The following is a 72,089-nucleotide window of genomic DNA, read 5'->3' on the forward strand; positions in this document are numbered from 1 at the left end:
AGGCCATGACTTTGATGAGAGACATACAGTGAGGAAAATAAGTATTTGAACACCCTGCTATTTTGCAAGTTCTCCCACTTAGAAATCATGGAGGGGTCTGAAATTGTCATCGTAGGTGCATGTCCACTGTGAGAGACATAATCTAAAAAAAAAAAATCCAGAAATCACAATGTATGATTTTTTAACTATTTATTTGTATGATACAGCTGCAAATAAGTATTTGAACACCTGAGAAAATCCATGTTAATATTTGGTACAGTAGCCTTTGTTTGCAATTACAGAGGTCAAACGTTTCCTGTAGTTTTTCACCAGGTTTGCACACACTGCAGGAGGGATTTTGGCCCACTCCTCCACACAGATCTTCTCTAGATCAGTCAGGTTTCTGGGCTGTCGCTGAGAAACACGGAGTTTGAGCTCCCTCCAAAGATTCTCTATTGGGTTTAGGTCTGGAGACTGGCTAGGCCACGCCAGAACCTTGATATGCTTCTTACAGAGCCACTCCTTGGTTATCCTGGCTGTGTGCTTCGGGTCATTGTCATGTTGGAAGACCCAGCCTCGACCCATCTTCAATGCTCTAACTGAGGGAAGGAGGTTGTTCCCCAAAATCTCGCAAATACATGGCCCCGGTCATCCTCTCCTTAATACAGTGCAGTCGCCCTGTCCCATGTGCAGAAAAACACCCCCAAAGCATGATGCTACCACCCCCAAGCTTCACAGTAGGGATGGTGTTCTTGGGATGGTACTCATCATTCTTCTTCCTCCAAACACGTTTAGTGGAATTATGACCAAAAAGTTCTATTTTGGTCTCATCTGACCACATGACTTTCTCCCATGACTCCTCTGGATCATCCAAATGGTCATTGGCAAACTTAAGACGGGCCTTGACATGTGCTGGTTTAAGCAGGGGAACCTTCCGTGCCATGCATGATTTCAAACCATGACGTCTTAGTGTATTACCAACAGTAACCTTGGAAACGGTGGTCCCAGCTCTTTTCAGGTCATTGACCAGCTCCTCCCGTGTAGTTCTGGGCTGATTTCTCACCTTTCTTAGGATCATTGAGACCCCACGAGGTGAGATCTTGCATGGAGCCCCAGTCCGAGGGAGATTGACAGTCATGTTTAGCTTCTTCCATTTTCTAATGATTGCTCCAACAGTGGACCTTTTTTCACCAAGCTGCTTGGCAATTTCCCCGTAGCCCTTTCCAGCCTTGTGGAGGTGTACAATTTTGTCTCTAGTGTCTTTGGACAGCTCTTTGGTCTTGGCCATGTTAGTAGTTGGATTCTTACTGATTGTATGGGGTGGACAGGTGTCTTTATGTAGCTAACGACCTCAAACAGGTGCATATAATTTAGGATAATAAATGGAGTGGAGGTGGACATTTTAAAGGCAGACTAACAGGTCTTTGAGGGTCAGAATTCTAGCTGATAGACAGGTGTTCAAATACTTATTTGCAGCTGTATCATACAAATAAATAGTTAAAAAATCATATATTGTGATTTCTGGATTTTTTTTTTAGATTATGTCTCTCACAGTGGACATGCACCTACGATGACAATTTCAGACCCCTCCATGATTTCCAAGTGGGAGAACTTGCAAAATAGCAGGGTGTTCAAATACTTATTTTCCTCACTGTATATATTCTCATTACAAATGGCTGATGAAGCATACAGTTTAGAATAATAAACATTTTTATTCATTTATTGAATGTTTAATGGTTTATGTAAGTATAGTGCTATGAATGTTTGTATACCTTGTTATACGTCATAGTTTAGATTACTTGTTTTATATACAGTATGGTAATATATGAAAAAGCATGTATATGGTAAAATGTTTATTTTATTCTGCTAATTTTAAATGGCCGTCAAAGGAGAAACATGGTACACCCACAGAATTGTGTATAGCGTTTACCAGCAGGGTCTAACTGCTGAAGCTAACTAACTAAACTCAGAGCCCTTGGTTGCTTAATAGATGTGCCTTCAATTTTAAAGCGTTCAGATGTTTAGTACTCCGGGGTTAATGGTTTTTCATCAACTTTTCTAACTGTTTTTCTTCATTTTCTCTGTTCAGCACATTTTCAGCTTTATATCTGCCTTGAGTCTTTCTCTCTCTTATTTCCACCAGTCTTTTCTCAAAATGGACGTGAGCTGTAATTAACTGTTATTTGGGATTGATTGCAGACAGCTTACCATTGACTAGCTGCATTATGGAGTCCCTTCAAAGAAGGATTCCAGCCCTGCCAATACACTGAGTTTATTTCAGCACAGGATCAATAGTGAACGTATTAAAAGCTTTATTTGGACTTTGTTGGCAGTAGACTGCCGATGTTCCTCAGAGCCAGTGTCTGGGTCTCTGCCTGTGTGCCTTGACTTCACCTCTAGACTCAGTGAAGAGGTGATTCTATGGCCTGAATTTCACTTGCATTTAAGTTCATTCAGATATAAAGTACTGTTGAACGTATCATTGAACCAAATTCAAATCAGTGTTTAGTTGCAACTTTTGTGCCAACAGAGTGAATATGTGATTTGGACCAAGCAGAAAGAAAATGTGTACATTAATCATTAACAAAATCGTTGCATTCAATTCATTAATTTGCGCCCATAGTACTTATAATTTCGTCAAAGTTTTGACACTTATTTGTTGCTTATTTGTTGCTCAACATTTGGAATCAGCTGTCCTCTTAGCAAGTACGAAAAAAACAAAGCATTTAGTCCTTCGACCTGCAAAACCTCTCCAAACTGAATCAAGGCTTTTGAATGAGCTACTTCTGTCAGGTATACACAGCTGAAGTAGGTTCTTGTCTACCAAGCCAAGTAGTTGGAAAATTACATTCACTTCTCAAGCCTCTTCACACTTTTCATATCAGCGTTCTCTAAAGTTTCTTGCTGCCCTTGAGTGTTTGGTTGATGGCCATCATAATCTCATGCTGTCAAAAACCAGAATGTCATTCTTTCAAGCTGAGATCTGAGCTGCTCCTGTGAGTCTACGGTATGTATGAGCTCTTAGGCCTTTAAAGTCAACATGAAATGGTGTTTTTAACTCTGAAATTTGATTTTTATTTTAGTAGCTACTATGTTGTGAATTCTTAAATTTATGTGATGTATTTAGGAGTAAGCATTTTAAGCAATTAACAATGTAGGGTGGCACTTTATCCATCGGTAATAGACTGGATTGGGAAAGGTGGACTCTATGTGACAAGTGGATGTAGAAAGAATATGGCTTGATGATGTCAACCGAAAAGGAATGTCATTTCAGAGGCAAAGCTAGTTGTTACATTTTGATGGAATTTTACAAAGATTTTGTGTGTGTGAATTTTTATGTTGACTCTAAAATTGCCACTGTTATGCTATTTTAAAAGGTCCTAATTTTGTTTTGGGAGGTCTCCAACAGCAGGTTTATATGCATCCAAGGTCAAAAAACACAATTTTTCTTATATAATATACTTTGCACATCACCTCATTTCTCAAATTGTCTGTAAATAGTTTGCTTGAAGATTGATTCTTTTTAAGCCCCTCCTTTCCACGAGCCTATTCCACTCTGATTGGTCTGATGGCCCAGTCTGTTGTGATTGGTCTAAAGCTTACAGCACGTCTAAACGCCTATTTCTGAATTTCAGCTCCAGAGGCTTCCTCAGCACTTGATACACAGTGATATCTACATATCAATTCCAGCGCAAGTCCTCCTCATCCTTTTGAAGTGCATGCAAAGTGGATTCGCAGTGCTGAATACGGCGTCTTCTCGACATGTTGATAACACGAACCAAACTCTTCTAGTACAACTACAGTGTTTAAGGGTGGGTCAAAAGTAGACGTCATTCGCAGGCAGCCAATGAAGATCAAAGGCTGGCATTATTCAAATGTGTTACGTTGTTACGTAGGTATGTAACAGGAAGTGAGCCTGGAATCGGTTCTTTCTTTTTAGGAGACAATAACGTTATTTGTAGTGCACTTTGATCTTTAAAACTTTGCAGACAGCAAACCGCTATATTACAAACTCCATGAAAGGTAATATTAGAAAAGCCTAATAGGGGCACTATAAGTGTCTGTGTGACAGTTCACAGCGCAGGGGTTGAAGAAAAAAGAGTGTTTGAAATAATTTAGATTTCTCTGTGGAATAACGCGTGCACCAATTAATTGTAAAGGCAATGTTTTTTTTTATTTTCTTCAATTTATATTTTTCTTCCCTAAAGTAGGTTATTTTCATTTTGACTTTCAAGTGCCTCTTACACTTCATTAGTGAAATCATGAGCCAAAATACCAGTATTGACATTGATTTACACAATTTAGGAATAAGTAATAGCCTACTTTAATTTATAATAGATATATAAGTGAATATTAGATCAAAATTGGAGACCCATAGCGGTTTGAGAATTTTAGATAACTTTTGTAGACTTTGAAACAAAATTGCTACACTCCCTGGTCTTTGCTATCATACTTTTGATGAATCAAACTTTTGGCTATGACCAAAACATATACAAATATATATATATATATATATATATATATATAAAAATTGCCATATCTTTCAGCCTGACAAAAACATCCAGCTGTGATTCTGTGAAACATGACGAAAGTATAATGAGACTGGCTTCTCATCAACAAACTGACTTTCTGTTCTTTTTTTCCTCTTTCTCGCTCACACACACACACACAGTCACACACGGGTTGTCTCTCTGATGAGATATCATTTTGTCATTTACCATGCTGCGCAACAAGATGTATCTCCTCCACTAATGCATCAGCGACAGCAGCAGTTCTGTCCTTGTCTGTGCTCTCCCTCAAGGCTAGCAGGCTCAGTGCTGTTTGGCTCTGCTCGGCAGTGGAGGAGGCCAACATGGCCGTTACACTATAAATGACTAGACTCTTCCTCACTGTCAGACCACCTTACTCACTCGTTATACGTTCAGCCACACTCTCTCTACGGCATCTCACCACTGCCCATAGCTCTCACCCGTCTGGTCTCGAGTGCGAGCGAGCGTTCGTACGACGGAGCTTCGCTCAAAAGGAAATACTGTAGTGTATATGCGTCACATTTAATAAGGCGTGATCACTCAAACTGAGTAGTGATTAAAGAACAATTTAGACGTTTCTGCAGTTGCCTGTCACTGAACAACGCTCGACTTCAAAGCTTCTTTTTATCTTCAATTTTATGAGTGCTAATTTATTTGGATAGCCTAGGCTACTTGTTCCAAATCAATTTTGTTGCATCAGAAAACAACATATTAAACCATGGTATCTGCAATCAAGCTTTTCCCAGTAGCCTACTAACTTTTACATTTCAGTTAATATAATAATTTTAACTTCACCTTTTTTGAGCCATTTTTGCACTTTTCCATCCAAATGGTGTCAAGATGATGTAATGTAGACTATATAGTCAGTTCTTCTCCAGTGATAAGTATGATTCAAAATATGTAAATAGCAATTTTTTAAATCATAAACACAATCATTTATATTTTTAGTTTATTTTATTTAACTGTGCAAATGTGCTTGTGCTGTGTTTCTTTAAAAAAATAATCTGACATTTTGTTATATGCTATATGACATTCATTCATTTTTAAGTGTGGCTGAAGCGTCCACATACTTTTCTGCTGTACCCTGAGGTAGCCTGAAGGACTTTATATCTGCAAACTCAGCTGAAAAAAAAAATACCTACAAAACACACACACACACACACACAGAGAGAGAGAGAGAGAGAGAGAGAGAGAGAGAGAGAGAGAGAGAGAGAGAGAGAGAGAGAGAGAGAGAGAGAGAGAGAGAGAGAGAGAGAGAGAGAGAGAGAGAGAGAGAGAGAGAGAGAGATGATTTTGCTATACCAGCCATCTTGATATTTAATGATTTGGTGGGTTTTTTCCACCCCCTGACTTCGGAGGGTCAGGTCAGCTCGTTAATGAGCGTGGAAGGAAGGGTCCCACGCAAACGCTTAATTTCTATAGACCTGCACTCCAAAGCAACCCAATTATTTCACTTAGAGCACTGCTATACTTGCGAAAAATACCCCAAAGTCTTTTAAAAGTATTAAAAAAAATCCCATTAGTTCTCAGAGCTTCTCCTACTTTTCACCAAACGGTGCAGATTTGTTTTACTTGTCCTCACTGTCAGAGGAAAATAAATATTTTTGGCAGCCGTTACTGAACATGGATCAAGGGTCAAACTAGGAAATATGAACACCTCTGGTGTACATCTTGAATGCTGAACTTTTTGAGCAAGAGCCATATTTCCTCAAAAGACAGAGAGCATACATTATCCAGCATACATGGTCTGCATCTAGAGCAACTGAATGACACTCCAAATGTCCCAAGATGCAGATCCCGTATGACAGTATGAGCTATCTCAGTGTCCATACATCACAAAAATCATGAAGATGAATGCCTTATTAGGCGTGGCTCACATCTGCAATATTTTTTAAAGGATGCCATAGCCACTGCAAGGTAAAGGAATGCAATAAAAGAGAAAGAAAAGACAGAAATCTGTCAGAGCACCAAGACAGTGGTGATATAAAATATTATTATATGGTGGTAGATATATATATGTATATTATTATTCTGAGCATGTTCCTCAGAAACCTTCCCTCGTTCTGTCTGAATTTTCAAAGAGTAGCTGTCAAAATGTTCAAGCATTCAGTTCTGACATTTCATTAATGAATCATTATCTATTAATGCATAAATATTAACAGATAAAATGAATTAGTTAAATCATTGATGTGGATCGGAATCAACTGGGAGGTTACATAATTTCGAACAGCACGAGCTTTCAGGAGAAACCTGAGTTACTGGCTCTCTATGTATCTATTTTGTTTCATTTCAAGCTGAGGAAAATGTTATTGCTTTTTCATGCTCAGTAGTTCTCAGTTAGATGTCGTTTAGGTGCCGACGATGTTTATGCACAGAGCAGTTTTGCAACTTTGCTTAATTTGTTTGTTTTTGAAAGAATTGCAAGTGAAACGTTTGACTTCATACTGAAATCTGTGATTTCTAAATAGTTATGTGGAATGTCTCAAGTGGACCATAGAAATAAGATGTAACCCAGAAATCTTCTAATAAATACACAAAAATGATAAAATAATGTTCTCTTACATTCTCTGGTATCAACAGTTGAACAGTTTTCAGTACTTCAGCTTATATAGAGCAGCTAGCGTAGCTAATCATTATGCTTGACATTGGCTGTCCGAGTCATACGTTATATTTTGTACGTAACATAGCCAGCATGCCAAATGAGAAGCCCACAAAAATAACACTAATAAGGAAATCATTAAACACTACTCCATTGACCTTTTAAAATGCTGGCGTCTCAACTTCTTTTCCTAAATCCCCAGGTTATTGACTCGGCAGCTTCCTAAACGTTACTTGTAAAAGTGCGGCGGGATAGGTTTTATAGCACCCGCCTTCCCCTAACCTTGCCAGAAGGGCCTGAAAGGCGCTTAGCATTATAATGATCATGATCATGAGAAAAGGATGCAGAGACGTTGTGCTTCTTGTCATCCCAGCTTGTGGGCCGGTCACTCTGTCCCTGTGCTCGTCTATCCCATATACTGCTGTCTTCCTCTTTCGCTTTCCCTCCTTTTTCCTGTTGGGACCTCAACCGTAACAGTCCATAGCATCAATATGCATAGACTATGACAGCATATGACCCACATGTCATAGTCAATCAGTAACTAACCACTCTAAGATGATGAAGAATAGAAAAGAGCACAGTGCAGTTTGAGTCATCATGTGTAACTGTCGCAGCTGATAGACGCTGTTATTTAAGGGGTTAAACGGGTTTGATTTTGAAAGAGGAAGCTGGCGGTTGACCTTAATTGCACGCATCGGCTTGATGCTGCCTTCCTACGTTCTCAGCACCGGAGTCTCATATATCAGACAGATCTCAGCGTATGCTCCTCTGAGAAGGAGGTTATTAGCCCTGTATAAATCACTACAGCTATCATCACTGTATTATGCTGCAGATGAGAACATCAGCTGTTTCCCTAGATCATCCAACTCTGTGGGTAACTGCTATGACAGTGCTGTTGGTAAATGTCTGCTGGTTTTTTGCTGTGACCTAATTTTGCAGTTATTTTGATGTCACTGATAATAACACGATTGTTCTATCTATTTGGAAAATGTGAGTAGTGCTTGCCTTTATGTTGAAGTTGGCCTGATAACTCAATGGCATTAGTGTGTTCTAGGTGATTACTAATTTATATGCAGTTGTTTAGGTGTTGTGAGGGGTTGCTAAGGTGTTGCTAGGGCCTCAGACAGAAAAGCCCAACCTCAAGTCTCTATGATGATCCCTGTATGTGATGACGCCTTTCCCTGGATTTTTCCCCAACCCGTTTTAGCATCTGCTGCAAATCTGTCTAGTGGTTCAGAAAAATATAGTTTTTAATCTGCACTATTTGAGGCATCATTCACATGCAAAATCATTTCGAGTAATCAGTATTTTTGTCTTGCTTTCCAGTAAAAATATCCTTAACACAAAATCATTTTACCCGAAAAGCAAAATTGCTTGAGGTATTAACGTTTTGTTGGTATATAGTATGAAAACGTACATTTTGTGCTTTAAAAAAAATACCAATGAGAAGTTAAATAAACTCATACTGTATATTCTGAAAAAACACAAAAGTATTTTATCTTACTAAATTTAATTTAATTTTCTCAATTATATATTATATTATATTATATTATTAAACTAACAGTGTGAAATTTGGTCCAAATCTGACTCCGATATCACCATAGCGTCCTCTAAAGGTGCAATTTTAGGTTCTTTAATTTTCAGTCCACAATGTGCTGTATTATTAAACAAAGCCATTAGACCTTTAACCAACTGATATTGTCTGTCTGCAAGTGGCCATAAGGGTTAATAACCGTGGTGTAATGTGAGGCTGGGGATCAGGGCAGAACCTGACCAGCTTTGATTCTCATTCGTCTTAAATGGCTGTTTAGCTAATTAAAGGTCTGGGTGTTCTCCTTTCCCAGGATTTTGGCGTTACTCTTCACGATTTCCATCTGGATGTCAGGTCGACTATTTTGCTAATGATGCCAATTAAAAGAAAATATAGCAAATCTCAAGGATTAGCATTCTACAGCAAGAGAAGGTGGGGAGGGGTGTCTTGACTTTGGTGTCCTCCCGTCTGTCGTATCAAAGCACAAACAGAGGCTCGCTGTCATCGGGAATGCCACATGCTAATTAAGAGCAGATACATTCACAGGTTAAGTACTGAGGGGACTTGGAAACATAATCAACTGGAATACATTATAAACTCGCAATGATCAAACACCTCTAATGTTGTTCCCCAAGCAAACGTGTCCAACAAAGGAGCTTTTCCAGGCTCTAGCCCGATTCCCTGAAGTTCTAACATTGCCATAGAGACCAAATGTTCAGAGATTGCCATAGCGACCTACTTCCCACTGGTTGAGGGGAGTACTCAGGACATCATCAGTGTGGCTGCTATAATCATCTCCGCTGCAGACATATCCTTGTGATGGTCGTGTTCGCAATTACCCAGCAGAATGTCATCAGCGCAGCCCAGGGCTTGGCCCGAGGACAACCCAAGTTCAATGGCACGCATTTAACGGCCATCAGCATTGCAGCACACTTTGAGCTCGTCATGCTTCGGGGAAAAAAACCCGGCGTACTGATGGAGCGAGGGTTTAGGGGCTGCTCAGTGTGTGAGCTGTATACAGGGAAGAAGACATGGTTGCTCATTGTCAGAAATGTTCCACATTGGTAGATTCCCTTACAAACGGGGCAAGTGCAGTAGTCAGTTTTCTTCCACTAGGGGGCACAATCTCACTCTGGGGAAAATCTCCCAGTAATCCCATTTGATTACTTTGTACACTGGTTAAAAACATACTTGATGGATCTTCCATTTATATGACTTCCATCTGTCAAATCTGTTCAAAAATTGGCACTAATGGAGCAAACAATATTTTTGTTGTTGTTGTTGTTTTTACCAAAGGCAAAGTGAAGAGCTTGATTTTATCATGTATTACTGCTCCAAGCAACTGATTTTATTTGGGTTTTTGCTTGCATTCAACCAGCATAAACACTTACTCTGCCACAATCATTGCAATCCTGATATCCAGAAATAAAATCCAAGATTGCCTTTTGTAAGATTTGTAAGAACCTAAATCCAAAACATAAAAACAATATGTCATGTGTCATTATTTAATCATTAGTTTTATCAGTCTTTACATTTATTTTTGAATCATAAACCACACTAGTTTTAGAATCAAGAGTGAATCTTTTATTTTTACTCCAGAACTAAAAAAAAATTATGTTATGTTATGTTATGTTTCACATTTCAGCAGAGACGGTAAAAGGAGGAGACAAACAACTTGTAGACTTGAAACAACTTGTAACATTGAGAGAAACTGTAACATCCTTTTTTTTCTGTAGAACTGGACCAGCCTGGAAAAAAAAGAATACAAATATTATTAATAATAATATTATATACACTACATTATTGATGCAGAATGATAATAACAATAATTATATAATAATATTATTAATAAAATATCTCTCTATATATAACATTAATATATAATTATTGATATTATCATTCTGCATTAATAATAGTGTATATAATATTATTATATTTATTATTATATATATATATATTTATTTTTTCCAGGCTGGTCTAGTTCTAAAAAAAAAAAAAAGACTGTTACAGTTTCTCTCATTAATGTTTCTACAAGTGGTCCGTCTCCTTCTTATATCGTCTCTGTTGAAATGTGAATCATGTCCTGACTCTAGCACTCATTTTAGCCTATGATATTAGCATACGGCAAGAGCAAGCTTTTTGTGGTTATTGGACTGACATTATAGCTGATCAGGAGAGATCTGAGCAGTGACTAGCAGAGATGACAGGTGAGACAGCGCCGGCTGCCAAGCTCAGGGCACTGGGGACAACGACGAATGAAAGTCATCTAATCCAGGAGAAGACTATAGGAAAGCATGGAACAGCCTGAGGGCCTGACAGCCACTCTATCTGTCTGTTTCTGTCCCATTCTCTAATTTCCTTACTTTCTGTTTCTCAAACTCATTTTTGTTCGCTCTCATATTTGCCATCTTTCTTTTTACGAGTCTAACACTGTGTCTGGCTTCTGACTACACCATGCTTCTTTGTTTCTCACGTCCTGAATGTCACTGTAGCTTCAGCTCTTGGCCTGATGGCACCCATCTCTACTGGCCCCCAGCCTGACCCAGTGAAATTAGGGGCACTGAGGGAGATGAGTTTGGTTTGAGCAGAAGAGCAGGGTTAGGGGACACCAAAGCTACCTGACAGGTAGCTGTCTCATGGAGGCAAATCCTCTGCCTTGATATTTACCTTGACTTTAAAAGGCAGATTAAAATTGCGGATACTACCTTATGATGGCTGAGCTGAATTGTGTTGTGCCAAGCAAGCAGAAAGCAGTGTCAAAGGGGCAAATAGCAAAAAAAACAAAAAAAAAAACAGATTCTGTGTGTGCCTTTGCAGTATATTAAAAACAAGTAGCATTTGTTTTAAAGAAATAAAGTGCATTTTAAATAATAGTTTAAAAAACATAATTTTTAATATTTATATTCCAACACAGCCTCAAAAAAAATAAAAAATAAAAAAAATAAAAAAATGCCCAGGCTCATTAGAAAAACGTACCTGTGGCAACATTTTTGTGTTTTGCATTTTGCAAAAATGTTGCCACAGGTACGTTTTTCTAATGAGTCTGGGCTGTTATATTCAAATAATTTTATATAATCATAATTTCTTATATTATTAATATTAAATATTTATGTATTTTACTCTAGAACTGGACTATAACCTGGGGAAAAATAATAATATGAATATATAATTTATTATATTATATTATATTATATTATATTATATTATATTATATTATATTATATTATATTATATTATATTATATTATATTATATTATATTTATTATATTTATTATATTATAGGCTATTATATTATATTATAGGCTATTATATTATATTATATTATATTATATTATATCATATTATGTTATATTATATTATATCATATTATGTTATATTATATTATATTATATTATATTATATTATATTATATTATATTATATTATATTATATTAAAATACTATTTACTATTATATTAATACATCACTTCATTAAAAGTAGTATTTATTTTTAAGAAACAGTGAATTTTTATTTTAAATAATATTTTAAGAAATTAATGGACTTTTAAGTGTGAACCAAAGTGTCCAAATATATCCACACACACACACACACACGCACACACACACACACACACACACACACACACACACACACACACACACACAAGCGTGCCTAGCGTTCTCACACCGGAAGACACAACCACAACCTTTCCATAGAGAAAGATATAGGCATAGATCTTGATATACACATTGTTATTGATATATAATGTGAGAACAAAAGAGCATGTGGTGAATCTCTCAGTGGGAGTGAGAGTGAAAATCGGAGCCCGTGTAAAGCCTTTACAGGCTTTCAGTGCAGCAGGAAAACGACTGGCCAGATGATGTTATGGCAGATTGAAGTGGCAGCAGCCTTCACCCTGGGCTTTTTATCACGCCATCAAATCTCAGATCCGACACCCTGTGGCCACCCCAGTCCACACACAGACACAGATAGGCCTCCACTCAGCACTTTTGCCCGCAGCAAGTCTCCTAATGTCACTCTGCCATTGTCAGAGTACACAGCTTGTTTCATTGTGGCAAGACATATAGAGAAATATTTACTCCCTTTTTCCAGATCACATTTCCTGCATACACTGTTACAAGGATATTTTTGAGCCCGTCACACTAGGTGTTAGAGCAGATAGTGGAAACTAAACCTATAGTATAGTGAATATGTTGTAGAAAAATATAAACTGCAATGCCTCATCTTATGCATTTCACATTTGCAATCTTCTTGTATTTTAACCTAAAACTGACATTCACAACCCATTTTACTTTCATAATGTGACATTTCAGAGTGAAACAGGGTAAAGAACAACAACAACAACCCTTAGATGAGATTTTATGCATTGGGAATTGAGCACACAAATCTATATTATGGCTTCAGAAGACGTCTTATGGCCAGAGGAGAACTGACATTTTGGTTCCTTGCCATTGTTGCCTTTGGCTTGCTTATTTGGGGTTTAAGAGACACTTCATTTTCAGTAATATTATTGATTTGACTACACTGACACCACACTACAACTCACACTATCGGATGAGAACAAAACGTGAACTGAATTGAGCTGGATGACACCACCGTTTTCTGCTTTATAACTGAATCAAATTAGTTAATTGACAAATGTTTGCAACATCGGCACTTATTGTCTTCCTTAGAGCTGCTTGTGCTGAACTAAACTTGTTTCATAATTGATGAACTTTACACAGTTATTGAACTCATCTGAACCAACATTGAACTGACTCAAAGAGCTGAATGAAGACACTATTGCCTTTTTGAGAGCTGCTTTACCTCAAAGTTTCATCATTGACCCTGTTGTTTTCCTGTCTATACTGTATAAATCACTATAGTGACTTGACTACATGCGTCATATGCAAGTCCTTTGCATTACTTTTATGGCACTTTTGTGTCCTTTTTGGTGTGTTTTTTGCCACTTTTGTGTCCTTTTTGAAAGCCTTAGCCCCATGATTGTGAATGATGATATTTTAACTAAATTAAAATTTTGGGATGTACTACCCCTTTAAATATCCATGTGTATCAAGGATGTAGGATGTGGGTGGATGGTGCTCGACTCGGCTGTGGGGCAATAGTGTCCATATTGAGGTGTGTGTGTGTGTGTGTGTGTGTGTGTGTGTGTGTGTGTGTGTGTGTGTGTGTGTGTGTGTGTGTGTGTGTGTGTGTGTGTGTGTGTGGAGATCTCCACCTTCCTCTGATGGGGGATGTGACAGAGTGGGGCAAAGAGGCTACTGACAGGGACACCCTCAGGGCATTTCATTACGGAAAGTGTCTGTCCAGATGATGGGAAAAGGATTATCCTCTAAACAGGATTTACTTGAGAGGATAATTCATTGGCTGAACTCACAGAGGGGAAGTGCTGTATAGGTTAAGGTTACAATATCGCTTCATTCACAGCTCTGCTGTCTCAAGAGTGTGTTTGTGTGTGAGTGAGTGTGTGAGACTGAGAATCCGTGCATGGGTGCTAGCTGTGTGCACAACTTGGAGACAGTGTGTACTCGTGCACCATTTTAAGAAAGCTTTCTGTGGAAAACAGTGCCACTGAGAGCATTCTCTTGTGTGAAACCTCAAAAGAAAATCATTTGAGAAACATCCTGTTAGACTTGAAAAAGGCAAAGAGAGAGAAAGGGGGACGTGTGAAAAAGACAATGTTCAGAACATGCATAAAAGGAGAAACAGCTGTGGTATGAAAGGAAAAAAATATCAAAATGTGAGCTCATTTGCTTTGTTAAGGCCTACAGGCGCTTGATAAATCAGTGATGGATATACAAGCAGTGTCAGGGTGATTTGCATTTAACAAACTGATGCTTCTCAGCCTGTCATGTAATATTTATGACCTAGTAGATTGTGGTGTTCTCCTGGTTTTAATGCTTTAATATGACATCAGGTTGCTGTTGGAAGAGAGACAGGGATGGATCAAGGAGGTCTGTAATATCTGAGAAAGCTATCCAATAGCGTTCCCTTTCATCTGGATAAGGACGCCCTGGAAGTATGTGATTTGAAGCATGCCATCTTTGCTAATGTAAATGGGAGTAATCACTCTGTAACCACAGGAAAATAATGCTGTGCCAATGCTGTTTGGATGATGGCACCACCAGAATGCATATAGTCCCAAAACCCTTACGGAGCTTTTAGGGAAGCGCAATATATCGTACCATAGTGGATATTAACATTTAATGTTAATTTTGTAAAAACACAATGTAATATAATATAATTAAATATAATCTTTAACAAATCTCAAAATGATTATCCATTTTTTCATACTGTAGATTATAATACTACAATGCCTAAATCCACTTTATGCTTTTACGAACACTCCATAAAAGAATAAGGCACTGGAAAATCATCTTCTAATAAAACGAAATATATACTGTATGTTGCTTGCAAAATGTTTCACTGATAATTTCGAATGGCTGTCAATTGGAAAAGATGCTTTTTGGGTCAGATGGTGTAGTTAGCAAGGGCCAGGCTAATCAGCCAAACCTTGACCTTTGAGATTGATGATGATACCAAAATCCCGGACTAGACGCTTCACGCCTTTGTAATGCTCCATTTCGCCATTGAGCTTCAGTCTGCGGTCCGTGCCAGTATTCAAAAGCCTCTGCCACCCCTGCTTCAACATTTCAGACCACCGGCCAAACCCTTTCTAATCACCACCATCATGAATAACAAATCCCATGCTTGATGGCAGAACGTTCCTCTCTTTTATTTTCCAACGTGTGCGAAGAATGAGTCGAGAATCTTACGTTAAAAGGCCACTGATTGGGGTGCCGCAGTCTGTAATTTGCAATTAACGAACAGGTCGGGGATTTGATTCGGGTCAAGGTCCTCATTTGCATACTGTATGGTTTGTTCCCCCATATCAATTCCAAGTGTGTGTGGCAGCAGCATCCAATGTCTATTTACCCACAATCTGGCAACATGGCCCCTCCCTCAGCATGGGCCAATCAGCCGCTGCTCTGCATTTCTTTCAATATAGTGGCTCTCATTTGGAACTGGCCCTTAATGAATACAGGAACCTGAGCAGTGATTGAGATTGCTACTTGATGGTAAGCTTGTTAGAGCTGTGAAATTGCAAGCACCACCTCTGGCATTGTAATTGTGGTTGTTTCTCACAGTCGCTTGACGGGTCTGTTATGTTCTGGGCGAATGCTCAGAATGCAAAGTGGGGGACAAGAGGAGAATTACTTGAAGTTTGTGAAGTTTATGAATGGATATTTGTGACCCTGGATCACAAAACCTGTCACAAGTCGCACGGGTATATTTGTGGCAATAGCCAACAATACATTGTAAGGGTCAAAATTATCGATTTTTCTTTTATGCCAGAAATCATTAGGCTATTGCAAGATCATGTTCCATGAAGATATTTTGTAAATTTCCTACTGTAAATATATAAAACATTTATTTTTGTGAGTGAATGCAGCACAATCGTGAACATAAATAGGCAACTTTAAAGGCGATTTTCTCAATGTTTAGATTTTTTTGCATCTTCTGATTCCAGATTTTCAAATAATTGTATCTCGGCCAAATATTGTCCTATCCTAACAAACCATACATCAACGGAAAGCTTATTTATTGTATAAATCTCAATTTTAAAAAAATTGACCCATGTGACTGGTTTTGTGGTCCAGGGTCACATTTCTGCAGAAACCATAAGGACGTCATGGTCGCATGTTCATTTAAAGTCAACATGAAATTAGAATTGATCCTGTTTACTTTTTAATACACATTCCTGATTTCAGTTCAAAAACTTTTGATTTGATTATAATTTTGATATGATTTCATTTAATTCCGGCACAATTCATCTGTAGAGTCCTCTTTTTTTTTTCTTTTTTTTTTACAAACTGTCATTCATCTTAAAAACAATTGCTCAAATAAACTGTAAAAAGTGGTTGTGCAATTATTTACATAGAGAGCTATTTCTACCCATTTTAACCCATAAAATGAGTTTTGTTGGTAAAAATGTATGTATTTGATTTAGTGATGTTAAATAATAGTTTTTAAAACCAGGTAATTTAGATATTCCCATTTTTTTACAGTGTATAGAAGGATACCTTCAGGTTGTTGGAAATCATACAGGGAACCATGTACAAATGTTTACAATATACAGTATCATGTTTTTAAAACATTATCTGTAAAATATATTTTTTACAATGATAATACAATAATATTTTTATTATTATTATTTCATGTAATAACTGACCAGATACAGTAATCAACATACCAAAAAAGTTAGATTTAAATTGTTCAAACTGTTATTCTAAATGATTTTTTTAAATGTATTTTATGGAAATATTCTAGTATTGAAAGTAATAACTTGATGATTCAGTAACTGCTCTGATATATTCAGCGAGTTCAGTCAGTGAAGGATGTATCAGATTCAAACAGTAAGTTCATGAGTCTGTTGAATAATTTAGTTCTAATGAGTCATTTGTTTGAAAATAGGATTGCACTGGTTGCACTGTACATTTTCACTAAAAAGAACTGTTCCTGATTCGGGCTACATTATTGTTTCATGCAGCCTACAATTGGAAGAGAATAACATTTGAAGTTGACTTTAAATGTTTCTATTTGCAATTACCCAGATTTTGGCCCTGAGATCTTCTAATCCTGAAGCAGTTAGATGTTCAAAATGGTCTTTTGTGGTTAACAAACAATACTTGGCACAGATGATCACCTGTTTGCTTAAGAACTACTCAAGAAGAACCCCATCTCACCACCAGAGACCAGAAGTCCTTCCCTCCCTCCTGCAGATGTGAGTCAGGTAGTGTCCACGAAGGCCAGAGCTCAGTGGCCCTTTCCCTGTTCGGCTCCATTGTGTGTTGAGGCATGGGTCCCTGCCCTCCAAGTCCCAGCACAGCTCTTGTTTGCTTAGGGCCTTGCTCGGACACAAGGATGCAGATGGTGCAAAGAGCAGCCCTGGAGTGCCTTTCGACATCTCTCACAGAGTGCTGGGTCATGTTCTCTCGCTGAGTACAAGACAGGAAATCCATTTAATTACCTGTGAAGCAGAAGAGTGAGTGTGGGGGGTTGACAGGGAAGGACTGTGTTCCAGGGAGGGAGCTCTACCCCACAAGACCCTCCAGTTCTTCTTGCTCTGCTTCTCTTTCTTTTCTCACACCCCCTCTTGCCCTTTTCGTCAGACTTTTCCCTTTGCTGTTAGCACTCGCTGTCCTTCCCTCAGTCCTCTCTGCCCATCTTCCTTTCATTTTCTGCCTTTCTATGCTTACTGCATCTTCTTTCCTGGCCTTCATTGGCCCTCTCTTTGTCCTCCCGTCTCCCGTCTCTCTCTCTCTCTCTCTCACCCTCCACCATCTGTGTCATACTTCCTCTCTTATGTGAAGCTTAATTTTTAGTCAGACCTTGTCTCTCACTTTTTTCTCTCTTCTCCCAGAGCCTGGTCTGTGTTTTTTTTCCAATTCATCTGTTCTTTTTCTTTTTGCTTGGAGCACAGAGGTCAATAGAAAGTTCTGCATTAACATGGCAAGCAGCTTCATATTTTTGCTGTTCTGGAAAACAATTAATGGTAATAATGTATATTATATAATCCCTTTTTTTTAATACAATGGTATCAAAGCCTGGGATTTTTTTTTTTATTTTATTTTTTTTAAGTTGTGACATAAAATATGTAAGATAAGGGCTCGGAAATAGCATTTGTTGTGTACACTTCATTCTCAGGTTGATGTCAAACATAATTAATTACAAAAAAGAAAAAGAAAAACATTTGTAATTATATATACAGTATACACTCACCTAAAGGATTATTAGGAACACCTGTTCAATTTCTCATTAATGCAATTATCTAATCAACCAATCACATGGCAGTTGCTTCAATGCATTTAGGGGTGTGGTCCTGGTCAAGACAATCTCCTGAACTCCAAACTGAATGTCAGAATGGGAAAGAAAGGTGATTTAAGCGATTTTGAGCGCGGCATGGTTGTTGGTGCCAGACGGGCCGGTCTGAGTATTTCACAATCTGCTCAGTTACTGGGATTTTCACGCACAACCATTTCTAGGGTTTATAAAGAATGGTGTGAAAAGGGAAAAACATCCAGTATGCAGCAGTCCTGTGGGCGAAAATGCCTTGTTGATGCTAGAGTTCAGTGGAAAATGGGCCGACTGATTCAAGCTGATAGAAGAGCAACTTTGACTGAAATAACCACTCGTTACAACCGAGGTATGCAGCAAAGCATTTGTGAAGCCACAACATGCACAACCTTGAGGCGGATGGGCTACAACAGCAGAAGACCCCACCGGGTACCACTCATCTCCACTACAAATAGGAAAAAGAGGCTACAATTTGCACAAGCTCACCAAAATTGGACAGTTGAAGACTGGAAAAATGTTGCCTGGTCTGATTTGTCTCGATTTCTGTTGAGACATTCAGATGGTAGAGTCAGAATTTGGCCTAAACAGAATGAGAACATGGATCCATCATGCCTTGTTACCACTGTGCAGGCTGGTGGTGGTGGTGTAATGGTGTGGGGGATGTTTTCTTGGCACACTTTAGGCCCCTTAGTGCCAATTGGGCATCGTTTAAATGCCACGGCCTACCTGAGCATTGTTTCTGACCATGTCCATCCCTTTATGACCACCATGTACCCATCCTCTGATGGCTACTTCCAGCAGGATAATGCACCATGTCACAAAGCTCGAATCATTTCAAATTGGTTTCTTGAACATGACAAAGAGTTCACTGTACTAAAATGGCCCCCACAGTCACCAGATCTCAATCCAATAGAGCATCTTTGGGATGTGGAGGAACGGGAGCTTCGTGCCCTGGATGTGCATCCCACAAATCTCCATCAACTGCAAGATGCTATCCTATCAATATGGGCCAACATTTCTAAAGAATGCTTTCAGCACCTTGTTGAATCAATGCCACGTAGAATTAAGGCAGTTCTGAAGGCGAAAGGGGGTCAAACACAGTATTAGTATGGTGTTCCTAATAATCCTTTAGGTGAGTGTATATATATATATATATATATATATATATATATATATATATATATATATATATATATATGCGAGCTGTGCGAGTAAACCTCACAAGTAAACCTCTTAGGCGCACTAGCGACTGACATTACAGGCTGCAATCTTGCCAGAAATGCCAGTTCGAATCCCGAACTCAGAACTCAGAACAGTGCGAGTCGAACCGGAGGGCTTACATTGGTGCCGTGACCCGGATGGGAGTGAGTTTTACGCGGGTGAGTGTAACGGAGGGCAGCTAGTGAGAGCTGTGCGTGTAAACCTCACTCCCCTGGCCTCAAGAGGCACACTTGCGACTGATGCAAGAGGCTGTCTTTAGCGTCCTTGTTAACCAGCCTGATCTCATGAAATGCGTCTCTACAGCACGCATTGTATTTATTATGCAATTTATACACGAAAATTAGTTTTTACGTGCATATGATACGCACTTAATGGCGTGTAATACCCACGTACCCCACACCACTAATCCTACCCAAAGGTACAATCCGCACGTACCCCCCACACACCACTAAATAATTTATCCTTGTGGTGGCAAAACTGAATTTTCAGCAGATATTTCTCCATCCAGTGTCACATTATCACATATTTACTGTCACTTTTGCTCAATTTAATGTGTTCTTGCCGAAGAAAAAATATTAATTTCTTTCCACAGTACTGCCCCCAGAGTTGTGAATGGTTTTGATTGGCATGTTCTCATTTCGCTCTTTCTCCGGCTTTTTTTTTTTTTTTTTTTTGCTATATGAAAATATTTGTATTACATTATAAAGGAATGCCAAATAAAAGCATTTAATTTTGAACACCACTGTTTCTGGCAGTCAGTGCATACAGATGTTATTTATTTTGTGGATAGCAGGACGTGTTTCCTTTGAGACCGCAAGCATCTATTACTGCTGACTTGGCGTGCATGCACGCTTTGCTTACTTGTGGGCTTAAAAGCAACATGGCAACCAGTGGGCCACAGCACACATGTTTGGCCCCGGTCTGCCGTAAAATGGTTTTCATGTCTTCATCCATGTGTGCAGTGTGACTCTCCTGGTAATAGAAGTGGAATGGCAGCAGCAGGTCTGTCCTCACCAGGGGATGAGCTGTCATGTTTGAGGAAAGTTTGGACTGGAGCCCGGCGTTTGAGTTGCACCACAACAGCTTCCATGCTGCTAGGTATGCCAGGCACTAAATTCACTAAACTTCCATCAATAGAAATACAAATGACCAGGACTGAAGAGTTTTAGGTGAGGTAGTGGCTGTGTAATATTGCAAATTTGCCTAGAAGAAAAAAATAATTAGTAAAAACAGAATCCATTGGTGTTAAATTCAAGAGCCGCATGATGTATCCATAAACAGATGCTGAATTTTATGCGCAAAACGAATGACTGAAGGCCCTGAGGCATTCGGAATAACAGAAAACTTGGCTGATTTGGGAGGCCAGGTTTTGATAAGCATGGTTGCACGGCATGAATAGTCGAGAGCTTGGAAGCGCTTCACCGCTCCCTAGCAGCACATTAGCAGGCTGGAGGGTAACATTAGTTCTGTATGGAGGAGGAAAAACACAGAGAAAAGTTTTCTGATAGCCCTAAGAGGTGTGCTCGAAGCAAAACTCGCCTAGCAAATTAGATCTACTGCTTTGAATTGAAACTCTCAGAGTAAAACAGCTAATTGTATTTACTTATTTAGCATAGTATGCTCAGTAAACCAGGCCAAGAGACATCTGTTAGTAATTCATGAATATTTCAAGACCAGTGTTTACTTGAAAAAGCTACTGAAAAACTGTATGGCGTGAGGAAACGAACACTAGAAATGATGTTATGTTTATGGGAGGGAAAGAGAATGAATCTGTATCTGTTAAGATCACAGCCCGGCACACAATTATTGCTATTATATTTGTGGATGAGCTGATCTGGAAAGCCTCACATTCTATAAAAGCACCATAAACATCTGATAACGCTACTGAAACATTTGCTTAAACAAGCCTAAAGTGGTTAGCTGGCTAGGCCGGTCTGCTTTGCTTATTTTATTGGGATTTTGGCACTCGTGGCTGAACAAAATATTGTGGATAAATCTTTGAGACCAGCAAACAACCTTAGGATAATGCGTTTATTTTCAGATGGGAAACATATTTAAAAAATAACATATTTGCATAGACTGACTGTTATGACTGACCTCATAACTGTTACAAAAAAACTTGTCAATACCGCTATTCTGTATTCCACATTTCACCAATCTGGAATGGCACAGCACGGCCAATTTGGAAAGGTCCTAATTTTAGGTTGCGCACATCAGAAGTAGCCAACCTGTTAATTAAACTGTCAAATATGCTTTAAAAAAAATAAAGTCAGATTAGCAAGCACTCAAAAAAAATCTTCCAAATGCTTACACATCTGGATGTACACTATCCTTCAAAAGTTTGATTTAAAATAAATAAATAATAATGTTGTGAAATATTTTTTATTTATATTTTAACATGTTTTAAAATGAAATTTATACTTATGTTAAAGCTGTATTTTCAGCATCATTACTCCAGTCTTAAGTGTCACATGATCCTTCAGAAATCATTCTATTATCCTGATTTGGTGAAACATTTCATATTATGTCAATGTTAAAAACAGTTGTGCTGCTTATTATTGTTGTGGAAATCAGGATACTTTGATTAATAGAAAAGTCAAAAGAACAACATTTATTTGAATTAGAAATATTTTGTAACTTAAAAAAAAAATAATTATGGAAGTGCTTATATAGAGCTCTCTATCGCTCTTTTCCTCCATTCTGTTCTTTTTCACCCCACGCTGCACCCTGGGTGGGTCAGACAGCTAACGATCCATTGGGCCATGGCCTTCCCACAGGGGGGGTGGGGGGGTTCAAACACAGTTCAGACCCCAGTTTGCAATTGGAAAAGAGGAGGAAGAAGAGCCACGAAACAAGTACTGCTTAAAGATATTACAACACAATTCACTACAAAGAGTCTACTGTGTGAGTAGCTTTGATCTGTTAGAACAAACTGACAGCGCCGTCAGCATATACACAGGTGGCTGTTCGGAACCGAATTTAAGTACAGTTGTTGTGGTCTCATTGGATTAATGGGAAATCAAAGCGTTCGTTTTAAATACTGTATTCCATCAAGGTAGGTTATTGAATCCACATTTCAAAGCTCTACGATGAAAGCCTTTTAGGTTGCAACCATAAAAAGAGTTCTGGAAAATGTGACATCTTCACTGATACGCACTTAGCCGTCCAGCTTTGCTTACCGCTTTTTTGTTGCCAACTCATTTCAGACGTTTCTATCAAACACAATAAAAATCTGAAAGCTGGCGTTCCCTCCTCAATAAATCCATTAATAAATCCCGGCGTGGGTGACAGGATGATGCCAGCACGCCATTTATAAGGGCATTGTGCAGCTATATATTCATTCATTTGGCCATTCATCCTAGTAGACCTATTTTTTTATTTATTTATGTCTACATAGGGGAGGATAATTACTTCAAAGTAGCCTGCCAGCACAATTTGTACCCGGTTTATTATTTACAAGGTGTAGTAAACATTCACATTTAGACCTACAACTATATTTTACTGTGGTTACAGATTGGAAAACTCCCTTTTTTGCACACAAATAAGGACATGACAGTATACATTATGCATTGTAGCGCCATTCAAATAGATCTGCACATTGGCTCTGGAACTATGTTTCCTATGAGGAGGCAAGAGAGGCAGTGCCTCAAAAAATTGGATGAGAAAATAAAGTGAGCTGTGGGTTTGGTGAGGGGTTATTTAAAAATGAATAGGGGAAAGTTATGTTAGAGAAGGCAAAGCCTCCATTGCACTATGCTTGGCCTATTACTCTGTTTACACAATGAATCCTGCCTCTTGTTTTTGTGCGCATTTTGCGTCCGCAAATCAGTCTGAATGGTGTTAATGAGAAGACTAATAAAAAAGGAAGTAAACAACTCACCCACTTAGATATCACTTCTTTGTCATGTCAAAATCAAACCGGAAATGACTTTTTTGTGAGCAATCAGCTTGGTAAAGTCAATCTCAGCGTCTGTGACACCTGCAGTGTTTACCAAGCTTTGATGACTGGTGATCCTTAAATAAGTTGACTTTTAAAAAGAACAGCTGAACATCAGTTCACAAATAAAATATGGGTGTAATCTAAAATTTGCAAAAATCTTAAATGCATGAATGTTTTGCCATTCACAATTACATTTTCAGGTCTTGAGCAACCCGGTTCTATAGCCTCGGATCTAACAAGGATGGATCTCTACCTGTCGCGATTATATAAATCACTCCTAATATTAGAGTAACAATTACAGAAGAATAAAAGAAAGCAATTTTTTTTTAACCTTTTGGGGGCTTGGAAGGGTTCAGATGTTTCCCATCATCACGGTCCTCGTCAGAGCTCATTTATTCAGCATCTGGCTCATATTCACGATCTCAAACATATTCTCAAAACTATTATTTTTAACATCTTCAAAATCAATATTTTCATCACTGACAGCTTCTTCATCAGATCCACCATCAAGTGACAGTGACGGTAATATCTGATTGCGTTCAGTACTTGCTCTGCAGTAAATCGCTGAGCCATTTCAAGTTTTGCTGATGATACTTCCTATTCTTTTGTTTTCTGCCTGTGTAACTGTTAGTGAAACGTCACTTCATCATTGTAAATCAGACATTGCCTTGTGGAATAAAGCTGAATTGCACTTAATCAATCATCAAAGATTCAATTATTGTTGTGCAGAAAAAAAAAGCTACCTGTACAATTTGAGAAAGGCATACTTTTACAATTTTTTTTTTTTTTTATATTGTTTGTAATGAATTGATTGAGATACTAAGAAGGTTTATGTCTAACTTTAAAAAATGAATGAGTAAGGAATGAGTAGTGAATAACGTCCCCTCCCTGGTTATTAAAGACCAGAGGTATGCGTTTAGGGTTACATTTGTTACTGTTATTTTTATTATTATGGAATAAATGTAAAAATGTAAATGTAAAAAATGCTTGGTAGGCACTAACTTGATGAGAAATACACTTGGTGTACAAATTTTTAATATTAGTTATTTTGAAAATAGAATAATTGAATTGTTGTTGTTTGATAGTGTAAGTAATGTTGGAAAATGTGTTGTGTAACTGGAACATGGATAACAACAACAAAAAATTAGGTCCATTGCTCTAGAATAATTTCATCCTCCACCATTCCTTCGAACATGTTAAATCAACGAGCACATTTCCCCTCTCATTTTGACCGAGTCAAAAAAATGAATACCGTGTTCATTTGTCTTGAGGCAAACACGTGCCACGCCTAGGCTGAAAGGCAAAGAGGCCAGGCCTCTATAAATCACCAAATGAGACTGGAGATAGTGTGAAAGGTGTTTGCGGGAGATAGAGTTCTGCAGTGCGGGTGCTGGAGCATGAACCCAGACGGGTGGGGGTTACGGGAGGAGGGCGGGAGGAGGGGAGACAGGCTGGGCGGCATGGAGTCGTGACTCCGCTGTCCCCCGCCACCTGTGTGGGGGAATGGGGTGAGTGTTGGCAGGTGGCGGGCCGCCTGTGGCAGGTGAGGAAACTGTCACCTCCAGCTGGCATCCCAGGCCCACAGAGGGCTTCCGCGAGTGAAGAGGAGAGGCAGAAGAGGAGGCTTGGGGAGGATGGTGGGTGTGCGCTGTGGTCCTCCTCTACCAGCTCGCACCTGCGTCCCACTGGGGTGGCATGAAGGGTTATAGCCTTGAGACCCACAGGGAAAGGCTCAGCTGGAAAGCAAGAGTTCCATCACAGATTGTTAGCTTTACTGTGAAGTGAGGTGTCAGGTTTGTCAAGCATAGCCATAAATCACAGACATATTCATAGCCTGCTTGTGCTTTATTAAATAAGGCGAGTTTAATTGTTAGATATTTTTAAAAATAGGATGTAGTTTGGTCATGGCTTCCTTCCATGCGATTTTAGCAACCAGAGAGATTTCAATTCTAGCAAAGGTAGGCAGCCATGTAAATGGAATAAAATCAAACGGCACACTCCCGCCTTCACCCAGGCCAGAAGGAGCCGTGAAGCTCATCATGTTGAAAATAATTAATAACGCATTTAATAAATAGCTCCTGAGCTGCTGATGTAGTCTCACCATCTGTTACAGTATAACGTTCTCCACTTTATTAATGTGATACAGCCATTAGATGACTATGGAGATGACACAATAATGCATGGCATCATTCAGATGCTATTTGTCTCCTTACATTTCCAATCTGGTGCACTGCATTTTTGTTGTTGTTTTTACGATTCTCCTGTCGACTGAATAATCCAGCACACTTTAGGTAAAGATTTCAGCTTGACCTTGATAATCAAACTATTTCGAAGAGTGAGCAATAGAGAGTTCAAGCTCAAAGTTGACACAATTTAAAGATTTGCTGCGTTTGTTCAAGAAATGCTCCCTGTCTAACAGCCCACTGTGATGGGGTAGTTACATCACTGTGCTGTAGTATGTACAGAAATGTTTTGCTAGAAGTTGTTTGAGATAAACCAGCAGTTTCTAATACTGTACTTGGAGGAAGTGATCTGTTAGCATCCTGTTGTTATTCGTTAGCATGGCTGTTGTTAGGCTAGCGCATTCAACCCCAGAAGTACCTAAGCATACTAGATCTTTGCTTCATGGCATTTCAATTCTGAAAAGAAAATTGAGACATTTACCTGAGCTGTAAATGCCATGCTAACCAATCACTCAGTTGCATCCCAATTCGCGTATTTGTGCATTATGCTATTTTGTAGTATAAATAGTGTGAGTAGTGTGTTCCCTGAAAACTCCAACATTAAGAAGTACACTTCAAATACCTGGAATAATGACCACAACTTTAATTACGTAGCAGAGGGGTAGGAGGAGCTATCAGACTTGCCAGTATAGTACATATGATGCGTTCAAGTCATGTCAGAAAGATCATATTTACAAGCTGAGTGCACAGGGACGCCATTACAAAGTCATAATTATGAATGGGAAGATGAGAGCATCAGAGAAAAAAAAAAATCAGATGCAATTGAAGCAGCGTCTGTACTGGAGGTAAATTTGTTGACTTTTTTCATTTAGCCTACAATAAAAGTATCTATATTGCATGTTCAAATAGTTTTGTACAATTACAATAGAATATACAACAATTCAATTTACAGCACCTTCATTAATTAAATAAGCACAATGCACATTCTTTATTCATCATTTTGTAAAAGTAGAGTTTAAAAATCTTGCTGAATGTTTCATAGAAAAAGCATTTGTGACTTAAAGTGAGAAGTCACAACGCCGTAATTTCGACTTCCCAACTTGTAAATATGAACTTCCCAGGAGGACTTGAATGCACCAATCATGCGTAGTTTAAATGCTTATTGTAAAGTATGTCATTGGAGACACAACTAGTGTAGTTATAACATCAACAGAGGCTAACTGTTAAAGCTAACTGTATACAGATTCTAACAAGCATTGTGATTTTCACACATTTTCCCGTTTGAGTAAAGGATTTTGATCGTTTTCTTCATGAAATCTCTGTTTGATCTTACATGAATCATTTAATATAGGCTTTTTGGGTTGAAGGCAATTATTGATTCACAAGGTGCTTTAAAAGGCCAAAACATGATTGGAAGTGAAACCTTATAAAAAAAACTTTTTGGCCGATATGCCTTGTTTCCTGCTCACTGCTGCGATTTCAATGATTTTGTATGCATGCCTGGTTTGTCCGATGTCAAAAGGTATTCCTGGGCTTAAAGAACTGGATTGCTGTGCCCTTTCCAAGCTATGCTAATTTCCGTGGACACACAGAAGTGTTTACTCTGTGTAAGGGGAAAGGCATACACCGTATGGTCCAATATTCACAGCTTGTTTGCATCTTGTGTTTTCAGGCGAATCAGACTGAGGAGGTTAAGGGTGCCAATCCATGACGCTGTGAGTGGAAAGATGGGGCGGAATGCGGAATGGACAAGATACGAGAGTAGACAAACGAAGAACCGCCGTTGAAAGTCATTTTCTTTCTTTCCAGTTGGTGAGTCTGTTGTTCATGACGCACATGCTTTCCCATCTGACCTGAGGTGAATCTATCTCTCTTAACCTGCAGCAGTCGAGATGGACGGTCAGTGTGGAAGATGTTGTATGTCCCTCTGAAAGCCTGTGCATGTGCGGCCGGACTCAAATATCACATTAGGAAATGTCAATCAGTTCATCAGTGGCTTTGTCTCTCCTCTGAGCTTCGCTTTCCCCCACTGACTTAATGGTAAAAGCAGAAAATCTGAAATGTCTGACTCAGTTGGCACAGCATCAGGGGGCAATCAGTCACTTTGTGTTACATCACGGATGGCAGGTCAAGTAGAACAGACCCAATAGCTTCACTGACTGCTGGCCAAAGTAGACTTTTCAGCCATCCTTCACCTTGCTAGAAATTGCTAAAATAAACAGTGAAACATGCAGTCAGTTAGTCTGAATAATCAGTTGAGAATATCAAACATCTTTATTTAATTCCTTTTATTGCATTTATTTAAGATTCCACTACAGCAAAGTGTATAATCTTTAATAGAGTTACAGTTACTTTAATAGAGTTACAGTTACAAAATGCAGGAATATGAAGCTTTTTGAAGTTATTTAGTTATATACTGTATGAATTCTTTGATTTGGACAAGTCTGTGAGGGAAAGGTCAAAATAATTTTCTTTGGAAATCAAAAGCCTGCCAAGGATTCTGTCCATAGATTTGAAACCATAAATAAACCGTAAACCGTAAATCTCTTTCCGTGGGTCTATGGAATTGTCAGTCTCCAGCCTTTGCATCTCATTCTTCTCTTAGTATCTTGGGCTTGACTGAGACCTGGATTCGTCCAGAAGACTCAGCAACCCCCACTGCTCTCTCTAGCAATTTCTCTTTCTCTCACTCCCCTCGCCTGTCTGGGAGGGGTGGGGGTACAGGGCTTCTCATTTCTAACAATTGGAAATACTCAGCGCTCTCTTCTCTCTGCAACAACAACTCATTTGAATATCATGCTATTACACTTACAACTCCCAATAAGATCCATATTGTAGTCATTTATCGCCCCCCAGGTCAGCTGGGTAACTTCGTAGAGGAGCTGGATGTGCTGCTGTCCTTTTTTCCTGAGGACGGCACCCCACTTGTAGTCTTTGGTGACTTCAACATTCATCTCGAGAAGCCGTATGCAACAGACTTCATCTCTCTCCTAGCCTCTTTCGATCTCAAATGGCTCATCACCACAGGTACTCACAAATCAGGCAACCAACTGGACCTGGTTTACACACGCAACTGTATCACAGACAACACTTTGGTGAGACCTCTCCATGTTTCAGATCATTTCCTCATAACTTTCCATCTACAACTCTCTACCCCTGCACCACCAATCCTCCCACCAGTCACTTTCAGACGAAACTTGCGCTCACTTTCTCCAGCCCATCTTTCCTCAGCCGTGTCATCTTCTCTTCCCTCACCCTCACAATTCTCATCTCTGGATGTGAATACCGCAACGGATACCTTATTCTCCACTCTAACCTCTTCTCTAGACAATATCTGCCCTCTCTCCTCCAGGCCTGCACGCACCACTCCCTCTAACCCCTGGTTATCTGAGGTTCTTCGTGAACATCGGACCGAACTCAGGGCAGCGGAGAGGAAATGGCGCAAATCAAAAGACACATCTGACTTGAGTATGTATCAATCTCTCCTCTCTTCATTTTCTGTTGATGTCCAAGCTGCAAAATCTTCCTACTTCCACAACAAGATCAACAGCTCCTCTAACACACAATCACTCTTCAAGACATTCAACTCTCTCCTCTGTCCACCTCCACCACCACCCACCTCCTCTTTAACTGCTGACGATTTTGCTAATTTCTTCACCAACAAAATAACAACTATCAGCAGTCAGTTCTCAGCTCCACACACACAGGAACCTAGACCAACCTCTCCCACAGCCAATAACCTTCTCTCCTCCTTCTCTCCGCTAACCAAGGAAGAAGTATCTAAACTTATTACTGCTGCCTTTGACACTGTGAATCATCAGATCCTTATGACCAGCCTCTCATCACTGGGCATCACAGGAACTTCCCTCCACTGGTTTGAGTCCTATCCCACAGGTAGGTCCTTCAGGGTCGCATGGAGAGGCGAGGCATCCAGAGCACATCAACTGACTACAGGGGTTCCTTAGGGTTCAGTCCTTGGACCCTTGCTCTTCTCCATCTACACCACATCACTGGGACACATCATACAGGCACATGGTTTCTCTTACCATTGCTATGCTGATGACACACAGCTCTTCCTCTCATTTCAACCAGATGATCCCACAGTAGCTGCACGGATCTCAAGCTGTCTGGCGGACTTCTCGACATGGATGAAGGATCATCACCTGCAGCTCAACCTGGCAAAGACTGAGCTTCTTGTCCTCCCTGCCAATCCGTCTCTACAGCACGACTTCACTATCCAGCTAGACTCATCATCAATCACCCCATCAAGGTCGGTCAGAAATCTTGGAGTAACAGTTGATGACCAGCTGACCTTCACAGATCACATTTCAAAGACAGCTCGATCATGCAGGTTTGCACTGCACAACATCAGGAAGATCAGGCCTTTCCTAACTGAGCATGCAACACAACTTCTCGTCCAGGCCCTGGTCATTTCTAGGCTTGACTACTGCAATGCTCTTCTGGCTGGACTTCCATCATGTGCAACTAAACCTCTACAAATGATTCAGAATGCTGCAGCTCGTCTTGTCTTCAACGAGCCCAAGAGGGCCCACGTCACTCCGTTGTTCATCTCACTGCACTGGCTACCTCTCTCTGCTCGCATCAAGTTCAAGGCATTGACGCTTGCTTACAGATCTGTCACAGGCTCAGCTCCCTCCTACTTTCACTCACTCCTACGAGCCTACATCCCTACCAGAAGCCTACGATTGGCCAACGAGCGACGTCTCGTGGTTCCATCACAGAGAGCCAAAAAATCGCTTTCCAGAACATTCTCATTCACAATTCCATGCTGGTGGAATGATCTCCCCACCCGCATCCGGAATGCAGAATCCCTGACAACATTCAAAAAAGAGCTGAAAACTCATCTCTTCCATGAGCACTTAACTTCATAAAAAAATTTTTTTTTAAAATAATTCATTTTCCTTTTCCTGTAAATTCTCGCTTATCGGGCTTATGCTACTCTGAATAATGCCTGGACTTCGTATTTTGAGCACTTCTTGCGTTGTTTTTGCCTCTTCACGATGACTCGCTTAATTTAGTCCCAATTTGTACAATGTAAAAAATTTCTAACCCTCCCAAATCAAAAATTTCAAGTGACCGATAACATCTAAATTTTTCAATTGGCCCAAGTGAAATTCTTGTTGCAATAGTCTGTTAACATTGGCTCAATGAGAAATAATACGTCAGACTAATTGAAAAATTTAGATGTTATCGGTCACTTGAAATTTTTGACTTGTAAGTCACTTTGGACAAAAGCGTCTGCTAAATGAATAAATGTAAATGTAAATAACCTTAAATTATTTTAAACATATAGCTGAATAGGACTCTAAGGCTATGTCTACATTAATCCGGATACATTTGAAAACGTTGTTTTCATTTAAAAAGCTCTCTGTCCACACTAGCGTTTTCAGGCATTTTCCGGCGTTTTTCTCAGTGTGGACGGAAGGCCAAAACGAAGAGAACGTATTAGTGTGGACATGGCCTAAACCTTCTGTTGTACATACATGGCTAAAAATGCTGCTGTATTCTTTTGTACTTCTTTGTCATGGCAAGTTATGAGGACACCGTTATAGCAGAATGCCATTTCTTTCTTTCATTTTTCTAGCTCTCCGTTGACCAAATAACTTGGTCTGAGGATTTTATTGTGAAATGCTTTGATTGAATTGGTCTGTAGTTCATACACTGTAAACCCTGTAAATATCTTTACAGGTCTGCACTGTCAGCATGTGGCCAAAATTAAGTAGTAATACTCTTGCATCAACCCATAACCCATTCTGCTATAGCAGCTGAGAGATTCACTGTAAGGCTGCAAGTTATTAACAATATTCTGTAAAAGTGTCACAAAAAAAGAGAAAAAAGAAAAATAATAGCTCAAAAATAATTCATGATCCATCTTTTTAGATCGCTATTGGATGCTATAATAGTTTTGTTAATATACATTTTCTCTGGCATGCAGTGTTGAATACATTAGCAGAAAAAAAAAGTTTCTGAGGCAGAGTCATTAAATTTTTATATTTTTTTCTTTTAAATAATGTTTACTGATCATTAAACATTATTATATTTAATCATTTTACATTTTTGCAAGCTTTTTTGCTTTATTACTTTTTGGAGTAATTATTTACACAGCATATATATATATATATATATATATATATATAATTTTGAGCGGGCTCACATGTCTTTCATGTCCATGTGTTCAATATACTGTATGTGCGAGGCTGAACGATGCCATTCTTTAGGAATACAGCATTTGCTTTCTGCATGTCAATAAGTTGTTCCACATCATCATAAATAGATTTCATCTTGCAGATTTGCATAAGGTCAAGGCTGCAGATGATGAACTGACCAGAATGCATGGCAAACAATCTTGATTGACAGCTAGCTTCTTGTTGAGTTCACCCCAAAGACTTGTAATCATCCAACCTCTCACCTCTCCTTTCTTCTGATGTTTCGGGTAATGAGAATACATTTTAATATTGGCATCCAACCTATCAAGCAATAGTTGCAAATATGCTCCATTCTGCATAATGCAGAATTCTCTCCGTTGCCGCCTCCCGATTCTTCTCAGATGGTTCATTGTTGCAGTGGCATCACAATGGCGGAAATATGAGTGTCAAAAATAAATGCTGATGAGTCAAAGCTTGGATTGTCATCTAGCGTGACAAAAGGGTATTATTCTGTTGCAGGGGCTGGGGGGGGAAAGTGGAATAATCTGGACCAGGGAAAGAGCTTCTCTGGCCATAAGACACACATCCAAGTCTGGTTTTGCAGATAGACTTGTTCCAGCTCACGGCCTGACTGTGCTGAGCATGAAAACAGATGGAGGAAGGGAAGAGGTAGAGATAGAGGCCGCAGGGGAAGAGAGAGCGAAAGAGAGAAGAGATATGACAGGAGCAGTGTGTCCATAACGGATAGAGAGCAGACCACTTTGGGCAATCGTAAAATGTGCGTCTGCTGATGTGAACCCGTGCTGGAGGGCCGCACTCTTCAAAGCTACATAACATTTAACGTTATTTGGCACCAATCATGTAGACTGCATTATTGGGTGCCATTCTCTCTTAGACATTCACAAGGTGAGTAGAAGCTTGTTAAACAGTGAAGAAGCTGGAATTCCAACGGGATTAGACTTTAAAGAGCATTTTAAAATCACATATTTGCAACAAAAGCCTCATAGAGCGTTTACAAGCTCTCTGGAAAACACAAAAGTCATGCTTTAAAGAGTTGTCAGTGAACCCGGCGGCATCCCTCCAGAGAGCCCTTGGCAATAGTCCTGTCCGTACAGCTTCCCGAACACATCCCAGTACCTGGTTGGAATCTGACTAGACCCTTAGATTATTATCCGTGTTTTTTGATACCAAGGGAAGTCTTAACTGGCTGCAGGCCAGCCTCTAATGGGCACTGGCAACTTGTTCATGTAGATATTACTCTGATTCTGAGGTTCACTGAAATTTTGTCCAAAGTTGTTTAGACCCTATATATGTTCTTCAAAAATATCTTCTTGTGTGTTCCGTAGAAGAAAGTCAGGCATATAGGTTTGGAACGACATGATAATGGGTTTTTGGTTGAACTGTTCTTCTAACCAATAAGCCTTCTTTGGCTAAGACTATACTTGAATTGGTTGACCAGCTAAGTTTTACAGCCAAATAGCTCTGCTTCTCATCAGTAAATGACCTACATCCACCAGAAAGTTGTTTTTGTAATAGTACTTTGTTTGTCATGGGACACAGTAGACCAGAATGGAAGTTCATGCTGAATTGAACTGGTCTTTCAGATAGACAATATCATCATTTGAGTTTCTGAACGTGATTTCACCAAGTACAACATGTTCCTGGATCAACATCTTTGTTGGTCCTGGAACAACATTCCAAACAACCAATCAGATTTGAGGGACGCATTTACAGTTTATGTCAAGTTTAGTCTTACAACCAGGGTTAGGTGCTTCTACATCAGTGTTATTTACTTTAGGGGTAAGTTATGGGTAGGGTGTAGGGATAAGGTTAGGACTAAATTTTCAGACAGGAATGTTGTTCCAGGATCAACAAAATATGTTGATCCAGGAACATGTCTTGGCAAAATCATGGTGACCATAAAACATACATAGAATAGACTATTTAATATGTGCCTAATTGAGTTTGTGCATCACTGGGAATCCAAATTCCACCTATGTAGCGAAATGTCTGGTATATGCAGTGAAAGTTCTCTCTTGTAAGCTGTCTGTATTCTTTTGAAGGGAGGATGCACTTCACATCTGTGCATCTTATTTTTATCCAGCGAAGCTGAGATCCGCAATTATTTGTATGCACGTAAGCCTGTCACAAACAAGCGAGTAGCCAGGGGAGAGAGCCAAGAGTGATGTGTGTAACAGCAAATTGATCCTATCTGAAAGGACTCAGAGAACCTTAACAGAGATCAAAGCTGACACTAAGGCGCTCAGACTGCCAACTGGAAAAGGAGGGGTGATAAAAGAGAGAGAGAGGGATGAAAAAACTGGGAGTATCTCATCTTGTCTAATTACACATTTCAGACAGCTCATGACCAATTATCCTCCCCTTAGTAGCATCTGCCCTTCTCAATGACCGCCGAGCTGCAAAAAAAAGATGCTCCTGAGTTCATGTTTTCTTCTGTGCTCATAAAGGAAGTGATAACCATGCTGCGAGGACATCAGCTTTTGTTTTGTTTTTCAAACCTAAAGCACGTTTTTTCCACCCCCTTTTTTCCGCTCTTGATCTGAAGTCCGACAGAGACGTTGCTTTTTTTTTTCAATGCTGACTTTCTTTAAGGTGACAGCAGCATTAAATCAGCGGTGGCTTGTTAGCTGTGAGGCAAAATGCAGACCCTTTCCACCATCTCTGTGTTTCAAAGAGCCCTCTAAACCTGGGCTTTTCTCAAAACGATTCTCTCCTCCCTGGGTGGCTTTTTGAAGCCCTGATACACATTGTCTTGGCATCCCATAAAGCTTTTTTTACACAGCAGGTAATGTCACAAGGTCACCTCCAGAGGGGGTCAGAAAGGATGTGTGGCCTGTCCTTGCCTGAGGCCACCTGTGGGCCGCTCTCGGGAAGCACGAAGCTACGGTTCTTCCCGGGTCTCTGCTCTTGCCATCAAGGTTTGGAGCTGAATTTCAAACCATGCAGGTGGCACACTGCTGTTCCATTAAGGTAACCCGTATTTGCTCTGAGCATTTTGAGAGAGTGCCCAGAGCTAAAATATAATTCATGAAACTCCCGACTTTGTTCTTAACCCTCCTGGGACAGTGGGTGGGTGAATAAAGAGAGTAAACATGGTGAATTATGACTCACAAACAAATGTTGAGCTGGCCGTGTTGTGTTTCAACTCAAACTGGTGTGAACAGCTTCATTTCAGAGGGGATTCTGTTGCAGAATAATGTTAGTTTTTACAATGTTGGTTTTGAATAGCTTAACAGGCATTTTGTGAAATTATGGCAGCAGGGGGAGAAAACTTAACCTTGTATGGTACCATAATGCATTATTGAAACAGAGCAGTCGTTAAAGTAGCCAATAATATACTGCTTTGTTTTAAGCCACATGTGTGATTTTTATTTTTATTTTCCATAGTTAAAACAGTAAACAAGTTTGTTACATTTTTTTTCTTTACAATTGTATATGAAACCATCAAATTATTATTTAGAAATAATATTAATTTAATATTATTAAATTATTAATTTACGATAAATAAATAGTTATATGAATTATTATTAATAAAATTATAATTATATTAGAAAATAGTAATTTAATTTAACGATATATTAATTATTTTATGAGCAAAAAAATAATAAAGAAAATAATACTATTTAAGACATTTTCCTTTGTGGTATATGTTTCCCTATAAGGGAACTTTATGCCATTATAATTATGTATATTATACACTGCTCTGCACAAAAAAAAAAAAAAAAAGTCGGCACCTGGATTTAAATGATCAAATAGGTAAGAGCCTTTGACTGGATAATTCCTGCAGTGATGAATATATTTCAGCTGACAACATGTTGTTTAAACTTAACTGACACAGTGGGTACCCTCTAATTTCCTAAACAATCATGTCGGATTGCTGAAATTACTAAAACTTGACAAAGAACCGTCCAGCGCATTATTAAAACTTGGAACGACAGGGGTAAACCATCACACAAAATGGAAAACGATCTTGAATGGCCGTGATCGGAGATCACTTAAACATTTGGTGAAGTCAAATCGTAGAAAATCGACAGTTACTCACAGCTAATAGTGAAAGTAAGAGCATTTACACATGCACTATCTAACAAGAACTCAAGAGATTGGGAATGAATAGCTGTGTGGCCTTAAGAAAGCCACTTATATTGGAGCAATGGAAAAAGGACACCCTGTTCCAGAGTGATGGGCGCATAACAAGGGAGGCACATGAAGCGATGCACCCATTATGCATCGTCTCTACTGTACACGCTAGTGGAAGCAGTGTTATGATCTGGGGTTGTTTCACTCGGTCAGGTTCAGCAACATTGTGTGGCTCTAAAATGAGGTCAGCTGAATACCTGAATGAATGACCAGGCTTTCCCATCAATAGATTTTTTCTTCCCTGATGGCACGGGCATATTTCAAGATGACAATGCCTGGATTTATCGGGCTCTAATTATGAAAGAATGTTTCAAGGAGCATGATAAATAATTTTCACACATGGATTGGCCACCACAGATTCCCGATCTTATCCCCATTGAGAATATTTGGGATGTGCTGGAGAAGACTTTATGCTGTCGTTCACCTCTTCTATAGCCTACTGAACACAAGATCTTGGTGAACTCTGGACTGAAATAAAAGTTGAAAAAAAGTTTATCAAAACAATGCCACAACGAATACATACTGCAATAAAAGTTAAAGGTGGTCCAACAAAATATTATAATGCAGGCAGTGTATATTATCTATATATAATATGCATTAAAGCTATTTGATGTCAGTACCATCACTTTTTGAAAGTGTACCCACTGTGTTGACCTCTCTCTCCAACTCTTAAAAACTCTAAAACTTGCACTGCATCTAAATTAATTCAGACAAATGTAGTCCATTTCTTTCCTTGGCGTCGACAGAAGCAAGCCAGCAGGCTCAGATTAGAGCTTTAGGCCCAGGCTTAGCCCTGGAGCTGCGGATGGTCTCATAAGTTTAAATAAACTGAGGGCTGGATCTGCTGGCTTCAGGGAGGGAGATCAGCCAGATGCACGAGTGTCTGTCCATCAAAAAGCAGACCTTTCCCACACAGCGACAGGCTCTAGTGAACCAGACAATTGCAATGTAGCCATGTGAGAACAGGGCAAGATGGAGTCACGTCCAGTCACTGAAGTTGTCCCAGAAGCACCGCTGTAGATGCCTCTGCTTTGAACGTAGAAGATCTCTAACAACCAGCCAATCAGAAAGAAATGACTTTACATTATAGCATACACCCACTCGAGGCGCCCACCATCACTCAAGGTCGAACAGGGGAGGGAGTCAGGGCGAAAATAACCATCTTTATAGTAGATAGACCCATTCACATCTGAGTGCAAATGATTATTAGCGTCGGGCCATTTTTAGGAGCACTTCAGGATATGTTGACTTACAACCAGAACTGGTACTACAATGTTTTTCTTCTTTTTCTCCAAGATTAGAAAACTGCTCAAGAAGCATTTTTTTCGTAATTCCCTTCTTTTCTTTTCCATGCCATCCTTTACTTATCTTTACTCACAGATAACGTTACTTATCTTCTCAGGCTCTGTGTCAGCTCTTTGGTCCGTCAGCATCTTTACGTTCATATAATCTGCTGTGCTGTATAGTGGGCTTCGGTCCTTTAGCTGTGTTATTAAACCTCTGTCCTTCAGGGTGGAGGGAATGAAGTGCTTGTATGATGGAGTGTTGGAGAATCGAGCCCCTCCTTCCGCTTCTTGTAGATGTGCTGAGGGTAAAAGGTTGGCTGACATGGACCTGTGCATGTGATGCATCTCCCGGAGCTCTCGCTGGGTCAGCATATAGCTAAAACCGCCAAGTAAACTTGTGGCACTAGCAGCCCTGCGGTTCTGCCTGACTATGATTTCTCTAAAGGTTCCCGCTGAACAACAGACTGGAGCTCCTCTGTAGCCTGTTGTGATGCTAATGGTAACTGACACTATCAACCAACTGATTTTGCTGCCTGTAATAACCAACCGAAACCGTCTCTCAGACCTCAGCCAAAACTGTCTTGCTGAAATATTTAACTCTGCTCTCCTTGAGACTTCTGTTTCAGCTCAAACTGTTCTTGTGTGTAGGCATCACTCACATTGCGGTAGATATGAAAGATTAAATATAGTAAGTGTGAGCTGGATCAGAGTTTTATGCAGTGTTCTGTCAAATTCTGTCAGTTTCCATCTCGAATATTTTTCATTATTCTCTAAAATAGATGTGTAAATTATTTGTGATTAACTTGAGGGATGTACTCAGTGGTGCATTCAGAATTCAATGAATTTGAATTGAATCTACTTTTTTAACTAGAAAAGCAACATGTGCGGATTGACAACTCCTTTTTATAAAGTTTAGAGATTCTGAAAACCTTACATTAGATTAGAGTGAGTGACAGACTCAAATTGTGTTGTTATTGACATGATAAGCTTTGAAATCTGCATTCAAATTTAAGATATAGAAGAAAAAGAAGATGTCATGGCAGATTTGATGAGTTAATTGTGTTTTTCAATGAATAGTGACTTAAATTACAGTCTTTTCCTCATTCTAAGCTTTTTTTATATACCTTCTGAAGACTTGGAAATACAGTGCACATTTGGAAGTACTTACCGTTCAAAAGTTTGGGTTCGGTAAGTGTTTTAAAATGTTTTAAAACACTGAGGCTCCATTTATTTGATAAAAAATACAATAAAACAGGAAAATTATGAAATATTCTTATGTAAATTAACTATATTTTAAAAAGTCATTTATTCCTGTGATGGCAAAGCTAAATTTTCAGCATAATAATTAAATTGCTGATTCGGTGCTCCAGAAACATTTTCCTTATTGTCAATTTTCGAAAATCGGTTGTTCTGATAAATATTATTGTGAAAGATCAGGGTGTTTTTGATTAATAGAAACTTTTTTTAACATTATTAATGCCTTCACTATTTTATTAGTGTCCTTGTCTGAATAAATCTTACTGACCCCAAACTTTTGAATGGTAGTGTATAAGGTGCTTCTAGGTACTTTTACCCAATCAATTTGTGAAAGTGAGTCAAACTTACCATCACCCGTTTTACTAACTTACCAAAACTTACCAAACTTACCATCCCCGTGTTACTCACTTGGGATAAAACATGCGAAGATGTCTTAACTAGAAGATAATCCATATAATAAAATAATAAAAAAAACACCTGACCATTAGCAAATATTATAGCAGTTAACACTTATTTGACAAACTCTGTTATTGACATAACTTGACATAACTTCTGATAAACTTACTTGGACTTTTCTCCTCTAAGTAAGGTCACCTAACTCTTTTACCTGTGAAGAACACTGAGACATAGGGAAGCTCATAGTTTCACAGTGAGGTGACGTATGGTGGTACTTTTGATGACTGAGTTCACTAGCTCTGACAAGCCTGAAACAGAGAAAAAGCTTCTCTCCGCAGTGGGCCAAGCCCTGCCCTTTAAAGGTCTCGATCGGTTTTTAAAATTTATAAGAGCACTGGGGCATGTGCCTCAGGTTCAGATTTCTGAATGCAGCGCTGCACCTGTTCAATGTTCCCCTCTCCCGCTTGCCGAAGCTTATTAGTGACACTGGTGCTATGCCTAGCGCTTCAACCCTTCCCCCTCATTTCTGTCTGAGTAAAAGCCTTTGTGGTCCAACACTATCTCTACTGTAAACAACCTCTCAAATGTAAGCTCAGAGCCATAAATAGGACATGATAGATAAAAGACTGTCATCACTGACACCACTGTACAGAGAGAGCGGTGGAGGAAAAGTTTTTGAGCGAACCAAGGGAGGATTATTTAATATTGCATATTAATTTTGTTCTCGTTTTTGTTTCTCCATAGAGTTAAGGGACATGCAGTACAAGCTATTGTGAAAACTAATACTCTAGTGTAAATATTCTCAGTTAAAACACTTTTTTTGGTGCTAAAAATACAATATCGAAACACATGGGTCTGTTCTAGAACTAGTTGCCTATATACTGTAGCATTTTAAGGCATTTGCACTAAGCTTGTCAGTAAGATTTGTAAATCAGTAAGTTTGTTGTTTGGTTTTTGAAAGTTTTATGCATTATGCATGCCAGGCCAGCAGTTGGTGAGGTCACTTTGTAAAGAAAAACTGCGCATATAGACTGAATATGCATGCGCATGACATCACCGTTTTCATAAATTTGCGTTTTTGTAGTTTACACGGAGACAATAACGGTATCGTTTTTCAAAAACTTGCGCTTTGAAACCTGTTTTGAAAGTTTGCGTTTTCAGGCCCCACAAAACGCTGTTGTCATGTAATTAAACGGCCAAACCGCATATAAAAGTTTTCCGTTTTTAGTTGAAAACAGTGTCATGTTAACAGCCCCTTAAAAGAAGTCTGCTTGAAAGCAAGGCAGCTCAGTTTTGGAACAGAGCCACTGTCTTTAACAATAAAGCTCATTTTACAGACAACAAACAAATTGATTGGCTGTCCCAACACTTTAATGTTTGCATTTAAGGCACCGTCAAATTATTAGCTCTTTTGAATTCGCTAACACCCCAGCATCAGTGCTCGGTCTAATATTTTCACGCTTGTGTGGATTTCCATTGAAAGCTCGTCCTCCCCCTCTCCCCCTCTCTCTGCCTCTGTATCTCTCTCCATTTTCTCCCTCCAGCAGATAAACGTACTCCTCAGGCTTGCTCCTGCCACAAAGCATTCTGTAATAGTCTAATTGTGGCTAATGGTTTGTGCAGCTAATTAAAGTGTATGAATTACAGTAATCAGTCAGACACGTTGAGGCTCGCATCTCCCTGCTCCTCCAGGCGTGGAGGGGCAGAGGAGAGGGACCGGAGAGAGAGAGAGAGAGAGAGAGAGAGAGAGAGAGAGAGAGAGAGAGAGAGAGAGAGAGAGAGAGAGAGAGAGGGGGAGAAATGACCAGACAGGAGGATGAGGAGGAATGCTTTGTGCGAAGTTGATGGGTTTATCTGTGCAGAACATAATTAAGAACTTTTCCCACATTAAAAACGGTGCCACTGAAACAATATTTACCTTTTGGATGCTCCATGCCGGCAGTCGGTGCCCTGATGAACGGATCAGCAGGCTTGTGTCGCTTATGCCTCCAGCGTTTGAAGCGAATCAATGCAAGCGAAACAAACACACAAGTCACAAATGTAATAACAGCTACCGGGCAACTAAGATTTGTATAATGTACAGTAATTGGAAGAAATAGAAAATGTATTTGTGTACACGCACACACACACACACACCCGTTAAATTCACACACACACATTTTTTGAAAGAAGTTTCTTGTTCACCAAAGCTACATTTATTTGATCAATAATAAAACAGTAATACAGTCAATTATTATTACAATTTAAAATAACTGTTTTCTATTTTAATATTTAATTTGTAATTTATACCTATATATATATATAGCCTACAGTATAATACATATACATACATACATACATATATATATATATATATAAATCTCACTGACCCCAAACATTTGAATATGTGTGTTTTTTATGTATGTATGAATATAATTTTAATGTAAGGTCGCTTACAAAAGAACTATATAAAACATCGTGTCTAAATTTTGTTCCTGGAACATTTCACTTCTAAGTAAATCATGGTTCACAGCGGTAATGTAAATTAAAGTCTATTGAATTTCTACTCTTTTTTTATTTTATTTTTTATTTTAAAGGGACAACCCCTTCATCCCACTCTTTCTTCCTTTTTCTGTAGTTGTTAAATTAATGTTTATATTTTTTAAGGTAACATCTGCACTTTTTTCACATTTTAAAGCAAGTGAAAAGTTTAAAATGTAGGAAAGGGCATCAGGGATAAGCACTTTTGAAATGTAAAGGTTTAAATCTCATTAAAACAGGGCCAAAATGAAAAGAAAATGAGTTGATTGATGTGATTACATTTCCATTATGTTGCTCCTTTTGCCTAAAAGGCCATGTAGGATCTGTTTCTGTGAGACAAGGAGCTGAGACACTGATTAATTAGATATGCTAAGCTTCTCACCATTAGAAATGTTAAGCCCCTTCCATATAAAGGACATAGACTAAGTCAATTTCTTAACTGCCGATTTACAGGGGTTTCATAGACATGTTATTGCATGTCATCTTCTGATAACATTATTAAATGTCTCAGTAAATCCGCGGTTAAGTTACAATCTCATAAAAGTGTGGATGAATTTGACAGGTAATGCTGCGGACGTGTATCGCATGTGGTAGGTTTTCCCCCCACAAAATTCAATGTTTTCTTGGCGGCCCAACATACTCTGACTGAAAGATGATCAGCTTTCTCGCAGTCTTCACCCCTCCACAGACGTTATGGAAGAAGTCAAGGGTAAATGACAATGTGCAATTAAGAGGACAATGGGGAGAGGGAGTCCGACAGAACCATCCTGCAAAAATGCCTGCATAACAATTTGTCACAATAATTATGACTAATTAGAGGCAGCATCATAATAGCAGTTATTGATACACCTGCACACAATTTTCTAAAAATGGAGCTCTGTGTGTAAGAGAGTGCATTTGGGGATGTTTCGATCCTTCTACAAAGGACTTGTGGTACTATGCATCTATATTAGTCAAACACGTGAACCACCATACCATGTAATTGGCAAGTGGAGCAACTGACATGAGCTGGATGGTATACATTGTTCTCTTCGATATGTGATGACAAGAACATCATTGCTCTAACTGCATAATGCACTGGCATGTGACAATGTAATGGTCATTTTGTAGTTGATGGTGTGGCACCACCTCTCCAGAGACTTGATTCAGAAGTTCCTTGAAGGAAGAAGCATTCTCAATAATCTTTTATTTTTAATAATACTTTTAAAATTTATTTTATTTTATTTTATTTTGTTTTATTTTTTATTTTTTTATTTGTTTTTATTTGTTTTTATTTGTTTTATTTATTTATTATTTATTATTATTTATTATTTATTTATTATTTTAATTTAATTTTATTTTATTTTATTTTATTTATACACACACGTATATATGTATATGTATATATATATATATATATATATATATATATATATATATATATATATATATATATATATATATATATATTAGGGCTGTCAAAAGATTAATCGCGATTAATCGCATCCAAAATAAAAGTTTGTGTTTAAATAATATATGTGTGTGTACTGTGTATAATTATTTTGTATATATAAATACACACACATGCATGTATATATTTAAGAAATATTTGCATACATATACTGTATATATTTATATATAATTTATATTATATAGAAATATATTTTTTTATATATAAATAACACATTTTTCTTAAATATATACATGCATGTGTGTGTATTTCTAGATACAAATTTAATTATACACAGTACACTCACATATATTATTTAAACACAAACTTTTATTTTGGATGCAATTAATCGCGATTAATCTTTTGACAGCCCTAATATATATATATATATATATTAGGGCTGTCAAAAGATTAATCGTATATATATATGTACATTTTATTTCATTATAGTTTTTTGGTTTGATATATTTATATATAATTAAATAAAATTCATACATATTTAAATGTGGTTATAGGTATCCAAATTTATTTGATTTTTTTTTATTATTATTTTTCGTTTTAACTGTTAGTTATTTGAATCCCACATCTTGCCATTCATTTTTCAAATATTGAGTGTTGTAGTCTGAAATGTTTGTTTTACAGGGTGGGTAAAAAAACAGACTGTTTTTCCATTAGTTTTCACACATTAAATTAGAGTAAAAGAGAGTTGGAGGCAAGCCCATACATCAACAGACAAATGTGAAGCTTTTACGCTACCATTAAGACCACTGTGCCGAACACTATCTTACTCCTGCTGAAAGGCATGTTATGAGGATAGTAAAGTTTAACTAGTCCATGATGGAGATCATTACCGTGTCGGAGGCCTTTCCTGTCAAGTTCAAAAGCACATTAAACAAATCAGCAAAGAAATTTGACATGTATATAAAAACAGGGCATGCTAATGCATAGCATGAAGTACAGGCTAATGCTGTTGTGGTAAAAGCTATAAAATGGACAACAGCATCATTTATTATTGAAGCATAAATGCAGTACAGAGGAGCGTCAGTGGGAGGATTTTGCGGTAAGGATGTGGGAACGCAGTAGCCTGGTTAAAACCAGACCATTCTCAGTAGTAACTGAGCTATGGTCTGGCAAAGCTCCATAGACAAATCATTTCCAAAGGGGCGTCACCAACGGACGTCGCTCAAATGCCTCTGGGCGCAGTTGGATAGACCTAAAACCAATCAGAGCGATCGTCATCGTGTAAAGCCATATGCTGCGTCCCAATTTGCCTAAGTTACACTACGCCATAAAAGTATGTACTCTTTTTGTGAAGAAAAGATATTTACTTTTGAATGTGTAGCAAAAAAGTAGGCAAGCTTTAGGACATACTACTTCGTCATCTTTATCGGACGGATCTGTCGCGTGCATCCTGTCACTTAAACTGCCCTGTCAATCATCGTGTCACAGTTAAAATCCTCTATTAAATCTAATTTAATTTCCTACCGTTTCGGAGAGAAATGTAGTAGCACGTTCATCTGCCAGTGGGTCTTTTATGGAGACTGTCCTCATGTGTTTGCAATTTGAATATAATAATGCATTTAAAAGTTGAACGGACGTCGCTCAAATGCCTCTGGGCGCAATTGGATAGACCTAAAACCAATCAGAGCGATCGTCATTGTGTAAAGCCCGCCTCAACGTTTCTGATTGGTGCCGCGATTTCGACGGCATGGAAATGGGCTTGAGTGAGCTCTTTGCCAGACTACTTCTCGAGCAAATCTGAATTTGCCGGAAGTTGTCTGGGTTTTCCCAGGCTAGGAACGCAGATGCTTTGAAATAAGTATACAAATAAAATTTGAAATGAATAATTTGCAAATATCACTAGTATGTGCATTAGCATCACAGTGTTTTTTTTTTGTTTTGTTTTTTTGCCATTATCAAAATAGTAAGTAATGGCGTTTATGAAGCTCAAGCTCTCCTATAGTATACAATGTAAGAAAAAAGACGGCGAGAGTGTACAAGGCGCACCTCTGACTTTTTCCGTCCGTTCGAATCACAGAGGGAGTCGCTTTGCCCATTCAGAAAGGAAAAAGAGAAAAGAGCTCATAAATCAGGGAGGAAATGCAGCACTTTTTGTCTAACAGATTGGCTCACCCACTCCAGCGCATCACTCCCCATCCTTTAAATGGCCGAATGAATTAGTAACAAGCACATTTCTAGCCTTTTAATTTGGCTAGCATACAAAATACTGCTTCCGATAAACGAGCTATGGAGTTTCTCGGTGACAGTGATATCCATTATGTGTTTAATTATCTTCAAAGTTAAAATGAAGGACTTCTCCTCCGCCCCCATCCCCTCCCCCCCCCCCCCCTGCTAATGGGAAGATGAGGCAAAGCGCATTTCAACCATGAATAGGAGGCTGACGAGTTAGCCAGCGCCCATTTCACTTTCCGTGATGCAAATTGGAGCAATCAGAAAAACCTCGTAAGAAATATCACCCCTGTTGTTATTTATTCCCTTGCCTTTCATTTCCAAGTCAAATTCCACTGGGCTAATTTGATATCTTCTATGAAATGGCAGTCCAAACAAGTCAAGATGATTTGCGCATTCAGGGTAAAAACTGCTGAGGAAAAGGTTGGGCTTGTCTCAAATGTCATCAGAAAGACGGGTTGATTGCATTGTGCTGGATTGTGTTGCTGTGATTTTCAGGCGGGAATAATCACCCATTAATTTTCACTTGAGATGCCGCACCAGTGCCGTCTCCTGTCCCTTACAAGACTATGTTTTTAGAAAACATTTTTAGTTTGATTGTCTCAATAAGTTATATGTTAGCATGCCTTTGTACATGTTGATGGCTAATGCATTTGACCATTGTTGTGTTATTTTATAATTATTTATAGGTAAAGTATTCGTTTTTGTAAGTAGCTTCAATTTTTTTTTTTATTCCAGCTTTTGTTTAAGCAATTTTAACACTTCAGATTCAACTTATTTCAGATTGCTGCCAACTATTTTCAATTACCAAAAAAAGAGTTTTAATAGTTTGTTTTAGCATATTGCCAGCATGTTATCATTTCTCATTTGTTTTCATGTGTATGACATTATCTACAGTATCATCAAGCAATATTTAATGATAGATTAAAATTATTATTTTTTTTAAGTTATGAGGTGTGCAAAAAACAAACATGTAGATATACTGTACAATTAATATATTTTAATTAGGACAGGTATGCTTAGCAACATTTTTGTGATTAACTTCCTTTGTATTTAACATTGTTAATCTTCTTTTGTTTTTACTTTAAAAATACTTCAAAAACTGTGGTATGTATAGTGGGTATGAAGAAAAAGTGTTTTACATTAAGAAATGTATTGTTTTTTTTGTCAGGGATAATTATTAAAAATTCACTTTATCTATTTTTTTAAATGCATGTTATAGGTCTTATTTTTGAACGATTCATCCATGCATGTTTAATTAAAAAAAATATATATATTTTTTTAATCATCATAAAATTAATGCATCATCATAAAACCAATGCATAGAACCAAAATCCTAAAAAAATCAATAAAAAAAAATCAATAATCCTTTACACTCGGATGTACAGTATGTCACAAATATGGAAGATCTGCTGCTACTTTTTTCATCACACCTAAAATTACAAGTGTACTTAATAGAACTTTTACACATCCATCTTTAATATAATTTTTTCATGGTTAGAAAAAGCAACTTTTTTTTAAAGTGAATCAGAAGGAAAAGCCGATATTGTAAAACTAGCACATTTTGAGAGATACTGCAACAATGTTAGCATTGCAGCCCCATCATCTATCTGTCTCTTTCTTTCTCTCACTTCCTTTCTCTGATTCAGTCTCCCTTCTTCCCACCACCCAACCATTAAATAATTTTGCTGTTGGCTTTTTCTATTTGCCTGGAATTACCCAGGAACAGTGCGGTTCTCTCCTGGGGGTCTGTCAGTGCAGTGCTGTAATAGCTTCTCTCTCTAATAGGTATGTGACTAGGCAGCTATATGGACTCTAAAATATAACACAAATCTTTATCTAAAGCCACTGAGGTACCTGTCTCGCGCCGACTGCCCTGCTAGCTGCTAACCTCTCCCGCTCCATCATGCTAACGCTCCTCGCTATGTTCAGTAATCTCTCTGCTTTTTATCTCGGGGTATGAGGGGAGGCGGTTCGCTCGGCACCCAACATTCATCTTTTATTGACTTGGAGGCCACTTCAAATCAAGTTCTCTCTCAGCCCGTTCTCGCCTAATCACCTGGAAGAGAAGCGGCACGTGCAAATATGAGAGACGGAGCGCTTCAGATGGACCGAAGACCATTCAGCGCTATTCCCAACACAATAACCATGCAAACTACATTATTGAAGAAAAAAAAGTGCCCCAGGTCAGATTTAGTTCTCTTGTGTATAAATGTTGTTAAAAATGTTTGATGGAAGGACCGCAGACGCGGGGTGTTGGGAAAATGCAGCATGACCTCCGTAAGATCTACCGCGGCGTCCTTATTCCCAGATAGCGGAATTTACGAACGTTGGCAAAGTGAGATGCACGAAGTATAAATTATTATGTAAATCTGTCCAAGGCTGCAAGGCTATGGAGGTCTCGAGAGTGACGCTAATCTGACTTCACTGTAGATCAAGTCTGCAGGGCTGAAATATCTGAGTTACATTGTTAACAGAACTTCAGTATAGGCTACTATAGAGATGGCAAGTATTGAGAATACTTAAGGCCCCGATAACAAACTGCTGTGAAATCATATTGAAAAAAACCAGGCCAACACGAAGATCGTTTTGGGAGTTTGAAACAGCGTGCCAAAGCAAACTTTCCAGAAAAAGTTTGCTATGGCTGGTAAACACCTTTGTACTACCATTGGTCCGTGTCTCTCTCTCTTTCTCTCTCATCCAGCTAGGTCCCCAACAGTTTAGCCATACTTAGAAGTATGGTCTTTCTGGTTGGCCTTAGCCCCTACAGCTGGTATTCTAGCAGATAGTCTAGTAGTCAACCACCTAAACAAACATGAGCCAGATAACTAGGTTTTGCTAGCTATAAACCATGTAAGCCAGCTACTGTACCACCTTCATTTTGTTTTCCAACCTGATTATGACAGCCTGATACAAATGGAAGGCATTTTCCCAATCTGGTAACATTGTTGTTATTGTTAACTAAAACTAAAACAATTTTCAATCTGAAAATTAACAGTTAAAGCTGAAAGAATTCAAATTAAATTAGAAATGTTGCCTTGGCAACTAACTGAAATAAATAAATTAAAGTAATGAAATTACTAAAACTGAAATAAGAATAAAGCTAAATGGATATTATAGAAATATTTTAAAAAAACTAATAAAATTAACAAAAGCAACAACAACAAAAAACTAAATTGAAAATGAAAACTGAAAATATAAAAATAACAGCTAATTCAAAATATTAATAAATATCATAACAGTATGCAAATAATATTAAATTAACAGTCTGGTATGATCAAATCGTATTGGCTCAATGTCCAAGATTTAGTTTGTAAATTGTTACAGTAGTAATTTTACTAGTCAGTGGATTTGCCAAAGTTTTACAGCTTAATTACCAAGTTTCTAGATCCGTGAGCATGGCTGTTCCAAGTTACATATGAAATATTCAGTACTTATTACTTTTGGAACAGACAGAAATTCTTAACACAACATTTTCCGCTATTTATTTATTTATTTGTTTATTTATTTATTAATTCGAGTCATTGATTTATTTGAGCATTTTCATCAAGTGTTATGATGGGACTGATAAATGCAGATCCCTGTTCTGATTAACACAATTTTGCTCAGGTTTTATGCATGTTTCATGCATATGTGTGTTATCTATGACTTTAGATTCAAAAATTAGAAATTAGATTCTCTTCCTTAAAAAAAAAGAAAAAAGAAAATAAATATTGCAATATATCGCCTTGCTTACAATATCAAAATATATCAAAATATATCGTAATATATCGTATCGTAACCCCTGTATCGCGATACATATTGTATCATTCTTATCAATAAGTCAAGTCAAGTCACATTAATTTTTATAGCGCTTTTTACAATACAGATTGTTTCAAAGCAGCTTTACAGAGATAACAGGAAAAGAATGCAACAAAGTTAGTTTCCAGAAGAAAATAGCGTCACCGTCAGTGTTCAGTGATGTTTAATTTTTGTTGTAAAAAAGTTATTAATTTAGTTCATTTATATATATACTGTATATATAGCCGCTCTGGAGAAAACCGTGATGTCATCGGCCATGCAGGATGTCCATGCAGGCAGATCAATATTATTGTTGAATATTAAATTAAATGTTAAATTTAATATCCCCAACTAAGCAAGCCAAAAGCCAACACAGCCTTAATACCCACCTACCTTCTTGGCCAGAGTGAGCTACAATTTGTGCTATTTATGTGGGTCTATGAGATTAAGACCACCCCCAACCCCATAGGGAAGATCAGTGTGATATGTTCCTGTCTTTTTTCTCTCTTTCATGTATTTCTATGTAGATTAAAGAAGCCCACCCTTTCAGCACGCCTGCAATTCCGTGCGGGCCGCATTTCAGCGCTGCATATGCACTCCATGCATGTCTGCTTTGTTTATGTCATTGATTTATTTATCCTGTCCATTGAGCGTGTAGCCGGCAGTGGGAGCGTGCTTTTCTTACTCTGAAATCACCACCTCCTAATTATCTGTCACAATTTCTGCTATCCCGTGCTGAAGACACAGAATGGCCAATAATTACCCTCCAGCCCGCATCTTTCAGTGTGTTGCCATTGATTTCCTGGCACCCTTACCACCCCAGTCTCCATCTCTCTCTCTCTCTTTCTCTCTCTCTCTCTCTCTCTCTCTCTCTCTCTCTCTCTCTCTCTCTCTCTCTCTCTCTCTCTCTCTCTCTCTCTCTCTCGGGAGACAGTGAGCACATACCTCGCCTCCCGACTCCTGCCGTTAAATGTGAAAACAATGCTTTGGTTGATCATCAACTCACTAATAAAAATTAGACATGATCATTCCAGCGCTGTCAGTGTGTGTGTGTGTATGTGTGTGCACTTGTGTATTTGTTTGTGTGTGTTCTTGCACCATGCTGCTATGTCTCCGCTCATGCTGTGACACGCATGACGTGCGTGTGTGTGCGCGTGACAATTGAAAAGGATGAGCAGCTGTCAGTGGTGTAAATGAAGATAAATCAAACATCATTGAGAGTGTGTGTTGTTTACTCAGCGTGATTCCCAAAAGGTGCAGGAGGGACAGAGAGAAAGTGATCACAAATGTCGAGCATTGATCACTCACAATTTGAAAGACATTGATTAATTGCTGCTAACCTCAACTTTTGTGCACAATAGACTGGATAACATGCTCAGCAAACACATATTCCAAAAATTACAACATTATAATGGATTTCAGATTTTGAATTCTATAAATGGAGATTTATAGGCTGTTTACATTATATAGGCCTAATTGTTGTATTTTAAAAGGTTTATTTTATTTGGCAACAGTCTATCTATCCATCCATCCATCTATCTATCTATCTATCTATCTATCGTTTTATCTATCGTTCTATCGTTATTGTATATTTGTTACATTGTTCCCTGTCTGCCAAAGCTGATTTTATATGGATTGTCAAACAGGATCCTGTTCCCCCAGTCAAACAGAAATTAGGGCCACACTAGTTTCTGCCTACTAATAATGACTGCATTAAGACCAAGCAGAATCCTCCGCCAATAGGTTTCTTAAACCGTGGGCTGAATAAATGATCAAGAGGTAAACCACAGCCAAGTACGTCTAGCGCAACAAGTCCACTTTTGAGAAACAGCAAAACAGTTTAATGGTGTTAAAACTTTTAGAATTGTAAAGCAACTGTTATTTCTTTAAAGATTCATGTTTTTTTTTAACCTTTTAAATAATTTCATAGATAGTGTATCTGTGGCAACTAGGCATGAAACCATGTTGTATTTTTAAAAGCTGTTAATGAGATTTATAATGCCCCCTCACCCATTCTTTTCAGGTCATTGCTATGCCCCTTTACACCATGGATCCATTTTACTGTTGCACATGTTTTCTTTCTCAACTGTATACAATCACTTTAAATATTACTGACTGTTTACGTAAATACTTGCCAAGCCTGGCATTTGACATTCTTTTGTGTTTATTTGACTGTTTAAACGCAATAAGAGTGAAAGAGAACTCAATTTAGAACTGAGAGGTGACTTTATCTACGCACACTTTGGGTGTGAGCACAAAATCTGTGGGAACTGGTAAAATTATGTGAAATGAGTGCAGTCCCATTCCGAAATTCAAACTTTGTAACACCAACAATATTCATCCGGAGCAAATTAAATGAGTAAGTGAGGGGAGGCGGGTGTGTGTATCAATTCAGAAAGCGCAGCTGGTATCGTGTATCTATTCTGCGGAAAATGACTATTGGAAGCATTTCAGATATTTCAGTATCGATATGTATCGAACAATCTATATTTTTGAAAACACTACATTGCACTTAGTTTATTATTTCAGATGCCTTTGTAAAAGACTACAATTGAAAAATGTATTTATTAGGCTACATATAAATTTCAGCCCACCAAAGTGGCTATAGAGTGACTAAATCCACTTGCATTTGGAGGGGTGGTGGGTGTTAATGTCAAGCCCTGACTACAACCCATTTGACTGCTCTTCTACTACAGGCAATACGGTCACATAGCAGTAGGCCCTCCTGCCCACCCCGGCCCTCTCTAGATGCCCCTTCAACCTGATGGATGTCATCAATAATGGACGTCCGTTGCTCACTCCCACCCCGGGACACAGAAAATCACAAGCCAGTCGAAGTGGCAGCCCGAGCCCAGCAGAGGTGTGATAATTCACATCCACATTTATACTTTTAAATTTCATCAAGTAGTTTACCTCCCCAAACATGCCACAGGCTGAGGGGAGAAAGCTGACAAAGAAATGTGGGTTTGATAGGAGCTAGAGAAATCTGGCCTGACTGTCTTTGCTCAGGGTAAAACCCACCGAATGAGGTAAATGCATCAGCGGCAGGGGCTGTCTCGACACGGGTGGCAGGGGGAGGATGGAGGGGACGAGAGAGAGAGAGAGAGAGAGAGAAGTGTCGGAGTGCTGGGGAAAGGCTGGATCCAGCGGCTAGGACATAATGAAGCACACCAGGCAGGGTGAGCATTAATGGCTGTCACTTGTATTGGCAGCTCCCCCTTCCCAACACCTCTTACTGCACAGCAAAGCCAGTCAGCTGGACACGGCTTCAGAATTCATTTACAGTCTCAGTCGCTGACCCAAGGAAATGTAAATCCAGAAAGAAAGAGAAAGTGAGAAAGAGAGGTGAGAAAGGGATCGGGGATGTGAAAGAGTGGTGGAGACTCACTTACAAAAAGTAACATCAGGTTATACCAAGTTTTTCGGAGATGGATGCTATTCGGATTTTGCATTTGGCTCTCTTTCAGTTCATGAGAATTTGAATTGGATATTATTTTGATTGGATTGGAACTATATTATAAAAAAATAAACATAAGTTCAGTTACTAAATTAACTAATTATAGAATATATTGATGAAATTGTTTTGATATGCTTAACCCATGTTAAATTCTAAAGTTGGATTTTTAAAGTTTGAACATTTTATATAATAATTCAGGAAGCGAATAGGAATTAAAAAGCATTCCTAATTCAGTTTAGATTGGAACCTAATCCAGATGTAACTATACAGATAATGGTATATGAATACGGTATAATACATTGTCATGGAAACAAAGTACCCTCATAGTATTCTTGTAAGCAGAGGAGTGAGGAACTGAATACAGAAAGATGGGGTTGGCAAGCAAAGAAAGTGAGAGAATGAGACAGAGAGACAGAGAGCGGGAGATGAGTCCAGAGACGGCAGGTGGGTCAGGAATGGCATAGCAGAGAGGCAGAGATAAGGTAATGACAGGTTGGCTTGTCGGACTAATGCTGTAGCTGGACCAGGTCTGTGGCAGTTGAGCTGATCATCATAGTCCTGCCATCTGGAAAAGCCTGTTTCCTTTCTGCAGAGCTCATCACCTCCCCCGCATCGGACCGCACCACACCACACCACGCCAGCAGACTGGCACGGCTCAGCACTCCATAAACTCCAGCCCTGCCATGGAGACACAACTGCAATAATTCGCCCACCCAGTACAAGAGCTGAACACTCACAATCTACAGATAATGAGCGACATGGGGTGGGTGATACGAGCAGACATTTTCTCAATCACAATATTCTTGATTTTGACAGACAGCAGTTTACAGTGGGATCCAAAAGTCTTACATAACTACTTAGCATTTTTCTAATTTAATGGGTTTTCTTACAATTACATTACAATTTCTAGTGTTACTGTATCTGCATGAAAATTGGAGTACACTACTCAAGCTGCATGAACTGTGTTTGAAAACATGATCGTCAGGTTTAGAGTCTTAAATATTTCCTATTCATTTTACATTATATTCTTTACAGTTATATTCTTTTTTACATAATTCTATAATTCTGAAAAAAAAGAAAAAAAAGAAAAGAAAATTGTTACAGGGTTCAGGACAACGTTCCTGGTTATCTTCCCTGATGATGTCCTTGATCCTGGTATTAAAGGGGTGGTATAATGCCCTTTTCACAAGATGTAAAATAAGTCTTTGATATCCCCAGAGTGTGTATGTGAAATTTTAGCTCAAAATACCTCACAGATATAGCGTGTTAAAATTGTCACTTTTTGAGGGTGTGCAAAAACGCACCGTTTTTGTGTCTGTCCCTTTAAATGCAAATGAGCTGCTGCTCCCAACACAGAGGGTAGAGAGCTACAACAACTTGTGTCCTTTTACCTCACTCAGACAAACACTGAAAATGTATGACCTTTTAAATTAATAAATAAATAAATAAAAACCTTTTAGCCTTTTATGTTCAAACCGGAGTCAGACAATGATGGAGAGACTCAAGAAGAAGTGACAACGTGTAGAGCAACATTTCTGAATGGTTAGTTGATGAATTTATGTAGCTTATGTGTAGTTATCTTCTAGTCATTGATTAGCATATTCTGTCTTGATAATCTATAAATCGTGTTGAGGGGGCGGAGCTTATGTAAGTTTTAGGGTTAGTGATGTCATTAACCCGGAAGGAAGCTCGTGTAGTCCCTACCAGCCGTTTGTTGTAGTCCTTAAAAAGCAATTTCTTTAAAAGAAAATATCTCCCTTTGCTTTGAACTTTGAGCGTTGTAACTTTGCAGATGTTGTTTATGCTCAAACAGCAATATTACACACTAACTAAAGTTAGAAAAGTGAAAACATAATCAACCACCCCTTTAAGTAAACAAAGCATTATGCTTGAACAAATGAGCAAATGTAACAAAGGTGGTGGGACTTAGACAAACTTACTTATGGTGTGTTCAAGTCATGTCGTAAATATCGTATTTACAAGTTGAAGGCACATGAGCAGCACCACGTTGTCATAAATACGATTGGGAAGCTCAGGATTTTCATTAAGCTCCGATCTTTACGAGTTGGGGGTGTGTCAGTGAGAAACATGGCGGAAAACCCACAATATATAAAGGTATTTAGCGATCTACAGCGAAGTAAGCTAATTGCCTGAACAAAATATGATAGCATTATAATATAATAATATGTAATGATAAAGTGGCTTCATTGATTCATGAAAAAAAAAAGTAAAACACACTTGATGCACATTTCTTTGTTCTACATTTTCTAGAAGTCGAGTTTAAGAATTTTGCGGTATTTTTGTGTAATTAATTAAGAGAAAGTACCGCCATCTTATTCTGACGTGACCTGAACACACCTGCCGTCAAAAACACGACTTCCCACCTCGTAAATACGATCTTCCCAGGAGGACTTGAACGCACCATTACTGTCTTTTCTCCGCCTTCTTCCTGTTTTATGCGTGTTGGCTCAGTAAACTGATTGGAACGCGTATTCCCTACCATGCAGTGTTTTTTATTCCAGTTGACAAATTGTACAGGTTTATCGGTTTAACCAGTATAGCACCCACCCCTAGTGATAGATATGCAAAAAGACCTGCTGTGTTAAAGGCCGATCTTTGACGATTCTTTATGTTGTGGACTCTGTGTACGTTAAGCACTGCAATTTTCCCCTGTGGAAATAGGCAAAGAAATTTAATTGATTTAGGAAAGCTGACAGATGAGAGGACTCCAGCAGTCTAGCAGCCGCGTGTTGAACATTTATTCCCTGCAGAATTTGCCCTGTACTATTAAACCTCTCCACAGAACTAACCCTCACATATATCTTACTCTCCAAGCCTTTCTTGGATGTTAAGTGCTCTAAATTTCATTTTGATTCCAGTTCTGGTTATTTTGCTCAAAGTAATGATTGACACCCACCAAGAGGGCGTATTGGAATGGCGATACATTTACATGCATTGTTGGCTGTTTTATTGAGTCTGGGTGTCATCGATACTCAAATCTATAGAGGAAGGGTAGATGACTTGTTATCATCTTTCTCTTATCATGTGGAAGATGAACACATCACAATTATTGTCTCAACAATATAGATTCTGTCTTTTCGGTCCAGCACATCTTTTGTTCTATGGTGGGAATTGATCATTATATCATAGTAATTATGTTACAAGTCTGTTTTCATTGCGGAACTATGGTGAGAGAGACATTGATATTGTCCAGAGAACCTCCCATTCGATGCTGTTTCTTTTTCGGAAATCCAATTTCTGGCCTAACCAAGTTGAGTTTTCTGCTTCAGTGAAGTGCACAGGCATAGTCAGTCACCTACAGTGTAATTAAACCCAAACAAATTCCATCAATCAGCTGACATTAGTCCAGGAAACACACACGCACACAGGCAATCTGGAAATCAAGTTTAGAAAGCAAGCAGCGAGCAGCGTGATTACAGCAGTAGAGTGAGTCACAAGTAAAAGCCCTGAGGCAATGGAGACGCTAGTGGAACATAACACTGACCACACACACACACACACACACACATACACATGGGCACACAAGCAGGGTCACATGCAAAAAAGCTTGTCTAAATGTTACATGCGGTGCTCAATAGTGCCATTAAATCCCAGCAGTGGAAGAACAGAATCTTTATTACTAATTCTTGTCAAAGCTGTGGCCTTGCAGTTACTATACATTTTCTGATCTGTGGCTAGATTTGCATTTGCAAAATTGTTTAATTAAACTATTTTACCCATTTATTTTATTTTATTTTATTTATTTTTTTGACAAATTGAAGAGGGTAGTCACACAATGCACTGTTACAATGAATAAATACATTCTGTCCTAAATTCACTTGAATAAAAATAGTTTAATATGAAATATTTTATCTACAATTTAATTTGGCACAATCAAAAAAGACAGCCACATAATGCACTGCGACAGTGAATAAATAAATCAGAGATGGCGGACAAAGCAATAGAAATGACTGACAAGTGCTTATAAAAACATATTTAATTTATTAAAATGAATCAAAATGTAAGCAATCTCATAGTGTGCTGTGTCAATGAATAAATATATACAAGATGGCAGAAGTAAGAAAATAAATGTCCTTAATTCGTTCAAAACTGAGTTAGTATTATTACTATAAAAATAGTTTCAAATAAACTATTTTACCATAAAATTAGCAAAATTTAAGACAATGAACAAATTTTAAAAAATCATGACTGCGTCTGAAATCGCATAGGCCTACTCTAGGTAATTATTTTAACCCTTAATTTACTGTATGTTCTAGTATGAGTATTGCATTTGTCATAATGTCATTATCATGTGACCTACCAGCATCAGTTGTGTCACTTCACTGCTATTCACAAATCCTCTCCTGTGGCCTCATGGGATAGTAAAGTGTCCATTGGATGTGCACTTCAGAATCTCGCAGTAAGTAGTAGGTTATCCGAGTACTGTTTAATGAATATGAATTCATACATACTGTATGAAGTAATATGCAATTTTGGATGCAGGCAGTATGTCAAAACTACCTTAGATTTACATTTGCAATTCAATCAACTGTGTAGGTGGAACTTAGTGAAGCGTTAATTGATATGGAAGCGTGAACAGGTTTGCAGCAGTAATTGTGAATGTGCGCAAGATGAGAGTTGTTAGGCTCTGTTCACGTTTCATCAAGGTTATTTTATAGAGTTTGATTTCTGTTGCACCCTTAGCATAGCACCTATTTGTTGTTTGCCTCCTCTCACACACAGTAAACAGGTTAGCGTGGTGTGTATCTTTTCTCGGGAGATGACAGCTTGTTTGTGGGTGTATGTGCTTGCGTGTGTGAGTTTCTCTTTGAAGTGTCACAGCTTTTCAGACTCAGTTGCCGTCTCACTGTGCGCTGTGTGTGTCTCCGCCCGCAGGTCAGCCCTCTGCGTTTGAAGCGACAAATCGGCCGTCAGCGCGCATGTCGGATACCAGGCACCATAGCGTTCTGTCTGTCTCTCTCTCTCTCTTTTGCTCTCTGCAGATGTTCTCTGTACCTAGTCAGCTAGTGCTGTATATCTTTATCTGCACTTTCACACGCTTTCACAAAAAAACACACAAGCTCTGTTCCGAAACCCAAGCGAGCTGTCTCTTTAGGCATCATTGGCACGCTCATTACGTGATGGCTGTTCCAAAAGGTTGGCATGTCAATTATTCTTCTTCCTAAGATACTTTCTTTTAGACAAATTGCAGGAGACTAGCTCATAATGCACTGCAACAATGAATAAATAAATCTAATATGGTGGATGATGCGAGAGAATTAATATCCTTAATTTGTTGAGTACTGACATAGTAGGCCTATTGATTAAAAGCTATTTTAGCCTAAATTTCATTTGGCCAACGTGATGAAGACAATCCCACCATACACTGCAACAGTAGATGATTGATTGTAGCCTTATGTAAATTTAATTTGATACAGTATGTAATTATTAAGCTATTTTATCCCCCAAAAAATTGGGTAAAATTGAAGGCGATCCCATACTGCACTGTCAATGAATAGAAATTGACAATGTGGTAGAAATGTTGATCAGAAAATGACTTATGATTCTTTCAGTCCTAAAATTTATTGTTAAAAAAAGTTTAATAGAATAAAAAAATAATAATAATTGCTGTTGCCAATTTTTCTTTTTATTTATTATTGCCAAATTGAAAAGGACAGCCCCACAATCCACGGTCCAAATTGCTAAATGTTCTTCATTCATTTGAAATGGCATTGATTAAAAATAGTTTAAAGCAACACCATGTAGTTTTTCAACCTTCATAATATATTTCCAAGACCCTTGTGATGGTACATCGACTTACAATAGGCTGAATGACACGTCTGCCATAGCCTGACGGGGTCTGTATCACTTTTACTGGCACTACGGAACTTCGGGTTTCGGGTAGTAACCCGAGCACAAAAAGAACTACAAAATTCGACTGCTTTACGGCATACCTCACTTCCCCCAGATGGGGAAAAACTCGCTTCTAATAAAAATATAAAAAACAACAAAAAAACGCTTAAATTCCGTGAAAAAATACAATCCTTTTTTAACCTTTTGGCTTCCCGTACATCCAGTTGTGCTTCTTGCTCGTATTCAGTTCTGATGGTACGTATGGTGTTACGTGTCAGAACGTAAATGTGTTGTTTATATTGTGTAGAACAAGTGAGTGTGCGCATGTGTTTTCTTTTTGTTTTCTTTTTCTCTCCCTCTCTCTCTCGCTTTGCGCTCATTTGAGTGTTGAAATTGATGAAAACTATCCCATAATGCACTCCAAAAAGTAAATAAATACATTTTTAAAATTTTCTTAAATTAATTTAATGAAGTGAATGTGAATTTAATAAGTAAATACATTTTTTAATAATTTAATAAATGTAATAATTTAAAAAGTTTAATGTGAGAAAATTATATAACTTATACATAATATATTATATAATATAAGTTTAATATAAAACTGTTTTAACCAAGAATTCAGTGTACTATTTATGCTTATTAAATTGTCATGATGGAATCTAGTCTCCTGTGTGCTTTGTATATGGAACACTATTGGTATGAAAAGTTCCTGTACAGCGTTCAAATCATTCATTAACAAAGTTCCATTAGAGAAGATGCTGCTACAGTATATCTTTGTATATCTTTGTACAGCAAAGCAGCTCACGAGGGTTTGGATCAGAGCTATAGACGTGTACTTGCACGGCACTGAAACAGAGCAGCTAGTGTCAAAACACACCATCTAGTGTCTTCCTTACTACACCTACCTGCCTGCACAAGTACTCGGATCGTCATAAAATGTATACTTTATCTGCATTGATCTCGGCATGGAAAAACCTTGCAAGAGTCTCTCTTTGAGCACACCTCCTTATGTTTTATGACAGGTATGCGTTTAGTAAGCGCAGTTTCCCCTGAGTTTGTTTCCATTAAGAGTAGTTGAGGTGAAGGAGGCTGTTTTTGGGCGCTGCTTGCTCTAACAAGTGTGGCTCTCTCTATTTCTCTGCAGGGACGGGGTGACAGTGGGATGTGACAGCTTTCCCTAATGACCCGTGAGTGCCCGCTTCTGTGTGCTGACATTTTGGGTGGCAGCACAGATGCCAGGCATGCAGAGGGGGGCGTTACTGCCGCTGGCAGATCTCGCTCCAAATAAATTACTGTCAGAGGTGTTGCTCTCTCCCCCTCTCTCTCTCTCTCTTTCTCACTCATGTACACAAAATGCAGCAGACTTTCACCGTGTCCTGACCAGGCATGATGCGAATGTTCCAGCGACAAGCAATTTGTTTCTCACACTGAAAGCGAAACTGCTATGTGATGCGACATATTCACAGCCAATCAGAAGATATTTGATGTTCAGTGTACAGCTTTGTGAAGAGGGACTTTGGGCCATTGAGATTTAATTGTGGGTTGGGCTATCCAGTGCAGAGAAATGTTAAGTATTATGGTCCCTAATTCATTCAATACTGACAATTAATTACAAATATTTTAATTATCAAACAGTTTTATCCCAAATTTCTTTTAAGCAAATTGAATAAGACAATCCCATAGTGCACTACGCCAATTAATAAATACCAAAGATGGGAGAAAAAGCGAGAAAAATAAACATCCTTAATTCGTTCAATACATTCTTAAAAATAAAGGTTCTTTAAAGGCATCTATGGTTCCATGACAAAACTTTTCACATCCATTCAACCTTTCCATAACACAACAGGTTTTTTTTATAGTCTTTTAAAATTTTCTACACACTAAGAACAAAAAGAGGTTATTTTTAAGACCTGTTCGTTGAAGGTTGGGGGAACCAAAAATGGCTATTCTATGGCATCTGAAGATTCAGTGAGAGCAAGGATCCAAGTGCTGCATACATTTATTCAAAAACACCAACGAAGATAATCCAAACAAGAAACGGAAACAAAATAATTAGACAACGACAACAGGGTATATACACACAGGATAACAATATGCTAAACAAGGCACAGGTGTCAGTAATGAATCGCTATGGCATCAAACAAGGAAGCAATAGAAACAAAGGCTAATAGGAACTAAGCACAGGAAGTGAACAGAGATGGTCTTATTATTGGGAGATATGAGGGTCCATGGTTCTACCATTGGAGAAAGCATAACTTGAATCACGTGTGCCTTAACATTACAGCCTTGATGTTGTGTGACAGTCAATCACTGTTGGCGGATACCATAGATATGAATGAGAAGTGCCGTAGACTGAATCATACCTGTCGCGCAATTGTCTGCGACTTCTCTTATAAAACAGCATTTTTTTTTTCAGTGTAAACTCTAAAAATAGACCAATTCAAAACGAAATGTGTAAGAGCAAACATGTTGAAGATTAGCCGATGAGATGTCGATTCATTTAAATAAGTTATTCCTCACAAAAGCGGTTTATTAAGCACAGTGAAGCCTCTCCTACATTGACATCCATTAAAAAAATAAAAATAAAAATAAAACAAACTCTCCTTCCCTGCTTATACAGTGTTAGCTAGTGTTACAATTTTATTTAATTTTTTTGGCTAAGGTTGCAGGCTGGCCTTCAAGTGGCATTGAAGTGAAACAGCAGAAAAATAGAATCAGAAAAAGGCTGTTTATTCAAATGAAAAACTGATTATCCTACTCATTGTGTGTTTGAGCTATGGAATGTCATGCTCATTAGTGAAACGTCAAACTATTAAATAAATAGTGAGGTCTGTCTTTCATGGGAAGCACTCTTTGTATGGCATGCAGTTGCTGTCTATGTAAATAGCTCAGAATCATACACTTCGAACCGTCAAATTCTTTTGAAATCAGTTATAAGGTATGACTCTCATATGGAGTCTGTGTAGATTTGCTGCTAATGTAGTCCATTCAAAATCATTCATTTATGAATTATTTCATACTGATAGCTCAATCAGTAGAGCATGGCGCTAGCAATGCCAAGGTCATGGGTTCTATATGTACACCTTAATTAAACCTTAATTATAACATGTATACCTCAATGCAATGTAAGTCGCTTTGGATAAAAGTGTTTGCCAAATGCATAGATGTAAATGAGAAGTATTGATTAGAAAATAGTTTAGTGAAATGAAATTGATTATTCTACTCAGTATTTCTGTCAGTTGTGTATTTGTATGCATATTAGAGTATTGCATATACACTATTTGTGTAGCACACACAGTCGCTGTCTATGTAGAAAGCTCAAATTTGTTCACTTAGGAAACTCTAACTCTATTGAAATCAGTTGTGACATGCATCTCTCATATTTGTGTAGAGTTAATGCCAATGCAGTGTGTTCAAAATCATTTACCTTTGAATTATATTTCATTCAGTACTGATAAGTACTGATTAGAAAAGTTTAGTGTAATGAAAAATGTATTATATTACTTAGTATTTCTGTGAGTTGCCTATTTGAGTTTAGGCATTAGCGTAGTAACATGCTATCATCAAAGTCTAGTGAAATCAATTGTGAGAGTTGCTGCCTGTAGAATTTTCAAAATCGTTCTCTTATGAATTAGATCTCATACTGCTAAGTATCGATTAAAAATAGTTCAGTGCAATGAAACATATATTACTCTACTCAGTATTGAGTTGTTTATTTGTATGCCTGTAGTGTGGCATTAGCAATATGCTATCATCAAACTCGACTGAAATTTGTGGTTCATCACTAGTTAGGGTGCTGCCTTAGAAAGCAGCTGCCCTATGTAGGCAGTAAAACTCCTCAATAACACCTCACTTCAGAGCTTAATTTGCTCTGAGGCAGTTGCATTTCTTTCCATACTACGACTCTCCTTCTATTAGTGGTACAGATTCTAATTAAGGATCTGATTTTATGGATGTTCACATACGTGAATCCCGATTAACACTTGTAAACACTGCCCATATTGATCTGACATGGCTTGCATAATTCAGCTGTTACTCTCTGTAAAAGCACAAATTCGACATAAGCTGTTACACAGTAGTTTATCTCATTTCTGATTTGTATGCGCCACCGCTAGCCTCAGGTTAGCGGCGAGGGACAGGCTAATGCCTAGCCGCCATCACTTCTCCGTTTCCATTCACATTTATTTAAACAAATGGAGGAGATGATCAATGAAGCTAAAGATTCTACAGTGAGAGAATTAATGGGCATTGCCCGGCATATGCAATTAGTCTGTGGTATTATTGAGTTGTCTTATTTCAATGGCTAATTTGTTATTCAGTGGAACATCTCTCCCCAGGGCCACTACTGATAGTGGCGCTTTTGCATATGGCGGCCTGATCCACGGGTAAATGGCATATCGCAAAAAAAGTAGCATGGCTTTGTCACAAATGACAGTGAAAGTGGTGAAGCTTACAGTGTGAGACGAAAAGACACCAGTGATTAATAAAAATAGAGAGATTTGTAGTTCAAAGGAAGGCGGTTCGGATTGACAGGCAGGAAGAGAGATACATTCAACATGCTAACTTCGAGTCATCACGTCTTGAGATATTTTACGAGAGTAGGTAGCATCCCAGCTGTCCTCTTTTTTTACCATCTCCTCACCAGGAATTAATTAAAGCCTTTGTTTGTGTTTTTATTAAGGAATAAAAAGAATAGCTTGGAGCCTAAATGGGTTCAGTGAAATTACTCGACTGGAACATTTTGTAATGGTAGAGCTCAAGTTTGGATACACTTTGGTTATAGCTACTGCTACTTCATTTTCTCAACCTTGCAAAGGATATTTTTTAGCAAACCATAATGATTTCCCCCTGGAGTAGCAGTTCGTTAATCTCCTGGAATTAAAACTATTAATTAAATGGCAGCAAGCAGGTTGCTTGGTTGGTAGGTTGGTAGTTTAAATCAACTGGAGATGGTAACAATCTACCTGGAAGAGGACGTGTGTATTGGCCTCACACGCACTGGTTTGAGTTGACAAACTGTAAGTATCAAAGTTGGAAAATTGCTATTGCGTCATGGGGTTAGAAAGTCTCCAAAACTACAATCAGACCTCACCTATATAGCCACAATTTGTTTGGGAAGGTTGCAATTAAAGCATTTGGTATCATCAAACTCCTCAATCTCATGCACCTATAGTTTGCCAGGCGTTACTGGAACTTTCAGTGGGACTGGGTTTTATTGTCATATGAGATCAAAATAAAGCTTTTTGGAAAAACACCAGTGGTGGGTTTGGCATAGCTTAAACTGGGCCGTGGCTGGATCTTCCAGCATGACAATGATCCAAAGCACATCTCAAAATAAACAACAGAATAGTTCACTGATCACAGAATGAAGGTTTTGCCATGGCCATTCCAGTCCTGACCCAAACCCCATTTAAAAACCTGTGATATGAGCTAAAGAAAAGAGTCCACAAGCATGGACCTCTGAATCTGAAGGATCTGGAGAGATTCTGTATGGAGAAATGGTCTCAGGTCTCTTGCCATACAGTATGTTTTTCATCTTTATTACGCATTATAGGAGAAGATCCATAGCTGTTTTCATGGCAAAGGGAGGCTGCACAAAGTATTAAATGAAGGGATAATAATATATTGTAATTGTGGAAAAAATTCTTTCAAATTCATTCTTTCATTTTTTCTTTCAAATATTTGACTTTAATTAAGGGTTAGATTTTTGTGAATATTTTGAAATGAAAGCTAAAACAATATTTCATTCAGTTTTGCTCAGTCATGCTCAAAAGTTTGCACACCCCTTGCAGTAGGCCTATCTGCAAAATGTTAATTATTTTAACAAAATAATAGGGATCATATAAAATGCATGTTTTTTTTTAATGTAGTTCTGTCCTGAATAAGATATTTTACATAACATATTTTTACATATAGTCCACAAGACAAAGAAAAGCTGAATTTATAAAAATTACCCTGTTCAAAAGTTTACATACCCTTAATTCTTAAAGGGTTAGTTCGCCCAAAAATGAAAATTCTGCCAGTAATTACTCACCCTCATGTTGTTTCAACCCCGTAAGACTTTCGTTCATCTTCGGAACACAAATTAAGATATTTTTGATGAAATCTAAGAGCTGGATCACTCCTTCATAGGCTGCAAGGTAATTGATATCTGCCAGCCCAGAAAAGTTAGTAAAGACATCGTTAAAATAGTCCAAGTGACTACAGTGGCTCAACCGTAAGTTTATCAAGCGACAAGAATACTTTTTGTGAGAAAAACAAACAAAAAATAACGCGATGCAAGTGTTTTTTGCTAGTTTCAGCCTGACGCAGTTATCATTTACACGTCCTGCGCCACGTTGTTTAAAGGTGAACTATGCAGGGGTTTTTTTAGCTTAATTTACCTTAACAGAACAGCTTGGGAGTCATTGGAATGGTTATATGACTTTTTTCGGGTTGAATGGTGGTCTTCTCGCACCCCCCTAGCGCCTGTGAGCGGAAAAACCAGCCTTGCAACTTTGGGCCGGCGGCACTGCACACATACACTATCTAAACATTTATATGCTAGCCTTCTGTGTATCATACATACCTCAGTGGACATGGCTCTGTGCGTTCACCGGCTTCTTTGAAAACAAATGCACATGACCAGAGGGAGAAGATGGGAGGGGGGAGAGTCGCTAACGAGTTTTGACGACAGTATTGTCAAATATCTATTCCGAAGCTGTAGGGGGAGCTCTATAGAGAAACCCGCGAGAAAAAAGCGATATTGCCAAAACTGCATAGCGCTGCTTTAAATAGCAAATGCATATTATAATATTATATTATATATATTATACTATATTATTATATATTATATTATATTATACTAGATTTTATTAATAAAATATTGTTATTTTGTAACACAAGCAAAATATTTTATGTTATAACACACAACTCTATATAGTGCATGCCTGTGCATGTCCTTGAGGTGTGTTGTTTGTTCGCCAGCAAGTCAGAATGTAAAAATGCCTTACTTATAATTGTCACTGCATATTAACTTGGCGTAAGAGAAAATGTTTGTTTGTTTTTATCCATTTATAATCCTTATGTTGCTTTATAACCCCGAGCTTATTATGTCTAAAATGTGTGAGACCAAAATCATGAGCTAGCCAATGCTTGATGTACTCATATTGTCAGTCAGTCTCACAAATAGAGTTCCTAGCGCAAATATGATGAGCGTTTACAATCCTTCAATCCTTTAGCTGAGCGTGTGGATGACCCTGTGGTCACAGTCATCAACGGCCATCTCGAGAGGCTTTATCACATGCACCACACTCACACATACACAAAAGCAGCTGAATAAACACTTGTGATTTGTTGCTTCCATGCCCTCTCCCTCCATCCACTCTGCCCCACAGTTCTCTATTGATTACAGAGAGAGCAGTGATAAGCACATGTGAGGGCTAAGTGGAGCTCCTGGTGTTGTCATCAGTGTGTAATGGGTGTAATGTGGTCATAAACAGGATGGTTAAATCCACACTAAAATATTCACTCTTTGTTGAATGCAATGCACCACCGACAGCACAGTTCGGGGAGATTTAACAACAAGAATTTGTCTAAAATGTGAAAACCACCTTACCAGACAGCATTCAGGAGGAGGAAGACCTGTGCCTGTATTTTGTTGAAGTTTATTTATACATTATAATATATATTATACTATATTTTATATATTAAAATATTGTTTTTCTAAAAGCAAAATATTTTATGCTATTCTATTTTTAAAACTATCATGCAATGCAGCGCCAGGCACGATGCAAGTGTTTTTTGCTAGTTTCAGCCTGAAGCAGTTATCATTTTCACGCCCTGCTCCACGTTGTTTAAATAGCAAATGCATTTGCGGCCATTTGTGCGCCCATGGGCGTGCTGGTCTGAAAACGAAGTCTGTTCAGACGCATTGTTGGCACGTTGCTATTTTGAGGCAACTGAAATAGACTGTGCCATTCACCAACTGAAACCAAAGTCAATGGCGCAATATTTGTTTTGTTATTTAAAGAGCGCGTTAGTAATGTTCGCCTATAGGCGGGTCCACAACACACATACACTTTGTCCCGTAGATGGTCTGCTTGCATACGAGCAGATCCGTTTCCTCGCTAAAGAAGCGTTAATTCCGCCATGTAAATATCAAATCCGCCATAGCGCAACTGGCTTTTAAAGGGAACGGGAGATGAGACTCTGATTTGTTTATTGCACGTTACGCCCAAAACACACCCATTACTCATTAGGAGAATAGGGACAACCATTTTAGACCATGCGCCAGGTGCGCAGACTATTTTTCCCGTCGTTAAACTAGCAAAAGTGGATTCGGACATAAGTGAACTTGCGCCATGCACTTTAGACCATGTGCTTAGATAGTTAAAATAGGTCCCCTTGTGTTTATGATGAGTTTTTGACCACTCAAAGAAGCCAAGGGCCCTATTTTAACGTTCTAAGCGCATTTTTTAAAGCGCAGGGTGCAAGTTCACTTAGGGAGTGTCCGAATCCACTTTTGCTAGTTTAACAACGGGAAAAATGGTCGACGCGCCAGGCGCATGGTCAAAAAAGGGTTGTCCCTATTCTCTTGTGTGTTTTGGTACGGGAGTCTCTTTGGGAATGGGAGTCTCATCTCCCATTCCCTTTAAATACCAGTTGTGGTCGCGCCATGGTGGATTTACATAACGGAATTTGATAATGGAAAGACCGAACGCATCTCCAGAGTGCAAACGGAACTGCTCGTGCGCAAGGTATAGTGCGCAAGCGGACCATCTATGGGACAAGCTGGATTCCACCATATCTTTATGTACACAATAATAATCTTTTACATTGTAATCCTTTTATTTTAAATATTTGGCATATTTGTGTGCTGTTGTGTGTCCCTTTGTGTTTAATAAGCAGAGTGTATGCGTGTTGTGAACCTGTAGGCGCACATTACTAGCGCGCTCTTTAAATAACAAAAAATATATATTGCGTCAATGGCGCAGTCTATTAGCCTGGCTCCGCCCTCCCGCGTACTTCCGCTCAATTTTATTTCCCTTCAGTACTACGTCTGGGATTGTGGTGTATTCTCTGGTTTTCTCCGGCCACATTTTTGCCGGCCCAATCAGCGAACAGAGGGAGTGGCTGAGAACGATGACGTTAACGTTGTGCGTTAGTTTGAGTTGTAGGGTTAGTGTTTGGTTTTGGCAGATCCAGAGTGACTCTGGGCAGATCCAATAGTTTTAAACTTCAACAGAATACACGCCTACAAGGAAGTTAACGCTTGTCAATGGAGAGAGGCCAGACTCTCTGTACAAATGAAATGTACGAGAGTCTGGTAGAACCAGGCTGGCAGTCTATTTCTGTTGCCTCAAAATAGCAACGTGCCAACAATGCGCCTGAACACACCTCGTTTTCAGACCAGCACACCCATGGGCTCAAATGGCCACAAATGCATTTGCTATTTAAACAACATGGCGCAGGACGTGAAAATGATAACTGCGTCGGACTGAAACTAGCAAAAAACACTTGCGTCGCGCATGACGCTACATTGCGCCGGGTTTAAGATAGGGCCCCGAGTGTTAGATTCTTCAGGGAAATCAACTTATAGTTGTCTCTGCATGTTAAGCTGGGATAGAAGACAGTTTTTTAACATCGTAAAAAAATTGCACACAGCAGCTTTAACACTACAGTCATAATAAAGGACAGTTGGGAAGAGTAATCAAGCTACTGATTAGAGCAAAACCCAAGAGAATGTGATTCATACAAGCATGGGCCGTAAAGCATCAGTTCGCATGGAACTTCAGAACTGCAGGGAAAATTCCCTAAGATCGCAGTGAAAGCAACAGGTGGCCCAGGTGTGCTGAGGTATAGCTCAGCCCCGCACACGCTGCAGGACGCCAGCACCCCCACCAAGACAAATCAAGTGTTTTATCTTCAAACGGTCTCTATGTATGAATAATAAGCACAAGATGAAACGGGAAAGCAGGACATGACGGCACCATCTGAATATCTAAATCTCATTCTAGTCTGTCCTACCTCTCTAAAATTGCAATGTGTGATTACTCTATGAACCACATGCAACAGAGTGTGTGCAATGTCAATTAAAATTATGCAGGCATTTACCAGGCATTTACATACTCTCAAACATCATGCATATGCATTAGCAGGGAGAAAAAAAATAGCTCCAATAACAAAAAGCTAGGTAACGTGAATAAGAACCAGTCGGAAAACGTTTGTCATGGTTAACGTGCGTTAGTATATTTCTTTACCCGTTTTAATGGTGGTGAGATCTGTTACCTCGCAGGGTATTGTTTTCAAGGCTGAAAACAGCTTTAATTCTGATGGTGGTAAGTAATTTTCATTAAATGTCAATTTGGTATTAATTCAGAGCAAAGCTTAAATAAAATTGTGTTCATTAATCACTCTGCCGTCCAGTAGGCTGCTAATTAAAACGTTGTGGGGCTCTCTCGTTAGTCACCCGCAGACCTGATTGTTAATGTCGCCTCATTGTCCTCCTTTTCACCGCTATCATTTATTTTCTTTGCTGTTCTTGTATACTCTTGTTAATTATTAAATGTCTTCTTTTTTTTGTCCTCGGTGACACTTTGCGGATAACTATCAGAGGGGTTTCACAGGCGAGGACACAGAGATGTGGTCCTGAGGGCAATGAATACCAAGCAGAACATTGATCTCTATATTCGCCAGTTTTGTTTCTGCTCTCATCCAGTCCTGACTGAAATTAAAGCTACTGCCTGGTTACGTCTGTAAGTACTTAGCATTTGTTCATTCTACTATACACATTTCGATTCAAGATGTCCTAACAAGAATATTATGGAAATGTTGAGCTCGAGCTAGTGATTTGAATGATAATTTAGTGTAATTAATTGTAAAAAAAAAAAAAAGAATAATAAAAAAATCTAATAAAAAGTAATGCAATTAAAAATGTGCACAATCATGCTTATTGCATCCATATGCAAATTGTTTAATATGGAATTTTCCTACCATAAGAGTTGATTAGATTGTGAAAACTCATAAAGTCTCTCTATGATACAGTAGGTTGTTGGAGTCATGGAAGTGCTAAAAGTGAAATCAGCTGAAAATTAAAGTTTTCAGGAGCAGAGCAAGTTACAATGTGCAGGATTATGCAGTATACAATTTTTCTGGACTAGTGTGATTTTCTCAAAATATGACCAGGAATATATATTCAGAAAGTGAATGATATCCAATGTTGACATCCATTTTGATTTCATGTTGACGTTATTCTATGTTTAAAATGTTGTTGCAACTCGTGGTGGCAGTAGATGCCTCGAACAAATTCACATTTACAGCCACCAGATAAAATTAAATCTAACTTTCTTTAGGTTGACTCCAAGGCTGCGTCCGAAATCGGATATTCTCTTGTATCTCTTCTAAATAGTATGAATGTGTGTAGTATGAATGTTCGAATGTACTACATTCGCCATGTTGTCATTATCATGTGACCTACCAGCGTCAGTTGCGTAGCTTCGCTTCGCTTCATTCATAAATCCTCTCCCGTGAACTCATGGGATAGTAAAGTGTCCATCTTATGCACACTTCAGGATCTCGCCGGAAGTAGTAGCTCATCCGGGTACTTTTTTGCGAATTCTTTTGTGAGTACTGTGAAAATGTAGGTTTTTCGCCTACTATAGGCCTATAGTATGGAAGTATGCGATTTTGGATATAGCCCAGGTTAATTATATATAATCATTACCCACCTAGTCCTCAGCACATCCTTAATTAATTTAAAATGTTCATAGAAGAATTAAAGTCACCATGAAATCAAAACTGACTATCCTTGTTTTTTTATGGAATGTAATATTTGTGCACATCATTATTAAAAAAAAACAACAACAAAAAACGGTTTTGTGGATTTTTCACAGCAGCCATTGTAAGTCCACAAGAGTGCAAGTACATATGAAGTGTGCCGATTGGTAGAGGACCACCATACGTCACAATAGGGAAGCGAATACTATCGCAACTTTCATGCTGACTTTAACTTTATTCATGACTATTTTTTTATCCACTAGATCTTTCTGGATGGTGCAGGACAGAGGGAAGGAGTAGAGGGAATAACCAGAAGTATTTGATTCATTTTACACTGCACCATGTATAACATTCATTTTAAACTGCACCACCGCAGGATTACAGCATTCGGCGTTTGAACAGCATTACATGCTGGGAAATTAAATTTCAAAAGTGTTCTGTTTTTCTGGACTTAAATTTCAAAATTGATGTGCTACAATGGATCAAAATGTTCATAGAGCATTCTCTGCTTGAGAGGACATTGCTTCTTATGACATCAGCCTGATGTTTGAGCACGAGCTATGCTTGAGAGGAACTGACTGGACTATGATCTTGGTGGTTAGCCCAGCAAACTAATCATGGCTGTAGGGGGAGCACACGTTTCTGTGGAAAGCTCTGGAATTACAGGGTATGAAGAGGCAGTTTGAGCTGTGGAGTTTACCTTCTGTTGCATCAGCTCATATGCTGGATTTGTTTTTAAAGCTTATTAGGTAAACAGTCATATTTGTTTGTTGTACTTTATACTCACAATTCATTAACAACTTGCCTGGGTGCTTTGAATTTGCATTGGGAACCAATATTTCTGGATTTTTGGAGCAGAGGATGTCTCTTAAGCTGCATCTTCACTGCAAGGATTTATGCTCAGATCCAATATTTTGTTTTTGACTCATCGGTTTACATTCACTTAAGACATACAGATGTGAGGGACTTTAAAAAATATATATATTTTCTAATCTGTTCATTTTATACACACATTTAATATTAATATCTTCCATGATGTACACTTATACACATTTAAATTGAATTTAAAAAAGAAAATATGAGAAAAATTGGGTACAAGTGTTTAGAAATATATTCGATGGCTTTATATATGATTTATTGTATATTTAGAAGACAGGCTGAATTAGATCCCAGTGGCGAGCGGTGACTTCTTTAACCGGGTATGCAGGATGGCGTCTTATGTCAAAAATGCACCTGGTGCAGATACGTTGGATGGGTTTATAATAAGCTTTATGGTACACCTCAAACAAGCGACTTGTGTTATTAATTACTGAGTCCACTAATGGCTTGGGAATGCAGAGCATTCACAGCTTATATGGGCCGCACACCCCTGAAAAAACTTGTTGTCTTGTTGTTTTTTGCTGTTTACACACGCGACAAGATCCAATTTGTGCCACTGAAGAATTTGGAAATGGTTGACAGTGTAAATGCAGCTTTAGTAGTGTAACAATTTTTGAGAAGTTTTACACTTTTTCAATGTGAACATTAAATGTGCTGCCTTGTAATGCTTTGATTGAGTACCAGCACCACCTGCCTTGAATTTGATTGCTTTTCTTGCTCTACAGCACTAAAAAGTGCAATCTTATAGCCCAAACTGTCCTGCCATAGACCACAGGGGCCTTTTTGAATCTCTCCTTTCCTTATTTTTCCACTTCTATTAAAAGGATCTCAGAGTACTAATTTAATTTAGATGAAACTGATCTCCAATATGTGCTCTGATTGAAGGCTTTAGACTAGCCTGCTGAAAAGAGCTTAGATTTAGAGCTTAGAAAAAAGCATGTCTGGTGCTGGTATGACTGGTGGACCAGGAAAACTTGGTCAACTAGCATGGATTTTTTCATGATACTGATTGATTAAGGAAGTCAATGAAGTTAACCAATTGGTCCTCAAATCTTGGTCACTTAGGCTGAATTCAAAATCGCCCCCTAAACCCTCAATCACTATTCCTTATGTTAGTCCA

This window comes from Abramis brama (assembly GCF_963993115.1).
Source record: "Abramis brama genome assembly, chromosome: 15".
Lineage (NCBI taxonomy): Eukaryota > Metazoa > Chordata > Actinopteri > Cypriniformes > Leuciscidae > Abramis > Abramis brama.